This window comes from Aquarana catesbeiana, linkage group LG12 (genome assembly GCF_042186555.1).
Source record: "Aquarana catesbeiana isolate 2022-GZ linkage group LG12, ASM4218655v1, whole genome shotgun sequence".
NCBI lineage: Eukaryota > Metazoa > Chordata > Amphibia > Anura > Ranidae > Aquarana > Aquarana catesbeiana.
The window spans coordinates 225,821,438-225,893,526 of record NC_133335.1 but is presented as its reverse complement, the minus strand read 5'-3'; the positions used below and the strand labels follow the sequence as shown (position 1 = coordinate 225,893,526).

The 72,089-nt window shown below is 44.8% G+C and overlaps 2 protein-coding genes across 3 annotated transcripts in view; both read left to right on the top strand.

Annotated features, from left to right (window-relative positions):
* The first annotated feature begins 18,869 nt into the window (after positions 1 to 18,869).
* On the top strand, positions 18,870 to 58,852 carry LUC7L3 (LUC7 like 3 pre-mRNA splicing factor). Of its 2 annotated transcripts, none has more exons than XM_073606802.1 (11): positions 18,870 to 19,061; positions 26,065 to 26,131; positions 29,565 to 29,604; positions 29,698 to 29,842; positions 32,808 to 32,882; positions 36,877 to 36,981; positions 38,865 to 39,026; positions 41,114 to 41,433; positions 47,188 to 47,345; positions 56,688 to 56,878; positions 58,332 to 58,852. In XM_073606802.1, exons 1-10 carry the CDS (start codon positions 18,963 to 18,965, stop codon positions 56,843 to 56,845), a joined length of 1,329 nt encoding a protein of 442 aa, XP_073462903.1. In that variant the 5' UTR covers positions 18,870 to 18,962; the 3' UTR covers positions 56,846 to 56,878; positions 58,332 to 58,852. The 2 variants fall into 2 exon arrangements, with proteins under 2 accessions (XP_073462903.1, XP_073462902.1); XM_073606801.1 differs by having other exon boundaries at positions 18,871 to 19,061; positions 56,685 to 56,878.
* An 11,628-nt stretch (positions 58,853 to 70,480) lies between these two features.
* WFIKKN2 (WAP, follistatin/kazal, immunoglobulin, kunitz and netrin domain containing 2) overlaps positions 70,481 to 72,089 on the top strand; it is a 10,627-nt gene continuing 9,018 nt past the window's right edge. The window contains exon 1 of the mRNA XM_073606800.1: positions 70,481 to 72,089. This exon is cut by the window's right edge and continues 642 nt beyond it. The gene's annotated coding sequence lies outside the window, so the exon portion shown is untranslated.

Sequence of the window (72,089 nt, the reverse complement as noted above, 5' to 3'; positions counted from 1 at the left end):
GTGGCCCATTTTATGTTTACATGTCCGTGCCGCCCTACACTCATGTTTGCATTGGGGTGTGTAGGAAGAGGTGATGTGGCAGATTTTACATTGTTTTTTATTTGATTGATTAATATCACTCAATTTTTTTTTCACACGTTTTCTTCATTTAACTTTATTGCTATCACAGGGAGTAACAAGCCTCCTATGTAATAGGATGGGCAGGTAACAGGCCCTATTTATGAAGACATCAGGGGTCCTTTAGACCGCTGGTGTCCCCCCACCCCCACCCCTCCCCCACACCGTCCTCCAATGCAGCTGTGACCCTGGAAGTGACACAATACACATGACTTCCGGGGTCGTTAGTCTCGGGGGGGGGTTAGGATAAAAATGACCCCTGTGGAATGGGTCAGACTCATTACATAACATGACATGTTAGCCCCCCTATAGATGCCAAGGTGGCCCAATGTAGCCGTGTCAGCCATAGCTAAACAACATGACTCCTCCGAAAATCAAAATCTTTTTATAAATATCTTTATAGTGTATCTGAACCCCAAAACACATTTCACATATTGCAGAATACTGCATTAATTTTTCTGGCTTTTTTTTACCTTTATTTCCAATTTCCACGTGACGATCCTGCCAGTAACACACTTCCTGTCTCAGATTGATTACACTAACTCCTTCCATTGGGGGAGCATAATGGCCACCCCTGGGCAACACCATTATCAGCCTGTGAAGAGGGGGGTGTTATATAAACTGGTAGATTTAGATGGATTTTATATCAGTGACTGATATATTAAAGTGATTGTAAAGCTCCGAACTTCGACTTCTGGGGTCCCCCAGGGGCGCTGGTAGCTCCTCCCCGCATCATATAACCCCCTAGGAGAAGCGCTCTCCCGGGGGGGGGTTACCTTGCGGGCGCATCAAAAGACATAGAATGCCTGACTCGGCCCCTTCCCACGGAACCCGCGTCATTGGATTTGATTGACAGCCGCAGGAGCCAATGGCTACGTGCCTAGCAATCTATCCAATCAAGAGCCGAGACAACGGGTAGAGGGGAAGAGAGCGTCTCTGGCAAGGGAATTATGGGGCTCAGGTGAGTAAAATGGGGGGGCTGGGGGGCCGGTCACTGACAGTTTTCACCTTAATGCATAGGATGCATTAAGGTGAAAAAGCACGAGGGTTTACAACCCCTTTAACCACTTGCCGACCGCCTCACGCAGATATACTGCGGCAGAATGGCACGTTACTTGCCTCCCGCGGGCGGGGGGTCCGATCGGACCCCTCCCCGGTGCCCGAGGCAGTCGGCTTCTGTCCCCAAGCGATCAGAGGTGAGGGGGAGGCCATCCATTCGTGGCCACCCCCTCGCGATCGCTCGCAGCCAGTGAGATTCTTCTTCTGCTGCTGTATAGTAAACAGCGGCAGAGGAAGTGATGTCATCGCTCTTCGGCTCGGCCGAGGAGAGAAGACATCGATGTGAGTGCACAAACACTACACACACAGTAAAACACACCAGGCACACTTTACACCCCCCATCAGTACCGCTAACACCCAGGCACGCAGCATACGCCTCCCTTAGTGGTATAGTATCTGAACAGATCAATATCTGATCCGATCAGATCTATACTAGCGTCCCCAGCAGTTTAGGGTTCCCAAAAACGCAGTGTTAGTGGGATCAGCCCAGATACCTGCTAGCACCTGCGTTTTGCCCCTCCACCCGGCCCAGCCCAGCCCACCCAAGTGCAGTATCGATCGATCACTGTCACTTACAAAACACTAAACGCATAACTGCAGCGATCGTAGAGTCAGGCCTGATCCCTGCAATCGCTAACAGTTTTTTTGGTAGTGTTTTGGTGAACTGGCAAGCACCAGCGGCCTAGTACACCCCGGTCGTAGTCAAACCAGCACTGCAGTAACACTTGGTGACGTGGCGAGTCCCATAAGTGCAGTTCTAGCTGGTGAGGTGGCAAGCACAAGTAGTGTCCCGCTGCCACCAAGAAGAAGACAAACACAGGCCCGTCGTGCCCATAATGCCCTTCCTGCTGCATTCGCCAATCTCAATTGGGAACCCACCACTTCTGCAGCACCCGTACTTCCCCCATTCACATCCCCAACCAAATGCAGTCGGCTGTATGAGAGGCATTTTCTTTAAGTCCTCCCGAGTACCCCTACCCAACGAACCCCCCCAAAAAAGATGTCGTGTCTGCAGCAAGCGCGGATATAGGCGTGACACCCGCTATTATTGTCCCTCCTGTCCTGACAATCCTGGTCTTTGCATTGGTGAATGTTTTGAACGCTACCATACACTAGTTGAGTATTAGCGTAGGGTACAGCATTGCACAGACTAGGCACACTTTCACAGGGTCTCCCAAGATGCCATCGCATTTTGAGAGACCCGAACCTGGAACCGGTTACAAAAAAACAAAAAAAAATATATAAAATAAAAAAAAAATAGTTGTCGTTTTATTGATCTCTCTCTCTCTATTCTCTCTATTGTTCTGCTCTTTTTTACTGTATTCTATTCTGCAATGTTTTATTGTTATTATGTTTTATCATGGTTGCTTTTCAGGTATGCAATTTTTTATACTTTACTGTTTACTGTGTTTTATTGTTAACCATTTTTTTTGTCTTCAGGTACGCCATTCAGCTGCAGCGCGGATTTATTTATCTTGACAGCAACATCGTTTGCTCCCCACGATATATAAAGCCGTGACTCCAGCGGAGGTGATATATGCCGAAGCATGGGGGCAGCAGGGGCGGAGGAGCGATTTGCTTCTAACTTTTGGGGCAGATGCCTCCATGCTTCGGCATATATAAATGGTGCATGTATGCCCATCATTAGAAGTGGGTGGATGAAGGGAGGCATACCCACCGATCAATCTCTTTTTTTCGTCCAGCCCACAGGCTGCATTAAAAAAAAGAATACAATATATGCCCAACAAGGACCAGCAACGTACTGGTATGTTGCTGGACTTTGAGTGGTTATACCAGAATGATGCCTGCAGGTTTAGGTATCATCTTGGTATCATTCTTTTCAGCCAGCGGTCGGCTTTCATGTAAAAGCAATCCTAGCGGCTAATTAGCCTCTAGACTGCTTTTACAAGCAGTGGGAGGGGGGCAGTGGGAGGGACCCCGGAGGGACCCCCCCCCCCCACACCGTCTTCCATGTTTTTCTCTGGCTCTCCTGTCCCAACAGGGAACCTGAGAATGCAGCCGGTGATTCAGCCAGCTGACCATAGAGCTGATCAGAGACCAGAGTGGCTCCAAACATCTCTATGGCCTAAGAAACCGGAAGATACGAGCATTTCATGACTTAGATTTTGCTGGATGTAAACAGCGCCATTGGGAAATTGGGAACGCATTTTATCACACCGATCTTGGTGTGGTCAGATGCTTTGAGGACAGAGGAGAGATCTAGGGTCTAATAGACCCAGGGGCGTAACTACCACCATAGCGACCCATGCGGGCGCTATGGGGCCCGCAGCCAAGTGGGGCCCAGTGAGGATGAGAGCACCACAGGCACAGTCTCCCAGCCAGGGGAAGAGAGAGGAGAGGAAGAGGCAAGCTGTGACCTGTGCCCAATACAGCGTTGCCTGTGCCCAATACAGCCTGGTCTGCCTGTGCCCCATACAGCCTCACCTGTACAGAGGAAGAGGCAAGCCACGCGGATCAGTAGAGCTGAATTGCCGGAAGAGCTTTCATTAGAACTTCCAGTGTTCCCGGGGCTCACGTCACATAGCTCCACCTCTTGGCCCGGCGTCTTTGATAGACAGAACGCCAATCCAATGCGGGACGTGTGACGTCATCAAAGGCGTCAGGCCAAGAGGTGGGGCTATGTGACGATGAGCCCCGGGAAGACGGGAAATTCAAATGAAAGCTATTACAGCGGGCAATCCCGCTCTCTGCTGATCCGGGTGGCTTGCCTCTTCCTCTGCACAGGTGAGGCTGTATGGGGCACAGGTCATGCTGCATTGGGCACAGGTCATGCTGTATGGGGCACAGGTCACGCTGTATGAAGCACAGGTCACGCTGCATTGGGCACAGGTCACACTGCATTGGGCACAGGTCACGTTGTATGGGGCACAGGTCACGCTGTATGGGGCACAGGTGTACTGCATTGGGCACAGGTCACGCTGCATTGGGCACAGGTCATGCTGCATTGGGCACAGGTCACACTGTATGGGGCACAGGTCATGCTGTATGAGGCACAGGTCACATTGTATGGGGCACAGGTCATACTGCATTGGGCACAGGTCACGCTGCATTGGGCACAGGTCACGCTGCATGGGGCACAGGTCACGCTGTATGGGGCACAGGTCACACTGTATGGGGCACAAGTCACGCTGTATGGGGCACAGGTCATGCTGCATGGGGCACAGGTCACGCTGTATGGGGCACAGGTCATGCTGCATTGGGCACAGGTCACGCTGCATTAGGCACAGGTCATGCTATATGGGGCACAGGTCACGATGCATTGTGAACAGGTCACGCTATATGTGGCACAGGTCACGCTGCATTGACACTAGGGCAGCTGTGGGGGGGGGGCTGTTTGCAGGGGGGCCCCATACAACATTTTGCTATGGGGCCCTGCTATTTCTAGTTACGCCTCTGAATAGACCCCAATTTTTTCAAAAAAAGAGTACCTGTCACTACCTATTGCTATCATAGGGGATATTTACATTCCCTGAGATAACAATAAAACTGATTTAAAAAAACCTGAAAGGAACAGTTTAAAAATAAGATAAAAAAGCAAAAAAATAATAAAGAAAAAAAAAAAAAAAAAAAAAAGCACCCCTGTCCCCCCCTGCTCTCGCGCTAAGGCGAACGCAAGCGTCGGTCTGGCGTCAAATGTAAACAGCAATTGCACCATGCATGTGAGGTGTCACCGCGAACATCAGATCGAGGGCAGTAATTTTAGTAGTAGACCTCCTCTGTAAATCTAAAGTGGTAACCTGTAAAAGCTTTTAAAATTCTATTCAGTTTGTCGCCACTGCACGTTTGTGCGCAATTTTAAAGCATGTCATGTTTGGTATCCATGTACTCGGCCTAAGATCATCTTTTTTATTTCATCAAACATTTGGGCAATATAGTGTGTTTTAGTGCATTAAAATTTAAAAAAGTGTGTTTTTTCCCAAAAAAATGTGTTTGAAAAATCGCTGCGCAAATACTGCGTGAAAAAAAAAAAAAAAAAAGAAACACCCACCATTTTAATCTGTAGGGCCTTTGCTTTAAAAAATATATAATGTTTGGGGGCTCTTGCAAAAAAAAAAAAAATTTCATGTAAACAAAAAGTGTCAGAAAGGGCTTTGTCTTCAAGTGGTTAGAAGAGTGGGTGATGTGTGACATAAGCTTCCAAATGTTGTGCATAAAATGCCAGGACAGTTCAAAACCCCCCCTAATGACCCCATTTTGGAAAGTAGACACCCCAAGCTATTTGCTGAGAGGCATGTCGAGTCCATGGAATATTTTAAATTGTGACACAAGTTGCGGGAAAAAGACCTTTTTTTTTTTTTTTTTGCAAAGTTGTCACTAAATGATATATTGCTCAAACATGCAATGGGAATATGTGAAATTACACCCCAAAATACATTCTGTTGCTTCTCCTGAGTACGGGGATACCACATGTGTGAGACTTTTTGGGAGCCTAGCCGCGTATGCCCATGGCCTGTGTGAGCAATATATCATTTAGTGACAACTTTTAGTACATTTTTTTTTTTGTCATTATTCAATCACTTGGGACAAAAAAAAAAAATAATATTCAATGGGCTCAACATGCCTCTCAGCAATTTCCTTGGGGTGTCTACTTTCCAAAATGGGGTCATTTGGGAGGGGGGTTTGTACTGCCCTGCCATTTTAGCACCTCAAGAAATGACATAGGCAGTCATAAATAAAAGCTGTGTAAATTCCAGAAAATGTATCCTAATTTGTAGACGCTATAACTTTTGCGCAAACCAATAAATATACACTTATTGACATTTTTTTTACCAAATGTGGCTGAATACATTTTGGCCTAAACGTATGACTAAAATTGAGTTTGTTGGATTTTTCTTATAACAAAAAGTAGAAAATATCTTTTATTTTCAAGATTTTCGGTCTTTTTCTGTTTATATCACAAAAAATAAAAATTGCAGAGGCAATCAAATACCATAAAAAGAAAGCTCTATTTGTGGGAAAAAAAGGACGCAAATTTTGTTTGGGTACAACATTGCATGACCGCGCAATTACCAGTTAAAGCGACGCAGTGCCAAATTGTAAAAAGTGCTCTGGTCAGGAAGGGGGTAAATCCTTCCAGGGCTGAAGTGGTTAAAACACAATTGTAGGCCATTGTCACAATGAGTAAAAGGATGACGCTTGCTCTATATCACTACAGAACGCTCATCCTAAAGGTTGCGCCATCCTAAAAAGACGACAAGACGAAGCAGGTCTTGGAGCAGGCTTCACTTATTGCGTCAAATGGCCTACAGGTATGGAAATAGCAATAATAGAGAACAGACACTAGCTGTGCCTGTCTGCCTTATATTGGCTCTAAGTGTCCACTAACACATTCACTAAGTAGTTTGCATTTTGCAGAGTAGAGTAGGGACTGGCCAGAGAGGGATTACTTTAACGCAGTTGGCTGGTTTAAACATTGTAATATATGTGAACTAAAAATCCCTGTTTTTATGCAAAAGTTTGCTGGAAATATGTGAGGGTATATAGCAGTATACAAAGAGTGTATAGCAGTGTCTCAAAGAGAGAGAGAAAGACCAGCACCTCTGCAGACAGGCACAGATCGAGATAGGACTTGGGTAAGTATAGGGAGGCTGAGGGGGTGATACTACCACTGGGATAATTTTTTATCTTAAAGTGGAAGTAAACTTCCATACATAAATTGTGCCTATAGTAAGGCTGACTTATAGGTACAGTAAATATCTCCTAAACATGCCCCGTTTAGGAGATATTAACTTTTGATGCAGCCGGTGATGTCACCGGCGCATGCGCTCTGAAGAAACGACACACAGTGCCGTTCCTTCAGAGTCCTGTGTTGTGAACGGCGGCTCCCACACACATGCAAGGGAGCGATGTCATCACGGCTCCGGCCACTCACATATCGAGAGTCCGTGAACCCGGAAGGAAGACCGGGTGAAAATGGAAGCGCCTTCAGCCGTGGCAGCGCGTTGCTGGAGGGTTCCACTCTAAGTAGGGTTGCACCGATACCACTTTTTTAACACCGAGTACAAGTACCGATACTTTTTTCAAGCACTCGCCGATACCGATTACCGATTACTTTTTTTAATGTCAAGTGACAGTTTTCAAAGCACAATACAGACTAACGATATCTTAATAATTATGAAGAACTGTAACTGATAGACACTGATAGGTTGGCACCTATATGTGGCAGTGACTGATGGGCACTGATTTTCGGCACTGATGGCTGGCACTTATGGGCACTGATAGGTGGCACTGACTGATGGGCACTGATGGCTGGCACTTATGGGCACTGATTTGTGGCACCGATATGTGGCACTGACTGATAGGCACTGATAGGTGGCACTGACTGATGAACACTCATATGCGGCACTGATGGCTGGCACTTACTGATGGGCACTGATATGCGGCACTGACGGCTGGCACTTATGGGCACTGATAGATGGCAGTAATAGGTGGCATGATACAATAAAATCAACGATACGTGATGACATGGTGAGTGCAAGAGCCCGTCTTGATACACCCTGCACTCAGCCTCAGTAAGCCTAGTCAGAATGCAGCAGCGGACATCTTGTTACACCCAGCCCATATAGTTAGTGAACTATATGGGCTGGGTGTAACAAGATGTCCACTGCCACCTTGTGACTGCAGGCTACTGAGGCCGAGTTCCGGGTGTACCAAGATGGGCGTTGCCATGTACAGCCTCTGACGGAGACTCGGGCCGTCACTTCCGTTAACAATTCTGACGGCCCGGTCACCGATGTACACGGCTGCACACGGCTGCGAGTGACCCACACCCCTGCCCACAGGCTTATCTTCGAAGCTCCGCTGTACTGCAAGGACTCTGACTGTGCTGCGCTCCGCTCCGCCTTCTCCCACCCACTCCGACGGCCCACTGACTTCCGTATCGGGTGAAGCATCGGGAGCATTTGCAGTACAAGATACTAGTATCGGTGCAACCCTAATTCTAAGGTTTCTAAGTTTCACATAATGTGCTAGTATGCCATGCATACTAGCACATTATGCCATTGCCTCTCAGGATTAAAAGGGATTGTAAAGTCTCAACGTTTTTCACCTTAACGTATTCTATGCATTAAGGTGAAAAACCTTCTTTGCTGCAGCTGCCCCCAGAGCCCCCCCCCCCCTTTTTTCTTACCTGAGCTCATCCGTTCCAGCGATGTGTACAAGCCCAACGGCTCCACCTGCAGGCTCTGTCCTCATTGGCTATAGATTGATAGCAGCGGGAGCCAATGGCTGTCAATCAAATCCAGTGACACGGGAGCGAGGGGGTGGGGCCGAGTCCCGCTGTCTGTGTCAATGGACTCCAGAGTGCCCCCGCACGGGTGCCCCTGTGGAAAGCAGCTCTCCGTGGGGGCGCCCGATGAAGGGGAGGAGCCAGGAGTGCCAGCGGGGCACCCCAGAAGAGGAGGATCGGGGCTGCTCTGTGCAAAACATTTGCACGGAGCGCGTAAGTATAACATGTTTGTTATTTTCATCTAAAAAAAAAAAAATGTAACCTTTACAACCCCTTTAAAAAAATTAAAAAAACAAAAAACAAAAACTACCACTTTAATGCAGGGAACGCATTGAGGTAAAAATCGCTGATTTTGGCCCGGCACCGGTGTTTTTGAATCAAGATTGCAAGTTTGTGGGCACGTGACTTTTTATGCCAACCCCTCCGCTTAGTGAAAAATATGTGTTTAAACCAATTAATTGAAAATAAAGTGACCAGAATAAATGGAATAAAATAAACGAGAAAGCCGCAAATCCACAATGTGCCTGAATACAAACACTAACAACAGATCAAAAATGTACATGCGCTAACTCCATCAATATTTGACCAAACATGTAAATGATCGTTCTTTGGAGAGGCAGAACGGCGGTCTGCCTATGTAAACAACTCAGACTGCCGTTCTGTGAGAGGGGAAGATAGAGATCTTATGTTTCTGCTAAGCAGAAACACAGATCTCTGTTTTCCCCCAAGTCAAAGCACCCCCCCCCCCCCACATTAGAATGCACTCCCTAGGAGCACATTTAACCCTTTGATCACCCTTGATGTTTCCCTGTGAGTGTCATTAGTGCAGTGACAGTGCATTTTTTTGTAGCACTGATCACTGTATTGGTGTCACTGGTCCCCAAAAAGTGTCACTTAGGGGGTTATTTACTAAAACCGGAGAGTGAAAAATCTGGTGCAGCTCTGCATAGAAACCAATCAGCTTCTAGGTATTATTGCCAAAGCTTAATTGAACAAGCTGAAGTTGGAAGCTGATTGGCTACCATGCACAGCTCCACCACGTTGAAAGTGCTCCAGTTTTAGTACATCTCCCCCTTAGTGTCTGATTTGCCCGCCGCAATGTCACAGTCCCGCTAAAAATCGCCGCCATTACTAGTAAAAAATAAATAAATAGAAAATCCATAAATATATCCCATAGCTTGTAGACGCTATAACTTTTGCGTAAAGCAATCAATATATGCTTACGGGATTTTTGTACCAAAAATATGTAGCAGAATACGTATTGGCCCAAATCGTTGAAGAAATTTGATATTCTACATTGTATTGGATATGTTTTATAGCTTCCCGACCGCCGCACGACGATATACGTCAGCAGAATGGCACAGGTGGACAAAAGGGCATACAGGTACATCGATGAAAACGGAACAAATCAGCGCAAATATATAAACTAATAGATGAAAAAGCAGCTGGACACCAGGGTCAATAAATCAAATCCCTAAAAGTAATAGTATAGCAGGAGGTGCAGCGCTGAGATAATAATAAAAAAATCAAATCAACATAATAGTCCATAAACGTCAAGATCCCATAAGTGTTGTGACATCATGCTGAAAAACCCAATTATTATTATTATTATCTATTATTTATTTATTATTATTATTTATTATTATCTCAGCGCTGCACCTCCTGCTATACCATACAGGTACATCCCCTTTAAGATGCGGCATTGTGGGCGCGTGCCCTGTGACCGCGGGTCCCGCGGACTCGATGTCTGCCGGGTGCCCGCGATCGTGTCACGGAGCGGTAGAACGGGGGGAGGTGCCTTTGTAAACAAGGCATTTCCCTGTTCTGCCTAGTGATATGACAGAGATCACTGCGCCCTGTCATCGGGAGAAGTGATCGCTGTCATGTGTATAGTAGCCCATCCCCCCCACAGTTAGAATCACTCCCTAGGACACACTTAACCCCTTGATCGCCCCCTAATGGTTAACCCCTTCCCTGCCAGTGTCATTTACACAGTAATCAGTGCATTTTTATAGCACTGATCGCTGTATAAATGACAATGGTCCAAAAACAGTGTCAAAAGTGTCCGATGTGTCCGCCATAATGTCGCAGTCCCGATCAAAAACGCAAATCGCCGCCATTACTAATAAAAAAAAAAAATAATAATAAAAATGCCATTAAACTATCCCCTATTTTGTAGACGCGATAACTTTTGCGCAAACCAATCAATATACCCTTATTGCGATTTTTTTTTTTTACCAAATATATGTAGAAGAATACATATCGGCCTAAACGGAGAAAAAAAATGCTTATATATTTTTGGGGGATATTTATTATAGCAAAAAGTAAAAAATATTGTGTTTTTTTCAAAATTGTCACTATTTTTTTGTTGATAGCGCAAAAAATAAAAACCGCAGAGGTGATCAAATACCACCAAAAGAAAGCTCTATTTGTGCGGAAAAAAAGGACGTCAATTTTGTTTGGGCGCAGCATCGCACGACCGCGCAATTGTCAGTTAAAGCGACGCAGTGCCGAATCGAAAAAAGTGCTCTGGTCACGAAAGGGGGTAAATCCTTCCGGGGCTGAAGCGGTTAAAGTAAAAAATGTTGTTTGTTTTTTTTCAAAATTGTTGGTCTTTTTTGTTTATAGCGCAAAAAATAAAAACCCACAGATGTGATCAAATACCAACAACAAAAAGCCCTATTTGTGGGAGTAAAGGGACATCAATTTTATTTGGGTACAGCATTGCACGCCCGCCATTGTCCGTTAAAATAACGCAGTGCCGTATCGCGGTGGAGGTGGTTAAAGCAAAATGAAAGCCTTGTTTAAAAAAAATAAAAAAATAAATAATAATAACAAACATGGTCTACTTACGTGCTGTGTGCAGTGGTTTTGCACAGAGCAGCCCCAATCCTCCTCTTCTCGGGTCCCTCGCCGACGCTCCCGGTTCAGCCCTCCTGCTGGATGCACCCAAGCAGGCACGCTCCTAAACTGTGGCTCTGTGTCCATTCACATATAGAGCCGTGGCTCTGCCTCGCCCCCTCGGTCTCCTGATTGGCTTACCGGCTGTGATTGACTGCCAAAAGCCAATCAGGAAGTGAGTCGCCGCAGAGACAGAGGCTCTCGTAGACATCGCTGAATTGAGAGGGGGCTCAGGTAAGTATTGGGGGGGGGGGGGGCTGCTGCACACAGAGTGCATGAAGGTAAAAAAACCTTATGCCTTTACAACCTCTTTAACCCCCTTGCTGACCTCGCACTGTAATTTTACTGCTACAGTGTGGGTCGGCTGCACAGAATCATGTATATACTATATAAGTGATTCTGCTCAACTGGGTAGGGGGCGCAAGTGTGCCCGCCCACCCAGCTGTGCTGTCAGTGGCTCCAGCACATGCCAATCACTGGTTCCCAGCCAATGATTTATGGCTGGGACCCGCCGATCGTCGGAGCGAGTGACAGGAGAGAGCTTTGTGCATGTAAACAACACAAAGCTCTCTAGTGACAGCGGCAATGTGCCAATTTTTGTTTCCCTGCAAAGCAGGGAATAAAAACCAGCACATCCCTTAGGGTCCTTTCACACTGGGGCAGTTTCCTGGCGCTATTGCGCTAATAATAGCGCCTGCAAACCGACCCGAAAGTGCCGCTGCTTTAATTCCAGTGTGAAAGCCCCGAGGGCTTTCACACTAGAGCGATGCGCTGGCAGGATGGTAAAAAAAAGTCCTGCCAGCAGCATCTTTGGAGCGGTGAAGGAGCGGAGTGTATACCGCTCCTTCACCGCTCCTGCCCATTGAAATTAATGGGACGGCGCGGTATAGCCTCTGCAGAGGCGCTTTGCGGTGGTTTTAACCCTTTCTCGGCCGCTAGCAGGGGGGTAAAACCGCCCCGCTAGCGGCCGCATACCGACAGTAAAGCGCCGCTTACAATAGCCGACAACGCCCCCGCCCCAGTGTGAAAGGTCCCTTAGTGAAATCAGCAGACTGTTAACATTGTTAGGCACACATTTAACCCTTTGATTGCCTCAGATGTTAACCCCTTCCCAGCCAGTGTCATTAGTACAGGTCGGGCAACGCATTGACACCTTTGCAGCCATTGTGCTATATGCTGGGTGTTCAGTGTGCCCCTGTACCTTTAAGAAGGGGTGGCTCCCCTTCAGTCCACCTGCTCTCACCTATCCCTCAGAATGCATGAGCCTCCACTGTGGGGACACTTATAAGTTAGTGTTAGGTACCACAGATACCAGGGGGTGCCTTGACGAGGCTCTGTGGCTTACGCATGCGTTTGCAAATGTGTGCAAACTAAACCCCTGCTTTTAACGCATACTGTTAGACAGGTTTACTTGGTTGTCTGCGGGCTGGTTGGCAAGTTAAGCTTGGTTTTTCCTTTGATTTATCCTTGGCCTTGCTTATAATTGTAGCGCTGGTATTTTCAATACAGACGCTACAAGTATAAATTTAGTTGTCTGCAGCTGTAATTAGCTCAGATTACAATTATTGTAATTTCTGGCTCTGTCTCAGCTTGGCTGGTTGTGTGGTTTTTCCCCTTTGGCCTGGGGTTGGCGCCCTATTAATCAGGCTAAGGTTGGAAATTACAACAAGCTAGGTGTTTCGAGCGACTCTTTGCCCCGGACACAGTCAGTGGGTGTGGTGTGCCTGCTGTGCATTCTGGGAGGGGGTACTTAAGAGACAGACCCCGTGACACTGGGGTTTCTTTTAACCTGATGGCCCTCCTGGCCTATGGTGTATCGCTGCCGTCAAATTGTCTCGGGGCCGGCTGGCCCGAGGCGTTGTTACTGAAGGTAGGCCCCAAAAGTCTTGGGAGGCCTGCCGATCCAGGGGTGGTCCTGTGCTGTCTTGCCTGCGGGGAGAAGCCGAGCGACTGGAGGATCCAGGGGAGGAATTTTTCAGGAGAGGACTGCGCAATAAGGCCGGTGCCTCTAGAAGAGCCTGGAGACTCAGTTGGAGGATGCATCCTAGACCATCTACCATACAGTGCCGTAAGTTCGAAGCAAGGGGAACTGGTACTGTGTGTTCAAACCTTGATATTGCAACAAGTTGTTGATTGCCCAATCCTGTGGCAGAGGATTGTGTAACATTCATACGGAATCTTAAAGTCTGTGGCAGAGACTGTGACCGAGCATTACATCGGCTGTTGGGTCGGTGAGAGAGGCCTATCTCGGTGGTTGCTAAATCCAGTTATGGAGCTGTTTTCCTCTGGATAAGAGTGTTCCTGATCTGTAAATTCAAGGTACCTGAATTCCCCTAAATCTTCCACCCCTCTGTTGCAAGTAGTTTGTTCTTGAATAAAACATTGAAGAAAAAGACTGCGTGTCGGAGTTAAAGTTACTAGAGAAAAAAACATCAATGGGACCCCTAAGATGTATATGGTGAGACAGTAGAGGAACGGTAAGGTCCAATCAAATACCAGCAGCTCCTTCGCGGGTAAGTGCTACATAATCATTAGTACAGTGACAGTGTATAGTATTGTCACTGATCACTGTGTTAGTGTCACTGGAGATGTCAGTGGCAGTTAGCCAGTTCCCCCTCAGCATCAGTTAGTGTCCGATTGTCTGCCGCTCAGTCCTGTTATAAGTCGCTGATCACCATCATTACTAGTATAAACAAAAAAAATCCAGTATATATCCCATAGTTTGTAGATGCTATACCTTTCATGCAAACCAATCAATAAACACTTTTTTTTTTTTTTTTTAATTAAAGGCATGTAGCAAAATACATTTTGTGAGTGAGACCATCTTTGTCGATGGTCATCGTTGTCCCGCATCACTTGATGGGAATTTATAAGTATAGAGGGGATCAATTTCTCCATTTGACTGTCTTTTATAAAATAGGTTTTTAACCACTTGCCTACTGGGCACTTTTACCCCCTTCTTGCCCAGGCCAATTTTCAGCTCTTTGAGTGACAATTGCACGAAACACTGTACCCATATGAAATTTTTATAATTTTTTTCACACAAATAGAGCTTTCTTTTGGTGGTATTTAATTACCACTGGGGTTTTTCTATTTTTTGCTAAAGAAAAAATAAAGACAGAAAAATTTTGAAAGAAATATACTTTTTTTTTCATAACATGTTATAAAATTTAGCAAAACAGGTAATTTTTCTCCTTCACTGATGTGCGCTGATAAGGCTGCACTGACGGGCACAGATAGGTGGCCCTGATGAGGAGGCACTGATGGGTGGCCCTGATGGGCACTGATGAGGATGCACTGATAGACGGCACTGATCAGGAGGCACTGAAGGGCACTGATAGGCAGCACTGATGAGTGACACTGATGAGGACTGATTGGCAGCACTGGTGGAGACTGATTGGCAGCACTGGTGGGACTGCACTGATAATCAGGGCTGATGTCCCTTTAACACAAGCCGGTTATTTGCTTTCTTCTTTTCTCCTCACGCTAAGAGCGTGAGGGAAAAAAAATCCGGTAACCACCTTGTGTTGACATCCGTGATCAGCTGTCATTGGACATAGTTGATTGTGTGGTAAAGGGCTATGTGATTGGCCCTTTACCCTGATCTGTGATCAGCTGAGTCCTTCGGCGGCTGTTTAAAGGAGAATATCGTTGTTAGGGCAGCAGCTAGCTGCCATAACCCCGGTATCCTCGTCTTCAGCGGGCGGTCCACTACAAGACAAAAGTTGTCTCTGCGGCGGATTCGCTGCGAGATCACTTTTAGCGGTGACGGGAGAGGGCCCCCCCTCCCGCCGCGATCCGGTGTCCTCCGCCGCTTACCGGAGCCGTCGGCAGCGGCGGAGGCGATCGCGTCCTGTCTCCTGTCAGGTATGGAGACGAGTGAGGGGAAGATGGCCCCCACCCCCCGTTTCCATGCAATTGCTGGGCGGAAGCGACGTCAAAACGTCACTTCCGCCCACAGCTCTTAAAGAGCCATTTTATTGAAATAATTTTTTTAAATTACAATTTTTTTTTTTTTATTGCATTTTAGTCTAAATATGAGATCTGAGGTCTTTTTGACTCCTGATCTCATATTTAAGAGGTCCTGTCATACTTTTTTCTATTACAAGGGATGTTTACATTCCTTGTAATAGGAATAAAAGTGACTTTAAAAAAAAAAAAAAAAAAAAAAAAAAAAACCAGTGTAAAAATAAAAAATAAAAGGTAAAATAAATAATAATAAAATTTTTTTTTTTAAACGCGCCCCGTCCCGACAAGCTCGCGTGGAGCAAAAGCGAACGCATACGTGAGTAGTGCCCGCATATGAAAACGGTGTTCAAACCACACCATTTGAGGTATCGCCGTGATCGGTAGAGCGAGAGCAATAATTCTAGCCCTAGACCTCTTCTGTATTTTTAAACATGCAACCTGTAGAATTTTTTAAACGTCGCCTATGGAGATTTTAAAGGGTAAATGTTTGTCGCCATTCCACAAGTGGGCGCAATTTTGAAGCGTGAAAAAATTGGGCTAATTTTACTGTTGTCTTATTTTTTTATTCAAAAAAGTTAATTTTCTCCGTTTGTAAGACCGCTGCGCAAATACGGTGTGAAAAAAAATATTGTAATGACCGCCATTTTATTCTCTAGGGTGTTAGAAAAAAACAATATATAATGTTTGGGGGTTCTAAGTAATTTTCTAGCAAAAAAAACTGTTTTAAACATGTAAACACCAAAATCTCAAAACGAGTTGTGGCCTTTAAGTGGTCCTAATATTGATTTCTATTTGCAGCCACTGGTGATGGGTACCCCCTCTTTCTTAAAAGACACCAAGCATGTTATTAATGTATTAAATACTATAGAGTGGCAACCAACCTACTTATTGGTGACTGCGGATGTCACATCTTTGTATACAGCGATCTCGCACCAATTAGGACCCGAAGCAGTACAGCATTTCCTCTATCAAGATTCCACCATCTCAACCACACAGGGCAACTTCATTTTAGAATTGCTTGATTTCTCAATGACTCACAACTACTTTTGGCATGATGCGGGTTACTACCTGCAAATCAAAGGAGTGGCCATGGGTGCCAAGTTTGCTGCAAGCATGGCCAACCTTTTCATGTCAAAATGGGAGGAGGACATGGTTCTACACCACAGGTGTTTTGAGCTGGTTGTGTGGAAAAGATTTATGGATGATACCCTTTTCATTTGGGATGGTGACAACAAATCTGCCCATGCTTTTTTGACTTATTTGAAGATAACGACAGAGGAAAAAGCATGAGCAGATTTGATGTCTATTAATATTTATTTAATTTTATTTTTATTATTTTTATTTGTATTTCTATTCTTATTTTCTTTTCCTTATTTTAATTTATTTTTATATTATATATTTTTTTTGCGTATTTTTTATTTCATTATAAAAAATATTTTTATTAAATACATTTAATGTTAGTTTTTGTATACTTTAATAGGGAATGCTTTACTTCTAGACTTTTGTAACAAAGTTTGTATTAATAGTTTTTAAAAAATGTTTTATGATATCTGTTCAGTGGCTTATTGGCAACACATAGAAGCAAGCCTTTATAACCATTTGCACAAGTGTTTTTCATGTTTTTGACCACAAGATGGCAGTATATGTAGTTTATTATGGGTTTCTATGCCTAATCCAGTCCCTGCTCTTCTTGGATAACGGACATTCTTGCTCTGCCAATGGCTGTAAGGAACACTTTTTCCACTTCTTTCATTACGTGCACCCAATAAGTGCCCTTAGGCTGTTTAATCTAACCAATGGCGGTGCTCCTTTATTTTGTCAATGGACTATTTAGAGTGTTGGCGCAGGCATGTGGGCGTACCCCTGATGACGTCGCATATGACAAAACAATCGTCGGGACGCTACGCACACACGCTCTGCGCATGCACGATCACCCTCACATGTTGATGTGATTTTTACCTGTATAGAATTCCATTTTTTATCTCCCTGAATTGGATGACTCGTTTGTGAGTTAGTTTTTTATATGCAGCACTGCATTACCTACCTTTAAAGTACTCTTCGGAGGCATTATTGCACTATTGGAGTTTTTTTTGCATATTTGCACTCCCTGGTATTGATACTATTGGACCGGATTTGAACATCGCCCGGCATTTGTGGTGGCCTCTGGTGGGGGACGTTTAGGACATCAGGACATCTCTCCAGCGGATCCCAGATCCAACAAGTGTTCTGTGACCCCCTGAATAAAGGTGGTCGCTGGCTTTCTGATAAGCCTCTCGTCACACAGTGGTGACGGGTTTCACGTGGTCAAGTATTTGATTCATGCTTCATACTTCACAAGGGATCTCTCTCATTGAATTCAAACCACCTATGAACTTTTGTACATGTGCAGAGTTTGATTTCACCATTTTGCACTTTATATGAAACTGGATTTACATTTAAATGTGTTTATTTTTGCACTGTGTTGGTTATACATGGAACGTTGTACAGCAGTCATAGGTAACTTTTGCACATCTGCGCTTTATTTGGTACACACATATTTGTATCATTTGATTGTTTCATTTTAAATTAAACCAATCAAAGCCCCTCACAGAACACCGCATCCAATCATAGCCCCTCACAGAACACTGCATCCAATCGTAGTCCCTCACAGTACACTGCATCCAATCATAGCCCCTCACAGAACACTGCACCCAATCATAGCCCCTCACAGAACACTGCACCCAATCGTAGCCCCTCACAGGACACTACACCCAATCATAGCCCCTCACAGAACACTGCACCCAATCATAGCCCCTCACAGAACACTGCATCCAATCATAGCCCCTCACAGAACACTGCATCCAATCATAGTCCCTCACAGAACACTGCATCCAATCATAGTCCCTCACAGAACACTGCATCCAATCATAGCCCCTTACAGTACACTGCATCCAATCGTAGCCCCTCACAGTACACTGCATCCAATCATAGCCCTTCACGGAACACTGCATCCAATCGTAGCCCCTCACAGAACACTGCATCCAATCGTAGCCCCTCACAGAACACTGCATCCAATCGTAGCCCCTCACAGAACACTGCACCCAATGGTAGCCCCTCACAGAACACTGCATCCAATCGTAGCCCCTCACAGAACACTGCACCCAATCGTAGCCCCTCACAGAACACCGCACCCAATCGTAGCCCCTCACAGAACACCGCACCCAATCGTAGCCCCTCACAGAACACCGCACCCAATCGTAGCCCCTCACAGAACACCGCACCCAATCGTAGCCCCTCACAGAACACCGCACCCAATCGTAGCCCCTCACAGAACACCGCACCCAATCGTAGCCCCTCACAGAACACCGCATCCAATCATAGCCCCTCACAGAACACCGCATCCAATCATAGCCCCTCACAGAACACCGCACCCAATCATAGCCCCTCATAGAACACTGCACCCAATCATAGCCCCTCACAGAAGCCTGCATCCAATCGTAGCCCCGCCCCCTCCTCTCTGTACTGCGAGAACCGCGAAGCAGCAAAACGGGCGGGAGGGGCCTCTGTCTCCTCCCAGAGTTGGGCGGAGCCGGCGCGGTGGGCGGGCCGCGCAAGGCAGTGTGGGAGGAAGGCCTCAGCCGCCATTTTCTTGGTCGGGTGGTGAGCGGGGAGCTCCGGGTTGTTCGCCATGTTATCCGCCGCGCAGCTGCTGGACGAGTTGATGGGCCGGGACCGGAACCTGGCACCGGATGAGAAGAGGAGCAACGTGCGCTGGGATGACGAGAATGTGAGTCCGGGGCTGAGCGGGGGATGTGAGCGGCCTGTGTGTGTGTGTGTGTGTGTGTGTGTGTGTGTTGGGGGGATGGTCTCCTGCGTGGTGAGGAGAGGGAGAGTGGATGTCACGTGGTGTGTTTGTGAGAGAAGATACACGGGTCACTATGGCTGTGTACTGTATAGGGGGCGTGTCTTACCAGGGCCCCGCCTCTCCTTATATTGATGCGAGTGACCTGCCATGGCTCCTCCCATTTATATATCATTGTACTGGAATTACATTATTGATGAGGCTCCTCCCAATTTGTAGGAGTGACCTGTCATTGGAGTTGTCAGAGCTCCTCCCCTTTGTGCTCAGTGTTCCTCACTAATATAATGTATGGGCACTAGGGTGCCCACGTGTCCCGCATTGCCCGGGACTGTCCCGCATTGCCCGGGACTGTCCCGCAATAAGGATGAGCTCCGGTGTGTTCGCACAGCCCACGTGCAGAGCCCGCCAGGAAGTCGGCGCTGCGCTAATCACAAGCAGTGAGACATTGTCCCGATGTGCGGCTGCAGAGATCGGGGAATGTCTCCCTGCCTGTGATTAGCGCAGCGCCGACTTCCTGGCGGGCTCTGCACGTGGGCTGTGCGAACACACCGGAGCTCATCCTTATCCTGCAATTGCCATGTCTGGTCCCGGCACCTTCATTCTGGGACAGTACAGTGTCCCGGAGTGAAATTGAGGACTCAGCCCTACTAACTAGTAACTACATTTCCAGAACTGGTTGCTAGGGCCGGCCACGCCTGGTGTTTAGCAACCAGTGTTGTCACAGACTCTCGCTCTCTTAGACCCCTTTCACGCTGGGGCGGTTTGCAGGCATTATTGCGCTAAAAATACCGCCTGCAAACCGCCCCTAAACAGCCTCCGCTGTTTGTTCAGTGTGAAAGCCCGAGAGCTTTCACACTGAAGCGGTGCGCTGGCAGGACGGTGAAAAAAGTCCTGCAAACCGCTTCTTTGGAGCGGTGAAGGAGCGGTGTATTCACCGCTCCTAAACCGCTCCTGCCCATTGAAATCAATGGGACAGCGCGGCTATAGCCGCGCTGTACGAGTTTCGGCCGCCAGTGGGGATTTAAACCGCACCGCTAGCGGCCGAATACAGCCGCAAGAACGACGGTACAGCAGCGCTAAAAATAGCGCTGTTGTACCGCCGACGCCCCCACCGCCCCAGTGTGAAAGGGGCCTTAGTGAGGCCGGCAGCGAGGCCCATGCCTAGTGCTGCACTGCTGTCTCCATCCACCTCGGCACCTTCTCCTTCTGACACCTGAGGCAAGCAGCAGGGACTGGTGTGATCGTCTATCCAGATAGTGTCTGAGTGTCTCCTCTCTCCACCCACCTCCCTGTCCGGCGCCTGGCGGCATGCAGAAGGGGTGACAGCAGCTGGGACTGGTCGTCTGGTGTCTGTTCTGTGTGCTGCTACTGGATCAGATCGACGGCTGCCCAAGTGCCCGACTTCTCCTTCTCTCACCCACAGCCCGACTCACTGTCCACACTGTGGACAGTAATGTGAGGTGAAGGTGACAGAGGGGAACATGGATGGCATTGGCAAGTGACATGGCTGCGGGTGGCAAGCGGCACACTGCATCTGGTGGCAGGCTATGGGTGGAAAGCAGCACACTGCATCTGGAGGCAGGCTGTTTGTGGAATGTGGCAGGTGGCATGCTATGGGTGGCAAGTGGCACACTGCATCTGGTCGCAGGCTATGGGTGGCAAGTGGCACACTGCATCTGGCAACAGTGGCAAATGGCACACTGCATCTGGTGGTAGGCTACGGGTAGAAAGCAGCACACTGCATCTGGAGGCAGCTTGTTTGTGGAATGTGGCATGCTGCATCTGGTGGCAGGCAATAGTGGCTGGTGGCAAGTGGCACACTGCATCTGGTGGCAGGTTATGGGTGGCAAGTGGCACACTGCATCTGGTGGCAAGTGACAAGCTCAGGGTTCCCACTGATTCTGCATTCTGGTGAGCTGAACTATTTCATTATATATTACAATGTAGTAATAGAAATAATGTGGTTTGATCATCCTGACACCAAATCAAGAATGATGTCAGGATGATTTAGGTGCCAACACCAGCCATTCACCCCACAAATCACCCCCCCACCGAATTCACCATCAACCCCGAGACTACACCCCCCCCCCCTCATCTTTTTTGGACAAGGGAGGTGTGCCTGAATGGCAGTTTGGAAATGTGTTCACCCTAGTGAGCACCCCTCTCTATATACAGAGGGGAGGCAGGGTGTGCTCTCTATATTCAGGGGGGATGTGTACTCTCTCTATATACAGAGGGGTGCACGAAGGAGGCAGTGTGCTCTCTATATACAGAGGGGTGCACGGAGGAGGCGGTGTGCTCTCTATATACAGAGGGGTGCACGAAGGAGGTGGTGTGCTCTCTACATACAGAGGGGTGCACGGAGGAGGCTGTGTGTGATCTCTATATACAGAGGGGTGCACAGAGGAGGCTGTGTGTGATCTCTATATACAGAGGGGTGCACGGAGGAGGCTGTGTGTGATCTCTATATACAGAGGGGTGCATGGAGGAGGCTGTGTGTGATCTCTATATACAGTGGGGTGCACGGAGGAGGCGGTGTGTGCTCTCTATATACAGAGGGGTGCACGGAGGAGGCTGTGTGTGATCTCTATATACAGAGGGGTGCGCGGAGGAGGCGGTGTGTGCTCTCTATATACCGAGGGGTGCGCGGAAGAGGCGGTGTGTGCTCTCTATATACAGAGGGGTGCACGGAGGAGGCGGCGTGTGCTCTCTATATACAGAGGGGTGCACGGAGGAGGCGGCGTGTGCTCTCTATATACAGAGGGGTGCACGGAGGAGGCGGCGTGTGCTCTCTATATACAGAGGGGTGCACGGAGGAGCCGGCGTGTGCTCTCTATATACAGAGGGGTGCACGGAGGAGCCGGCGTGTGCTCTCTATATACAGAGGGGTGCACGGAGGAGGCGGCGTGTGCTCTCTATATACAGAGGGGTGCACGGAGGAGGCGGTGTATGATCTCTATATACAGAGGGATGCTCGGGGGAGGTGGTGTGCTCTCTATATACAGAGGGGTGCACGGAGGAGGCAGTGTGTGCTCTCTATATACAGAGGGGTGCACGGAGGAGGCAGTGTGTGCTCTCTATATACAGAGGGGTGCACGGAGGAGGCAGTGTGTGCTCTCTATATACAGAGGGGTGCACAGAGGAGGCAGTGTGTGCTCTCTATATACAGAGGGGTGCACGGAGGAGGCAGAGTGTGCTCTCTATATACAGAGGGGTGCATGGAGGAGGCAGAGTGTGCTCTCTATATACAGAGGGGTGCACGGAGGAGGCAGTGTGTGCTCTTTATACAGAGGGGTGCACCGACTGGGTCTATATTTGTAACCATATTAAATCCTCACCTGGTGCACTTGTTGTAATGCAGAGTGACATGTCCTGACCTCCCCCAGGGGGCGCTCAGCTGCTGGTTGCTGTGTCTTGACATTTCCTGGATTTCCCTCCCACCTGCTGTCATTTTCTGCCCCAACTCTTCAGCCAGCAGTACCAGCCAATCACAGATCACTTTTTCTGAACTGGAGTTGGTAATATCCTAATAATAAAGGACTGGTCACATGACCAGATCAGCCTTCCACACACCGCCATTGGCTCGCCAACCATATGCCCCAGAGATATATTTCCCCCACACACACACACACACACTGGGTAATGATGGTAGTTTTGGTTATTGGAAGGGAGCGCTCCGAAGTAAACTGAACATCCCACAGTTACACTGTATCATCATAATGAACAATGATCGTACGCCGGCTCTGCGATCGGCAGCTGGGAATTTCCTGGCTGTGCCGACTGCTTCACCAACCATAAAATTCCATCAGCGTCACCCCCTCGGGGCGGATTAAAGCCATAAATGTCAGAGGTGACAAGTTCATCTCCCCTAATACCAGATGATGGATGTAGGCTGTGTGTGAGCACCTGTCATGTCTCCTCATCCACCTGCTCTGCATGGTGCCAACATCTACTTTCTTTTAAAGTAGAACTAAAGGTAACACTTGTTTCCATTTTGGATAGAGGAAAGGGGGGGGGGGGGTCATAACCTCTGTCAGGTTTTTTTTTGTCATCTGTGTCCCATTGGGGAGTTTTCTCTTCACTTCCTGTCCCAGAGCTGCAACAGGAAGTGAGGAAATCACTCCAAAGTGAGAGAATCCCAAAACTAGTGTCCCCATCGGAAGATTTCCCCTCTATTGCTTTTCTGGGGGCGAGCCAACATTTGGTTTTTTTTTTTTGTTTGTTTTTTTTTCTTTTACTTTCAATAATAGTAAACAGGACAAAAAGGGTGAATCTTCTTAACGGCGGCACAGACGGCAACAAAAAGCTGAAAGGGGGTCTAATTCCTCTCTACTCTATAAAAAAAATTAAAAAAAAAAGTTTTGCCTTTTTAGACGAACTTTAAATCTAGAGTTGCAGCATACACTTTTATTTTACATCAGCATTGAAACATTTAGTTATTGACATTCCAGTAGAGACTTGATCTCCTTTCATGGTGTAAGCGCTGCCTGTCTCCTGGTTGTCTCTTTCCACAACTTCCTGGATTCTCTGCATGATTTCCAGCTTCTTACCTGCCATTTATCTTTTGACTTATAAGACTACATATACCAGGGTACCTTGCTGCCTGCAGCTGACTCCGCCTCCTGAAACTCCTCTTTTCAGCTCCTCTGTGGTTGAGAAGGCAGGCTGTGTGAAATCTGCGACGCTGAAATGCATTTTCTCAGGGCATAGGGAATACTTGTCACTGCATTGAAGTAGTTCTAAAGGCTCAAGGGTTGACACTTATCTACAATGTAAAGTAGTGAGTGTACAGCTTGTATAACAGTGTAGATTTGCTGTCCCCTCAAAATAACTCAACACACAGCCATTAATGTCTAAACTACTGGCAACAAAAGTGAGTACACCCCTAAGTGAAAATGTCCAAATTGGGCCCAAAGTGTCAATATTTTGTGTGGCCACCATTATTTTCCAGCACTGCCTTAACCCCCTTGGGCATGGAGTTCACCAGAGCTTCACAGGTTGCCACTGGAGTCCTCTTCCCCTCCTCCATGACGACATCACAGAGCTGGTGGATGTTGGAGACCTTGCGCTCCTCCACCTTCCATTTGAGGATGTCCCACAGATGCTCAATAGGGTTCAGGTCTGGAGACATGCTTGGCCAGTCCATCACCTTTACCCTCAGCTTCTTTAGCAAGGCAGTGGTCATCTTGGAGGTGTGTTTGGGGTCGTTATCATGTTGGAATACTGCTCTGCGGTCTCTGAAGGGAGGGGATCATGCTCTGCTTCAGTATGTCACAGTACATGTTGGCATTCATGGTTCCCTCAATGAACTGTAGCTCCCCAGTGCCGGCAGCACTCATGCAGCCCCAGACCATGACACCCCCACCACCATGCTTGACTGTAGGCAAGACACACTTGTCTTTGTCCTCCTCACCTGGTTGCCCCCACACACGCTTGTCACCATCCGAACCAAATAAGTTTATCTTGGTCTCATCAGACCACATGTTGAGAAGGACTGACTCTATCAGTCAGTCATGTAGATTGGTAGGGTGTGGGCAGAGGGAAAGAATTTTGTTTCCAGAGGTACGTGCCCAGTTTGAAAAAGGTGGTGATGAGCCCTGTTATGGGCTTGGGCTGCTACGTCGGTGTGTGTCTACAGTCGACTCCGGGTGTAATGTAGAAGAAATAAGGATAAAGGATCAGAGGTAATTCGTTTGTGTTTTATTTGGAGTTTCAGCAATAAAGAGGCCAACGCGTTTTGGGGGACTTCATCAGGGCTGCTAGTAAAAATAGTCATGGATTGATCCTGTTGGAGGGTGCCTTTGGCACATGGATCTGGACAGTTAGAAGTCCTCAGCGCTGGATGTGTGTTCAGAGGCAACAATGACGCGTTGGCCTCCTTTTTATTGCTGAAACTTCAAATAAAATACAAACAAATTACCTCTTTGATCACCGGGCGCTCCTTTATCCTCGTTTCTTCTTCAACAGACCAGAGGACATGGTTCCAGTAATCCATGTCCTTAGTCTGCTTGTATTCAGCAAACTGTTTGCGGTCTTTCTTGTGCATCATCTTTAGAAGAGGCTTCCTTCTGGGACGACAGCCATGCAGACCAATTTGATGCAGTGTGCGGCGTATGGTCTGAGCACTGACAGGCTGACCCCCCACCCCTTCAACCTCTGCAGCAATGCTGGCAGCACTCATACGTCTATTTCCCAAAGACAACCTCTGGATATGACGCTGAGCATGTGCACTCAACTCCTTTGGTTGACCATGACGAGGCCTGTTCTGAGTGGAATCTGTCCTGTTAAACCGCTGTATAGTCTTGGCCACCGTGCTGCAACTCAGTTTCAGGGTCTTGGCAATCTTCTTATAGCCTAGGCCATCTTTATGTAGAGCAACAATTCTTTTTTTCAGATCCTCAGAGAGTTCTTTGCCATGAGGTGCCATGTTGAACTTCCAGTGACCAGTATGAGAGAGCGAGAGCGATAACACCAAATTTAACACACCTGCTCCCCATTCAGACATGAGACCTTGTAACACTAACGAGTCACATGACACCGGGGGGAGGGAAAATGGCTAATTGGGCCCAATTTGGACATTTTCACTTAGGGGTGTACTCACTTTTGTTGCCAGCGGTTTAGACATTAATGGCTGTGTGTTGAGTTATTTTGAGGGGACAGCAAATTTACACTGTTATACAAGCTGTACACTCACTACTTTACATTGTAGCAAAGTGTCATTTCTTCAGTGTTGTCACATGAAAAGATAGAAGAAAATATTTACAAAAATGTGAGGGGTGTACTCACTTTTGTGGTATTTTTCATAAGGTATGTTTATAAATCCTTCAGACTGATGGGGATATTCTAGAATTGGGAATTCAGTGTGGATGTGAAGATTTATTTTGCAGTTTGACCATAGATAACAATGTAACTCTTTTCTCTTCGGCAGGTGTGCAAGTATTACCTGTGTGAATTCTGTCCGGCAGAACTGTTCACAAACACAAGATCAGACCTAGGTAGGTAACCGCGTCCGGAATGCAAATTGTGAACGTAAAGTTATCACGTTTCTGGTGCTGAAATTCTCGCAGACTGCCAGTCATCTTACTGATTGATCCTTTAGGGCCTTAGCGGTGCAAATTTGCTGCAAATCGGCACCGCATCAAAATCGCAACCCGTTCACGCAAAATGATTGCTGAGTGTATGTTTAGTTAACGACAACCCGCAATCTGTTTGCAAAATGTGATCCTATTTCAGTGCGGACAAAAAAAAGGGTCCTGCATGAGTTTGGTCCGTATGCGATGCAAATTCAGCGGTTTGTATTGCTGAATTCGCATTGCACAGACACCGCATGTCATCTGCAATGCGGTGCGAATCACATGCGATGTCTGACATCGGACTAGTGCGAAGCGGCCCTTAGGCCTCGTTTGCACCATGGTGCAGATACTTCTGTTTCCCCGGAAGGGCACAAAAAACATCGGATCTCTGTGCCCTGTTCATACCGCGTGCGGATTTTTTCTGCGCAGGTACCTGCAATATCTATGCACTTTTCTGCACGGGAAAAATCTGACATAACATCAACATTTTTGTGACAAGGGCGCTAAACTGACGCGCATGAAATCTGATGTTAACGTGCATTTAAACTTGATGTCTCTGCAAGTGAAATCTGCGTGGTGTTCCCATCAGTTTTCATACCCGTATGGTGTGAATGAGCCCTTACTTCCTGTAACTGTCACTGTTGCTGGACAGTTTGCCACTGACAGACTGCATCATAGATGTCATTTTTTTAATTCTATTTTTAGTGGCAGTTTAAAATGGTTGTAAAGGCAGAAGGTTTTTGTTTTTTTTTTTTTGTATATCTTGGTGCTTTCTTTGCATTAAGATAAAGAAACCTTCAGTGTGCAGCAGACCTCCCTCTCTGTCCAGCGATGTGTACCAGTGCCTTGGCCACCCGCCCCCTCCTTCTTATTGGCTGCTACACAGCAGCGGCACCATTGGCTCCTGCTGCTATCAATCATTCAGTTAGCCAATCAGGAGTGAAGGGGGGGGGGGGGTCGAAGCCACTCCGTGTCTGAATGGGTTGATGGAGCTGCCCATAGTGCAGATGGGAGGGGTCAGAGGCACCAGCAGGAGACACCCGAGAAGAAGAGGATCTGGGCTGCTCTGTGCAAAACCATTACACAGAGCGGGTAAGTATAACACGTTTGTTATTTTTAAAGAAATAAAACTTTAGTATCACTTTAAAGTGAAACTTTGTGACAAAAGGTGTGAATGTTTTTCTAAAGCAGGTCTCACGCAAAAAGAGAAGTCCTGCTGGTTTGCATCCTACCCCCCCCCCAGCCTGTAAGTTAAGCTGGCCATACGTTATACTATTTTCTTGTACAATTTGTATACAATCTCCTTTAGATTTACATTCAACTAGTGCAAGGGCCTGCCTGACTGCATACAAATTGAAAGTGTTTAGGTTTGAGCTCATATTATATGGTTTTTGGTAAATCTAAAGGAAGATTGTATAATGTATGGTAAGCTTTACGGGGGGGGGGGAGTTTGGGGAGTGAATATTTTTATTGATACCTGCTCCAACTTCCTCTATCCCCACCCAGGCAAGTATGACGCCCTGTCCCCTCCTGTCCTGCAGCCTCCTGGGATACTTCATATGTCCCAAGAGGCTGCAGGACCATTCAGAGAGCTGCACCACCTCCTGCATGCACAATAGGGAGATGGTACTAGTTTCTCAGGAAGCTCCCTTTATCCTGGATGGTGGCACAGGGGACCTGCAGCAGTTAAAAAAGGAAAAAAAAAAACGGCTGCGGGAAGACAGCGTTGGACTTAAGGCACTGTTAAGTACCTGTTTTTAAAAAGTATTTTGTACCTGCTGACTTTTAAAAAAACAAAAACTGAAGTTTCTTTTTAAAGCGTAACTTTGTAGAGGCAAACGTTTTATTTAAAAAAACAAAAAACCTTATACTTGCCTGCTCTGTGCAGGGTTTTGCACAGTACAGCCTTGATTTTGCTCTTCCTGGGGTCCCCTGCCGCCGTTCCTGGCTCCTCCTTTCATACCCTCCTACAGAGTGCCCCCATAGCAGGCCGCTTGCTATTGGGGGCACTCGTGCGAACTCACTCCTAAGCCAGCTCTGTGTCCTTAAGACACAGAGCCTGGTTCAGCCTCCCCAACAGCCGGAGCCAATGAGGTGAGAGAGAGCCTCTGCTCTTGTGCACATCGCTGGATCGAGATTGGGCTCGGGTAAGTATTTTGGGAGGGGGCTGCTTGCCTTTTATGCAGTGCTGGGACAAGGTCACCCAGTGCCCCAGGGCGAAGTTTGCAAACTGGCCCCTGGGTGATAACATTTGAATTGTAAATTGAAAAAAAAAAGTGGAATCGGGAATAAGTAAAGAGTGAAAACATGAAGGCGGTGGGGTCGTAAGGGCCTGTTTAGCATGTCTGCATTTTATCGCCTCTGGACTGCATTGCACTGGAAATGGGGCACAAATAAACAATTGTATTCTATATATGCCATTGCAGTGACTGGCTTTTCCAGTGTGAAAATAAGCCAGTTACTGCAGTAGAGTGAATGAGCCCCTGCAGTGTTAATAAAGAGCAGAGAATGTGCAAGGTAAATGATGGTCACAGGATAGTTCCAGAATAGGAAAAGCTAAAAAGTAAGCTGTAATGGAAAGGGTGCCTCCTGTAGCATGTCCAGGCTGAGATGGGGAGGCTGCAGTGAGGTTTGCTGTGGGGAGAGCAGAGGTCATAAGAAAAATGGAAGAGATAAGGTGAATGGGGAGATGGGCAGGAAGATCTGTGTAAGGAGGATAGGAGGAGCAAAGTGAAAGTAACTTATCTTAAACAAACATCAGGAAGGAGAGCAAGCTGTTGCAGTTAACCCATAGTTGAAGCGGCTAGAACAGAGCAGGAGGGGAATAACAGCCACTTCCGTCTGCCAGGCTGGAGAATCATCTGATGCTCCCAGTGCCCCCTTTTCACACAAATTAACACGGCGCTCAGGGCAAGTGCCCTCTCTGACCACCCCTTGTACCGGCACTGCTTCTATGCATTAAGGTAAAAATAACCTTCTGCTGTTTGAACCACTTTCACTCAAAAAGTGGAGCACTGAGGTGTCGGAAAGTATTGTGTACCGCCATAGCCAGCAGCCTATACAAATCAATGACAGGCTGTCAGGCGCTGTTGGCTGTACACCTATAACCAGTCATTTGCGTGGTTACACATATACAGGGATGGGTAAGCGGCCCTGGATGCCAACTCTGGACTTCCCGGCATTGAGATACGCTGGATTTTGGTGCTGTAGGCTCAAATGCGTCGGTGTATATGAGCCCTTGCAGTGCAGCCACAGTGGTGCTTCTGAGATCCAGCATACTTTGTGGTGAGGTGAGATGATCCTGGAGTTTAGCCTTAGACACGGTATGACATTTGTGTTTCTCACCTCTTTACAGGTCCGTGTGAAAAGATCCACGATGAAAACCTCCGCAAACAGTGAGTGGTGTTCTGTATTTTTTTTTTTTGTTTTTCTTTCCATTGCTGCTTTTGCCATGTTGTCGCTGAGCTCTGTGTGCCCCCCCCCCGCAGGTACGAGAAGAGTTCTCGCTTTATGAAGGTGGGATACGAGCGCGAGTTCCTGCGCTATCTGCAGAGCCTGCTCGCCGAGGTGGAGCGGAGGATACGGAGGGGTCACGCACGGTTGGCTCTATCCCAAAGCCAGCAAGCTGCCGGTGTAAGTGTTCATATCTCCTTTCTCTTTTTTTTTTTTTTTTTTTCCTAAAGGAAAAAGATGTATGTGTACATAAAAAGAAAAAAAAAAAAAAAAAAAAAAAGGCAGGGGGTTGATGAAGCCCGCCTTTTAGTTACACAAAACCACAGTTTTTTATTCTGCACCATTACAACCTTTTTTTAGCTGCTTGTGTCCTAACAACCAGTGACCTCATTGGTTAATAAGGACATTGGGTTCCTGCACAGCATCCATGTTTGCCATCCCATGCCCCTCTTCGTCAGCACTGGGGTCATGTTAGCTGGGTAGGGGAGAGAAAACCGGGAAGAAGAAATGTTGGAATATTAATCAGTACTAGTGTGCAAAGGTGTGTTTGCTTTGAAAGAGTAAGTCCTCTATAATGTTGGGTGTCCTACATGTATGGATGTTTCTGCATTATGTGAAAGGGTTTAGTATTTTATTTTATTGTTTTATATTTTAGAATGGGGTGTCTTGACTGAGGGAAAAAAAAAAACAAAGTTGAGAAATGCTGATCTAGGGCATGCAAGAATAAAAAGTTTAGCTCCAGCTTGAGAGTACATCCCGTATGGATAAGCAGACACAATCTGACAGAAAGCATGAATGAACTACCATGGAGCTCCACAGCGCCGTGATAGTTCATTGAAAACTACAAGCCAGCAGCTGCAAAGATGGGACTTGTAGTTTTCCATGCACAGAGCCCTGTCAATCATTGACCCAGCCGGAGCCCTGTGTTTTTTTTTTTTTTTTTTTTTTTTTTTTTAATTTATTTTATTTTTTTAAATTGTGACTGCTAGTGGGGAAGAAGGTCCCCCCGTCAGCTGTCACAGTGGGAATCGGGGAGGTGCAGGGGCCGGTCCGTTCGTAACATGTTACACCCTGAATATGGGTGTGACAAATTATGACAGGTGAACTTATCCTAAAGGATAAGTTCGCCTTTTAAGAGCAAGTTCCACATTACACCCATAATTCAGGTGTAAAATTCTACAGATCTGCCTCCTGCACCCCTGCTTTTTTTTTTTTTTTTCTTTTTTTTTTCCACCCACTCCCCTCCCTTGTGGCAGTCTGTGGGTTATCTTCTCCCCGTTTCTGCTGTCCCATTTTGAAAATGGCGCAGCTCCGCCCACACAGCAGCATCATTCATTCACAGCGATCAGTGAATGAGAGAACTACAAGTACTGCACTGTGAGGGTGCTGCTGAGCGCTCTTAGTTAATTCACAAGCCCTGCCGCTATCGGAGGTACAGGCTGAAAGCTGCAGAGCTTATCTGCAGGAGCCTGACATTACTCCCCTGATCAGGTGTGCAATGCTTTTCAGGCTCCTGGGGGAACAAATAATGAATGCACTTTTTTTTTTTTTTTTTTTTTTCCTCCCTGCAAAAATATGTGCATTCATTTTTCCCCCCCAAAAGATTAACATTTTATGATGGAGCAGCCAACAGAGAGAGATCCTGTCTGGGATTATTGGCAGAATGGACCTGTTGTGTATAGAAGCCTAGAGGTGTGTGTGTGTATATATTATATATATGTATGTATATATAATTTTTTTTTTTTTTTTTTTAGACCATGTATGTTACACTCAGACAGCATGTAGCAGATGGCATAGTGGCAGTATGTTGCTGAATACCGGCTTTTGCCTTTTGGCATTATTACTCCTTCATACCGCCCTTCTCCAAAATCTTTGCTTCAAGAGAGTTAACGCAAATAATAGCTCATTAGAGTAGCATGACCTGCTGGGGTTCCTTTTATTCCTTACAATTTCCCTGCAGCCTCCCACCTGGGGGATATTCGGTTTCTGGTTTGCTGCATGCTTCAATAAACACATTTTATGCTTTTATCCTCCTAATGAAGCAGATCGGAGAAATATGTTGGGCCACTCCTGTTCAACAAATCGGCTCTTGTTACTAGAGGAACACCGCTTTCCCAACAATGGTTATTTACTTTTGTAAATAACCATTTGTATTTACACATTAGTTTTTTTTTTTCAGCTATTACCAGGTTAGAGTTACACAGGGGGCCTGGGGCTAGAATCACTACTCTTGCAATGTTCACATTGCCCATGTGTGGTGTGAATAGTTTCATTCACCTTTGCACGCAAACACGGGTGGACGAGGACGCTTAAAATTTTTTACATTTGTTTTGTTTTAAAAAAAAAAGTGTGTTTTCAATTTTTGTCTTTTTTTTTTTTTTTTTTTTTTTTTTTTTTAATTTTTTTTTTATCAACTTTATTGCTATCACAAGGGCTGAACAACATCCCTTGTGATAGCGTTGCCAGTGACAGGTACGCTTTTACTGAGAGATCTGTGCGCTGCTTGACCCCCATATCTCTCCTCTGCCCTTAAAAGCATAAGATTATACCAAGACCGGTTGATCTGATGCTTTCACAGGCCAGGAAGTGCCTGTTTATATTGGACTGAAACTGGATGTGACAAAATGCTCATCACTTCCGGTTTCTTGCACCATAGAAATGATCTGGGAGGTTTAGGTCATCTCTATGTTCAGCAGGACGAAGCGCTGGCTTCAGTCCCTGGCTCCCCCAGTGGGATGGTAGAACCCGTGAGGGAGGGGGGCCCTTCCGATGCCTGTGAAAATGATCCAGCGGTTTATAAGCCGGTAGGACTACTTTTACATTTAATGCCCTTAGCCAGCTGGAAAAAAAAAAGATACCGGGGAATACCTGTAGCTGCAGGCATCATCCCGACTGGTGTTAGAACAGCTGACAGCCAGAGAATCGGGGGGGGGGGGGGGGGGGGGGGGGGTTATTCAGAATTATAGGGGGTGGTGGAGTGCTGTCTGTGCGGGATGATTGGGGTGATCTATAGTGTCTGGTCACTCAGACAAATTTACATTCTATTCCACTAAAGCTCTCTCGTGGTTTGTAAATTTTTGTTCTGAATCTTGATTCAATCTTCATTTCTGTCTGAAACATCTTTTGTGTTTTTGTTTTTCATCAGTCTGTTGGTCCAGCCGGAAAGAACGAGGAGAAGGTTCAGGTCCTGACAGATAAAATCGAGGGTCTGTTGCTGCAGGTGAGGCGAGAATATCATTAGAAATGTAATGCAAATGGTGATTGGTTGCTAGGTCTGGTCACCTGCTCCTCCATACCCGAAAATGCTAGATAATATTGCTGGCTGCAGGTGGGGCAAGGAGCTGAGCAAAGCAGGTAAGGTAAGTATATTGGAGTTGTGGAATGCCCTTTTCATAGGCACTGTCACTTTACCCCCTCCCAGTGGCGCTCCGCTGCTGTCTCAGCCAATGAGGAGGTGAGTTCTGGGCAGCCGAGACTCTCCTGCAACATCACTGGATCTAGATGGGCTCTGGTAAGTATTGGGGGGGGGGGGGGTTGGGGGGGCTGCTGCATACTGTTTTTTTTTTTTTTTTTTTTTTTTTTTTTTTATCTTAAAGTGGTTGTCAAGCCACTATCTCATCTTTATATTATCCCCTCTGTCAGATAAAAAGCTGCATCCTAGTGCCTGTGCTTTATTGAAAAGAAAAGATTTCTACCTGTTTTAATAGCATCTCCCAGCGATCACATGACTCCAGGCTCTCAGCTCTCCCTGTGTGATATCTCCAGTGGGCAGGGCCGAGATTCCCTTGCTGATGTCAGCCAGGGAGGAGCGGAGAGCCTGGGGTCATGTGATCACTGAAAGACACTGTTAAAACGAGTAGAAATCTTTTATTAAAAAAAAATCAGGGGCACTAGAACAGGCTTTTTATGTGACGGAGGGGATGATATACAGATCAAGTTAATTTTGAAGCAGCAGGGAGAGGAGCATATCAGCGAAAGTGAGAGATGGGAGGGGAGGAGGACACAGGAGAGCTGCAGATGGCAGTGGATGACGGAGGCACGTACACTGACAACGTGTCGGGACTCAGCCGCCTTGATATATCGGAGTCGCCGTACAGAGGGAAGGGTCGAAAATGGCAGGATCAGCCAGGCATTTCAGGTGATACAGGGGGCCAAAATACACAGCACAAGCACTGTGCTGTATAACATGTTTTAAAGGAACAGGGTCTTTCTTGGCCCCAAAAAAACAAAAAAAAAAAAAAAAACGTTTAATGCATTGAGATAAAAAAAAAAATAAACACCTGCTTTTACAAGGTGATCTTACCACACCAAACACGGAAGCAGATCTGTGTTGGCATGGTCAGTTTGCATATCAGTGCTTCCCTCTTAGGAGTTACAGGACAACGTGCCAACGTTGGGCGTGCCTGTGTTTTCCATAGATGGTTTAAACACCACCCCGTGCCCCATCCAGCCCTGCTGTGGTGTTTTAACCTAGTACATTGTTCTGTACACTCTTGCAGACAGCCACACCTCCTGGCCTGCCCTGAGCGATTTTATTAAGTACAGATACTTATGTGGCGCCGTCAATTTATGAAGCGCTTTACGTATACATTGTACATTCACATCAGTTCCTGTCCTCCAAGGAGCTTACAATCAAAGGTCCCTAACTCACATTCATACATACACATACCAGGGCCAATTTATTAACCTACCAGCATGTCTTTGGAGTGTGGGAGGAAACCGGAGTACCCGAAGGAAACCCACGCAGGCACAGGGAGAACATGCAAACTCCAGGCCGGTAGTGCCCTGGTTGGGATTCAAACCGATGACCCTTGCTGTTGCTCGGTGGAAGTGCTAACCACTGTATTCATAACACAGTGACAGGGAGTGTCTATATGGATGACAGTCAAATAGCTCCACCTACTTTATTAAATGCACCCAGGTCCCCAAGGAGCTTCTGGTAGATGCAACCTCAACAAAAGTCACCAAGCCTAATTTTGAATCTCTACCTATTATTCTAGTGAGTTTGTGTGAAAGCGAGGAACCTAGAGGTCACGTGACCTGCAGTTAAAGTGTGGTGATAAAGGTATTTTTGAAGCATTTTGATTTGACACATTTTTTTGCTCTTTGTTGATGGTGCCGATACTTTACAGAAAGTTTAACCGCTTTATCTCCGGAAGATTTACCCCCCACCCTTTTTCTTGACCAGGCCATCTTTTGTGGCACTGCACTACTTTAACTGACAATTGCGCAGTTGTAAAATTAATGTCTGCACACACACACACACACACACACACACAGCTTTCTTTTTGTGGTATTTGATCACCTCCTGTGTTTTTGTTTATAGAGCAAATAAGGACAATTTTGAAAAAAAAAAAAAAAATTTATTTTTTTTTCTTTCTGTTATAAAACCCATCCAATAAAAACATGTAAGTAAAATCAAATTTCTTCATCAATTTAGGCTAATATGTGTCTTGTTCCATATTTTTGGTAAAAAAGAAAACAAAAAACAAGTGTATATTAATTGGTCTACAAACTATGGGATATTTTTATGGAATTTTTACTTTTACTAGTAATGGCAGCGATCAGCAACCTATAGCAGCACTGCGATTTTTTTGTGGTGTACAATCGCAACCAGTGACACTAATGCCCCGTACACACGGTCGGATTTTCCGATGGAAAATGTACGATCGGAGCGTGTTGTCGGAAATTCCGACCATGTGTGGGCTCCATCGGACATTTTCCATCGGATTTTCCGACACACAAAGTTGGAGAGCAGGAGATAAAATTTTCCGACAACAAAATCCGTTGTCGGAAATTCCGATCGTGTGTACACAAATCCGACGGACAAAGTGCCACGCATGCTCAGAATAAATAAAGAGATGAAAGCTATTGGCCACTGCCCCGTTTATAGTCCCGACGTACGTGTTTTACGTCACCGCGTTTAAAACGATCGGATTATCCGACAACTTTGTGTGACCGTGTGTATGCAAGACAAGTTTGAGCCAACATACGTCAGGAAAAAATCCTAGGATTTTGTTGTCGGAATGTCCGAACAAAGTCCGACCGTGTGTACGGGGCATAATGCTCCGTTCCCATCTAGGCGTTGCTATTTTACAGGTGGTTTTTTTTCGGCTGTTTGCAGCATTTTTGTACAGGAATTTTGCAGTTCAAAAGGTCACCAATGTAAATGCAGTAAAATGCCTGTAATCTGCCAAAAAGAAAAAAGAAACTTTTTGCGATGGGCATTTTGCTTTAGGCGACAGAACGCTCCCAGATGTGAACAGGGGCCATTGAAATGAATGGGAATTGTTTTGTTGGGCGTTTTTAAAGCTTGGGCTTTGAGCAGAAAAAACGCCTAGATGTGAACGGAGCCTAAAACAATGATCAATGCTAAAAATATGCACTGTCACTGTATTAATACTGGCTGGGACGGGCATTTAAAGGGTTAATTGTGTGCCTAGCTTGGGTTTTATTAGTGTGGGAGGTGCTTTTACTAGAAGCCCATTCGCAGAGACACAGGATCCATGTCTTCCCTAATGACAGAACAGCAATCCTGCCTTTGTGCCTTAAATCATCGGCGGGTCCCAGGGGACATAGAGTCCGCGGTACCCACCTAATGGCTCCCACTGTGAATAATCACAGCGAGAGCAAGCCACAGCCACCTACCCGGAAGTGCAAGTGTGTGTGTATATATAATCTATCTCCTGCGCACAGTGGCCGCCCTATGGCTGTAAACCTGCCACAGGGCGGTCGGTAAGTGGTTAATGCAGTTCTGTAATCATTAATACATCATGAATTGCATTTTAATTTGGCCCTCTTCACTACCTGAGCTGGTATCAGCCTTGCAGTCCCTCTACAGCAGAGCTTAAACTGAGTGAGGGAGAAGGAGCCAATCATTTGCTCTGCAGGTTTCATGTGCATGATACTGATAGGAGGAGAGAGAACAGAGCGACTGAAATGTGTGCTCGTGAGTCTGCTGCTTCTGCTGTCCTGTCGCAGGCAGGGGGAGAGACGAGACCTGTGTGTATTACTGAACTCCAGCAGCGACCAATTGGGTCTCCTGACATGCCAGACATGTGCTGTGTGACAGAGATGTGTCAGTCTAAGGACTGGATGGACAGAATTACAGATCCTTTGTTGGGTAAAACCTATGCATTTCAAATGTATGTATTTAGCAGTTTGCCTGGAGTTCATCCTTTTTAACATTTTGTATTTCTGATTTCTGTCAACAGATTGAGGAGCTGGGCTCCGAGGGGAAGGTGGAGGAGGCGCAGGGAATGATGAAACTTGTAGAACAGTTGAAAGAAGAGCGTGAACTTCTCAAGTCTTCCACATCGGTGAGTTCTGGAAGACACAGCCGCTCCCGTTGTCTGCTTTTCTGAGAGGGCCGAGATGTTCTGATTTTTTTTGGGGTCCTGTATGATTGTCAGTAATCTGCCTCTTGACTGTGATTTAACATTGAAGCTTCCAGTCCATTGTAAGACCTAAAAAGAAGAACTCCGGTTTTCAGAGTCGTGTAGTTCAAAGTAATTATGTGCTTTACGCTTCCTCCAGGTTTTCAATGGGGTTTAAAGTGGTTGTAAACCTAGTTCACAAACAGGGGAAGGAACAGCGCTGAACAGACATATATAAAAAAAAAAGATCCTCAGGTACAAGACAATAACACTTTATTCCATTGGAAGTGAAGATAATCACCAAAGCATACAGGAGTCTGAGAACGGTCATACAAAGACCTGGATGAAGAGCTGACAGTACCTGGAGCCACATAGATGTCACAGGGGTGAGAACGCTGAGCCGTGGAGCCGGAGATAACAGGAACACCACTGGCAGAGGGGCCTGACCAGAACCGTAGGGCAAGGGGTCCGATGGAGAAGGAGCCAGAACTGTACGGGCCGGTAACCAACGGGCGCTCGGACAGGTTCTTCGGGATAACCTGAAAAGGGGGAGTTACCCCGAAACATGTAGTTCCTCCTGTCAGCAGTGTGTTGGGTCCTCTTTGCTTTTCTGGCACCAGCGATTTCTGATCGGTCTCAGCAGCAGGGTAGTTTCTGGACCTCCTTGTCTGACTTCCGCCAGGCTGTGATGTTCCTTCTGAGCATCGGACGCAGTCCAAGCTGCTGTTTGGTTACCGGTTCCTACAGTTGTGGCTCCCTCTCCATCGGACCCCTTGCCCTACGGTTCTGGTCGGGCCCCTCTGCCAGTGGCGCTACTGTTACCTCCTGCTCCACGGCTCAGCGTTTTCTCCCCTGAGCCCCTGTGACATCCATGTGGCTCCAGGTACTGTCGGCTCTAAATCCAGGTCCCTGTATGACTGTTTTCAGACTGCTGTATGCTCTAGTGATTATCTTCACTTCCAATAGAATAAAGTGTTATTGTCTTGTACCTGAGGATCTACTCCCCCCCCCCCTCTCATCTCTATCTATCTATCTATCTATCTATCTATCTATCTATCTATCTATCTATCTATCGTCTCTGTTGTTCAGGGCTGTTCTTTCCCCTGTTTGTTTGCTTCCATCTCATTGGTCTATGAGTTCAGGACAGCAGCGGCCACAGCTCCATTCATTCTCTATTTACTTGGGATTTTGTCTATGCGCCTGGATGTTTGTTTTAGTAAACCCTTTTACACCACTTTTACCTACAGGTAAGCCTATAATAAGGCTTACCTGTAGGTACTGTAAATATCTCCTAAACCTACTTGGTTTAGGAGATATTTACCATATATACGCTAGCGCTGACGTCATTGGCACATACATGCGCTGTGAAGAAATGGCCCTCCCATGCCGATTCTTCACTAGCAAGTGCCATGACTGACGGCTCCCACGACTCCGGCCAGTCACAGAGCCAGATTTCAAAGAGGAGCATTTTACATGTCCTGCAACTTTGGGTCCTAAGTTGCACAAGGTGTGAAAGGAGCCTCCTTCAGCAGTTTCTTTTTTTTTTTCTTCTATACATTAATAAGGACCTATCAGGAAAAGACAACCGCTGGGTGAAGTGGGGATATCTCACCACTGGGGTTCAGGAGAAATAGAAATCGGACAAATGATAAAGCTGGTCATCTGCCTCACATGATTTTTTCCACATATGAGCTCTTTTTTTTTTTTTTTTTATTCTGCACTGATCTGACAGATCCCTTTTTTTTTAAAATTTTTTGCATATTAGCCCTGAGCTCCTTTTTTTGGTTTATCTCTCCTAACATAAAATGTTTTCTTAACTTTTGCAGACAATTGAGAGTTTTGCAGCCCAGGAGAAGCAGATGGAGGTGTGTGAAGTGTGCGGTGCCTTTTTAATCGTCGGAGATGCTCAATCCCGAGTGGACGATCACCTCATGGGGAAACAGCACATGGGTTATGCCAAAATTAAGAGCACTGTGGAGGAATTGAAGGTATGTCTATGATAATGATACACGCAGCATGACTCCCCTGGCTATGCAATGTGCTCTTTGAGGTGTCTTAACTTCATTGAAAAGACCTAAAAGTTAGCAGCTACATTATTTGCGCCTGTTGACTTACTACTTGCCACCTGCCTACAGTCAATTTACTGCATGCAGGCAGCACAGCTAGGCCGGACAACATACCTGTACTTCACTGTCTTGCCTCCAAGTTTTCAGCGTGTGCCCCAGCCCCCAACCTGTGCTGTGATTGAACACGGCACAAGCTTGACAGCTGATTTCAGCCAATGATTTTGGCTGAAGTTAGCTGATCGGCTGTGGCTAATCACACACAGTTTGTGTTTACAAAAAACAGTGTAATGTGAACAGCCACCGGGCTTTTTCTTCTCCCTGCAACGCAGGGAGAAAAACAGCTAGATGGTAAAATAAAAGCAGCACACGTTATACATTGCTAGGCACATGATTAACCCCCTTGATTGCCCCTAGATCAGGGATCCTCAAACTACGGCCTTCCAGCTGTTGCGGAACTACACATCCCATGAAGCATTGTAAAACTGACATTCAGACTTGACTAGGCATGATGGGAATTGTAGTTCCTGAAAAACTGGAAGTCCATAGTTTGAACACCCCTGCCCTAGATGTTAACCCCTTCTGAGTCAGTGTCGTTAGTACAGTGTTAGTGTAAAAAAAAAATGTAACTATTGCAGAATATACAGAGCCTCATGCTACATAACTAAGCTCATTTCATGCTGAATAAATAAAATTATTAATATTTCTTAAATAGAAAACTATCTTTTAGATATAATTTTTTTTTTTTTTACTCCAAAATCATTTTATTAAAATAAATTTGATAAAAAAATGTTGCTTTAAATAAATAAAAAAGATCGTAATTTTTTTTTTTTAAATCAATGATTTTTATCCACCCTGCTTATATGGTAAACAGACAAAAAAAAAAAAAAGCAATCAAACTATTTTGCACTACGTGGTTGAAGGTAAAGCTAAAGGAAATTAAATAAGAAAATTGTATAATGTATGACCAGCTTTAGTTTAACCACTTCAGCCCTGGAAGGATTTGCCCCCCTTAATTTACCAGGCCATTTTTTTAGCAATACGGCACTGCGTCGCTTTAATTGACAATTGCGCGGTCGTGCGGCGCTATACCCAAACGAAATTGACGTCCTTTTTTCCCACAAATAGAGCTTTCTTTTGGTGGTATTTGCTCACCTCCTGCGGTTTTTATTTTTTGCGCTATAAACAGAGTGACAATTTAGAAAAAAAGAATATATAAAATTAAAAAAAAAACATATGTATTATTATTTTTGGTTAAAAAAAACAAAAAAAACGCAATAGGCGTATATTGATTGGTTTGCGCAAAGCTTATTGCGTCTACAAACTATGGGATAGATTTAGGGACTTTTTATTTTTAATTTTTTTTTTTTTTTAATTGTTTTTACTAGTAATGGCGACGATCTGCGATTATTTTATTTATTTTTTTTTTTCGGGATTGCGACAGACAAATCTGACCCCAAATGACATTTTTGGGGGACCAGTGACATTATTAGATTGATCAGTGCATTTTTATAGCACTGATCAGTGTAAAAATGACACTAGCAGGGAAGGGCTTAAAGGGGTGATCAAGAGGTTAAATGTGTTCCCTCAGTGTGTCCGGACTGGCTGGGACATGACAGAGATCACGGTTTCCGATCACTGGGAACAGTAGATCTACTGTCATGTCATGTCTCCTGTCAGAATGGGGACCCGCCTTGTTTACAAATGCAGATCCCCCATTCTGCCTCTGTATACCGCGATTTGCACAGGAGAGCTGACCTGCCGCCATGTAACGACGGCGGCTGGTCAGCAAGCGAGTTAATGAAGGCCAACTGAATCCCAAAATAAGGGTTTGATTTATTTACAAATGGGGATTTACATAAATTCTAATAACATTGGAAAGGACAGAGGGTAAAGGAAACAAGGGTGGCAGGGTGAGGGGAAGAACTCCTACTTTTAGACTATCATAATTGTTGCATTCAAAATCTTTCTTATTTCGGCGTGTAATAATGGTATATTTTTGTTTTCCAAAGGAAAAATTAAGAAAAAAATCAGTAGAACCTGAGCGGGAACCGGATCGGTTAAGGAAAGAACGAGACGAAAAAGATAAAGATAAAGACAAAGAAAGAGAGCGAGAGAGGGAAGAGAGGGAAAAGAAGAGGAAACGAGATGAGGAGGAGAAAGAGAAGGAAAAGGAGAAGGAGAGAGAGAGAGAAAAAGAGAGGACCCGTGAGAGAGAGAAGCGCAAAAGAAGCCGTTCACGTAGCCGAAATTCCAGCAAAACATCGGACAGACGAGTTAGCCGGTCTCGTGAGCATAAGAGGTCCCGGAGTCGGGAAAGGAAGAGAAGCAGGTATACTGAGAGGAATGGGCTCTTCACCTTCTCTCCTTGAGGGGAGGGGGGACAGTCACCACACCTTTACTTTGAAAATAGAAACCTTCCAGCAGTGGATGATCAGCACTTCGCATCCCCCTTCTTTTTTTTTTTTTTTTCCTTCTTTCCTTATTGTGACCATGTAACTTTAACTGCTTGCCGCCTGCCCACTGTCAAATGATGGCGGGGCGGTGCGACTTTTGTTCTGGGACGGTGTCCCAGAACGGCCACTCTCGCACGCCCATTGTGGCCACGCCGTGTTGCTAGGATGCAGGATGCACCCATAATTAAACAGATTTGTCAGTTATGGCAGAGTCACTGCTAAAATCAGCAATGCATTGAAGGCACTATGTACAGAGTGGTGGAGTGGTCACTCAGGACATAGTTCATTGCTCTGCTGCGTGAGAGCTCCTACCATCAGCCTCTCTGCCCCCCTCAATCAGATAAATGAGAGGCTTTTTAGGGGACCTCAAATTTAAACATAGGTTGGGAGGGGAGATACTACAGAGTGTCATTCTGGGCTGCTAACATCACAGAACTATGAACCTTAGTGTGCTGTCTTCTTGTGGTAAGAGTATAGTGACACTGCTGTGTTCTTCTGCCCCCTTGTGGACAAAGTTGTGTACTGTAGAGGTACTCCCTGTTGCTGCTTCTGTGCATCCTAGGGTTATTGTTCCCTGCAGCTTCCTCTATGCTAGGGGTTTTATTCTTTACAGCTGCCTCTGTATACCCCTGGGTTCACAGAGGCAGCCCTATGGGTACTCCCTTTCACTGTCTCTCTGTACCATAGAGGTATTCCCTGCAGCTGGGTTTGTATCCATGGGGTATTTCCTGCAGTTGCATTTTATTTACCCAAGGGGCATTCTCTGTAGTTGCCTCATTGTAAGCAACAGTATATCTGCGTGAGTGATTAAATGCCACCAAAAGAAAGCTCTATCTGTTTAAAAAAAAAAAAAAAGAAGAAAATATAAAAATTTCATTTGGGTACAGTTTTTTTTGCATGACCGCATAATGGTCATTCACAGTGTGACAGCGCTGAATCAGTGCCCTGTATTGAAGTGGTTAAAGTGCAGTTATTTTTAACGTAAAGGCGGCTGTCATTAACCGCTTCAATACTAGGCACTTTCACCCCCTTCCTCCCCCAGGCCAGTTTTCAGCTTTTAGCGCTTTTGCACTTTGACAATTGTCATGCAATACTGTTCCCATATGAAATTTTTCTTTTTTTCACAGAAATAGAGCTTTCTTTTGGTGGTATTTAATCACCACTGGGGTTTTTTCTTTTTTGCTGAAGACCGAAAATGTTGGGGGGGGGGGGGGGGGGATAATTTTTCATAGTTTGTTATAAAATTTTGCAAACAGGTAATTTTCCTCCTGCACTGATGGGCTTTGTTTCTGTCAGTAAATATTGTAAGTATGTAATTTTTCTCCTTCACTAAAGCAGGCACTAACTGGTGTCAATGAGGGGGGCTAATTGGTGTTACTGATGGGTCTGCTCTGATCAGTACCATGATTACCTGTACAGGTCTCCCCTGGGAGGAGATGCCGCTTATTGGCTCTCCTCAGTGTGAGGCGATGAGAGCTGATAAACAGCATTTCTGTGTTTACATGTGACCCGCTGTGATTTGGACACAGCCGATCACTTGGGTAAAGAGCCGCGTCATCGGCTCTTTACCAAGCGCGACCGCTGCGGGCTTGCGAGAGCGGTGACACTGGGGTGACGTCATGCGATGTCCCAGAAAGAGAGGGGATCCTGCCCGCCGTCCTTTTACTACATGGTGGGAGAAGGTTAAACTACTATGTATAAAAGGAGATACTATATGTTTAACCACTTACGGACCGCCTGCCGTCGTTTTACGTTGCTACTTTGAAGAGGAATATCATTGGTATGGCAGCAGCTAGCTACCATAACCCCGGTATCCACTTCTTCAGCGGGCGGTCTGCCTCAAGAGAAAAGTGGTCTCTGCGCCAGATTCGCCACGAGATCACTTTTATCGGTGGTGGGAGAGGGGCCCCCCCCTTCTCGCCGCACTCTGGTGCTCTCCACCACTTACTGTGGCCGTTGGTAGCAGCGGAGGTGATCTGGTCCTGTTAGATATGGAGATGAGTGAGGGGGAATAGAGCCCCCACCCGTCCCCATATCATTGCAGGGCGGAAGCGATGTCAAATCGTTACTTCCTTGACCTATTCATGTTGCCCCAATCATTGCTGTCCAGGGTAGTGTCTGCCTTGGTTGGCTCCATTTCTTTCTCGGACCATGCTTCGGTTCTCTTGGACTTTGACTTGTTACCTCCTGTCCCCAAACAGTGGATGTGGAAACTTAATGATTCCCTGGTCCAGACCCCAGAGGTGGTGGAAAAGGTGTCCAGAGAATTGAGGAACGTTTTCTCCTCCAATGTAGAGCCAGCTAGTCAGCCGCACCCATCCTCAGAGGGGAAAATCATCAGAGCACAAAGCCATAAGGGATTACCTGCAAAAGTCAGAAATGCCACGTCTGTTGAGGAGTTGGCAGCATTGGAGGCCCTGCTTTCCATTGCGGAAGTGACCCGGGCGTTAGCCCGAATGCAATCCGGCAAGGCCCTGGGCCCGGACGGATATTCCCTCTTATACTACAAGACCTTTGGGGATCTCTTGACTCCACATTTCCTTACGACGTATAATGCCGTGGGGGAGGGGGCCATCCTCCCGGAGGACACATTACAGGCCTACTTCACAGTGATCCCGAAGGAGGGCAAGGATCCTCTCCTTTGCCAGAATTATCGTCCGATTTCGCTCCTTAATGTGGATCTTAAAATCCTCACCAAAGTCTTCTCACTACGCTTAATAGATTTGATCCCTCAATTGGTCCACTCTGACCAAGTGGGATTTGTACCCACGAGAGAGGCTCGGGACAACACTACAAAGGCGATTAACCTGGTTAATCCAGTGCTGCTTTTTTCGACTGATGCTGAAAAGGCGTTCGACAGAGTGAACTGGCCCTTCCTGTTCGAGACCCTTCATTGCGTGGGGTTAGGCCAACGGATGATGAACTAGATGCAAGCCATCTACTCTCAGCCGAAGGCCCAAGTGAAGGTCCTCATCCTTCGGGATAGCTAATGGGACGAGACGGGTGCCCCCTGTCCCCTTTAATTTTTATCCTGACCCTGGAACCCTTCCTTCGGTCAGTCAGGGAGAACCCAAACATCATGGGCTTTCGCTTGGATGACGCGCTGTCCCCAAAATTCGCGGCGTTTGCGGGTGACCACTTATTCTTTGTATCCAACCCTCGGGTGTCTGTCCCTAACCTCCTACAAGAATTGAAGACATATGGGGGTACTAGCATGTTTCAAAATCTATTACCAGAAATCGGAGGTGCTAAACATCTCCATGTCGGACTCCATGGCTGTGCTACTATAGTCTGATTTTTTTTTTTCCTTCAAATGGGCAAAATTACATATCAAATACCTGGGCATCCTTTTGCCGAGTAGGACGGAGGATATTTTCTCCCTCAATTTCCCTCCTCTGTTGATGGCCATTAACATTAAAAGACCAAGTCCTGGGAGCACGGCCTGTTCTCCTGGTTCGGTCGGTGCGGCATAGTAAAAAGGAACATTATGCCTCGGTTGTTATACCACCTGCAGGCCCTCCTTGTCCGGATCCCAAGTTCCTTTCTCAAATCGGTAAACCGTGTTATTTCCTATTTTTCCTCTGGGCCCAGAAATACCATAGGTTGGCCCAGCCTATTCTGCGACTGCCAAAAGCGGTAGACGGCATGGCCTTGCTGGATGCCAACATGTACCATATGGCTTGCCATTTGACATGAGTCCTGGACTGGTGTCGCCATGGTCCCCCGAAACATTTAGTTCAGGTGGAACCACTCCTGGCAGGGGTCCAGCTGGATGCGTTGCCTTTGAGGCAAATTCTTCTGGCACCAAGGATTTTAGACCGCCCCACTGTGGGTGAAACATGGTGGATTGCCCAAAAAGCCTTTTGCGACTTCTCTATCATGCCCACTCCCTCTCTGCTCACCCTGGTGGTGGGGAACCCAGCCTTCAGTCCAGGACCCGTTGACCCCAGATTCCAGGATCTAAAGGAGCTTCAGAGACACCATGCCCGTCATGTCCTCACAAATGGACAGTGGATGACCAGGCAACAAATCATGGATGACCAACCCTTGGTGGGTCTCTCCTTCTGGCAAAAACTCCAATTAGCCAATTTTGTGGGCTCTCTACCTTCCCCAGAACCCTTCCGGAAGAGACTCGCTGCCTTCGAGCTATTGTGCCTGGAAAAGTCCCCTATACGCCATGTGGTCTCACAGACTTACCAACTGCTATTGGCGCACCTCCCCCCACCCCAAACTTCAAACCTCCCTATGTATCTAAGTCAGGGCAGGAATTGGGACTTCAATTCATGGAGAGGCAAGTGGAGAGACTTATTCTCTTCTCTAGTAAAACTTTGCTTTGTGCCAACCACCATGAGGCCGGATATAAGGTGCTAAGGTGGTAATACACACACCGGTGAGGATCCGTAGGATGTTCCCTCAGAGCACAGACAAGTGCTGGAGGTGTTGGGAGGAACCTCCATATCTTCTGGTCTTGTCGCCTCTTGCTCCCTTACTGGACTGAGGTCCACTGCATTGTTCAGAAATTCACAGATCGAGAGTTGCCTTTCACCCCCCCGCGTTCTCTCTTTCATACCACACATGAGGTATTGCTGCGATCGTTAGAGCCAGAGCAATAATTCAATAATTCTAGCCGTAGACCTCCTCTGTAACTCAAAACATGCAAGCTGTAGAATTTTTTTTTTTTTAAACATCGCCTATGGAGATTTTTAAGGGTAGAAGTTTTTGTCGCCATTCCACGAGCGTGCGCAATTTTGAAGCGTTACATGTTGGGTGTCAATTTACTCAACGCTACATTATCTTTCACAATATCAAAAAAAAAAATGGGCTAACTTTACTGTTTTTTTTTTTATTTTTTAATTTTATTAAAAAAAAAAAAAAAAGTCCGCTTGTAAGACCGCTGCACAAAGTATTGCAACAGCCGCCATTTTATTCTCTAGGGTGTTAGAACCCCCAAACATTTTAGATTTGTTTTTTTTTCTAGCAAAAAAACAGTTTTTAACTTGTAAACACCAAATCTCAGAAAGAGGCTCGGTCCTTAAGTAGTTAATGTAAACAAGCCTGTGTTTTTTGCTAAATTTTTTTTTTTTTTTTCTTGAAATTTCTCTTTATTGAAAATTTTCCTTGACAGTACAAAACAGGGCCATTGGGGCATACCCCGGCCAACCGGTGCACATAGTCATGTGCATAACATAGTACTAATAACAGATTATCTGAAAGCTACATATTCTTAACTAAACAAAACACAATCGCTGCTCAGCTAACACATGGTAGGATTTTGATGTGAGATATTGTTTCTTGGGTGTTTTTTGCTAAATTCTAACGAAGATCTTGAATCTTACAAGGAATTGATAGAGAGTGAAAAATGACTAAAATGAAAAAATGTGATTTGAGTTGTTGAAAGGTGATGTGATCTTTGCCAAGTCATTGGTTACTTCATCTCAGATGATTGGCATTTATATTGAGGTGTAGATGCTGATTGACAAGCTCTGCCTGCATGGCAATGGTAACAGATAATTTTGCTGATGATCACGAATGTGATGCCAAGGCACTGCTCACATGGTTAACTGCTAGAGGTAGCACAGGGTGCTTTTATATTCTATAATTGTATTTTCTCCTATTCCCTCCTTGTACAGGAGTAGAGAGCATCAGAGAAGCCGCAGTCACAATCGGACAGAAAGGAAACAACACCGATCACGCAGCAGAGACAAGCGAAGGTCAAAGAGCAAGGAACGCAAGTCTTACAAACACAGGAGTCGGAGCCGAGAACGCGAGCGCATATCCAAGGAGAAAGGTTTGTCCTTCTTTTTCTTGTAGGCCTCTTTCACATGGCTGGTTGTTTACCTGTGCCCATCGGATTCCAGCAATAAGAATCAGCGGATTCTTGAGGCATGCCGGGTGACAGCGGCTGCTGCTATTCACATGTAGCCACATATAGAGGATAGCTGCAGATTAGGGACAGATGTCCAAACCTGGATACAGCTGATTTTCCAGGCTCAGATTTCATCCGTAACTGCAGCCATCTGCTCCATGTGCAGCAACATGCGAACAGCAGTGAGATTCCAGGGGGAGAAAAAAAAATCAGATTTCTCTCAGCTGGAATGACCGAGGCATCGCCGTCATTCCAGCTGCAAGAGTCCTCCAGTTCTTGCCCCCTGGAATCTGGTGGCTCAAATAACCAGCTGTGTGAATGTGGCCTTGAAAATTAATTCCAGGCATGTTATATTTTATACATACCCTGTTTCCCCGAAAATAAGACCTAGTGTGATTGTCGGTGATGGCTGCAATATAAGCCCTACCCCCCAAATAAGCCCTACCCTGAAAATAAGACCTACAAGGACTTTAACTAGGGCTTATTTGGGGGGAAGGGCTTATATTGCAGCCATCACCGACAATCACACTAGGTCTTATTTTCGGGGAAACAGGGTAGTAACTGTGTGTGTGTGTGTGTATATATCATACGTAGCTGATGATCCTGGTAGACACAACTACTTCACTGATCTTCATCCCCCTGGTCCCCTGCAGAGTGGTCGGCCTCGGGCATTGTGAACACAGGACCTCCGCCACTTGGCACAAGCACCATTTGGAGAACGCTTAGCATTTCTTTTGAATATGTATAAAGAAATCTGTGGATGAGGCAAAGAGCGTGACATCACTGTCCCGCCTCTCCAGCTCATCTAGCCAGATTTCCAGCTTCCAGGGGCATCGGCTGTGTGTGTGTGTTCGCTCACCGGCCACTTTATTAGGTACACCTTGCTAGTAGCGGGTTGGACCCCGTTTTGCCTTCATTCTTGGTGGCATAGTTTCAGCAAGATGTTGAAAACATTCCTCAGAGATTTTGCTCCATAGTGAGATGATAGCATCACGCAGGTTCTGCAGATTTGTCGGCACATTCATGATGCAAATCTTCCGTTCCACCACATCCCAAAGGTGCTCTATTGGATGAGATGTGGTGAGTGTGGAGGCCATTGGAGTACAGGGACCTCATTGTCCAGTGGTGAGATGATTGGAGCTTTGTGACATGGTGCATTATCCTGCTGGAAGGAGACATCAGAAGATGGGGACACTGTAGTCATAAAGGGATGGACATGGTCAGCAACAATACTCAGGTAGGTCGTGAAGTTTAAACCATGATCAATTGGTACTAAGGGGGTCCAAAGTGTGCCAATAAAATATCCCTCCAACATTACACCCCCCACCACCAGCCTGAACCGGTGATACAAGGCAGGATGGATCCATGCGCCAAATTCTGACCACCATCTGAATGTCGCAGCTGAAATCCAGACTCATCAGACCAGGCAACGTTTTTCCAATCTTCTATTGTCCAGTTTTGGTGATCTGTGCGAATTGTGGCCTCGGTTTCCTGTTAGCTGACAGGAAAGGCACCCGGTGTGGTCTTCTGCTGCTGTAGCCCATCTGCTTCAAGGTTTGATGTGTTGTGCATTCAGAGATTTTATTCTGCATACCTTGGATGTAACGAGGGGTTATTTGAGTTACTGTTGCCTTTCTGTCATCTCAAACTAGTCTGCCCATTCTCCTCTGACATCGAGGCATTTTCCTTATCACAACTGCCGCTCAATGGATATTTTCTCTTTTTCCCACCATTCTCTGTAAACCCAAGAGATGGTTGTGCGTGAAAATCCCAGTAGATCAGTAGTTTTAGAAATACTCAGACCAGCCCGCCTGGCGCCAACAACCATGCCACTTAAGTCCCCATTCTGATGCTCTGTTTGAACTTCAGCAAGTCGTCTTCACCATGTCTAGATGCATGGCTTTGCTGCCATATGATTGGCAAATTGTGTTAACGAGCAATTGAACAGGTGTACCTAATAAAGTGGCCGATATGTGTGTGTACGTGTGTGTAAGAAAACTATATATATATATATATATATATATATATATATATATATATATATATATATATATATTTTTTTTTTTTCTCTCTATACAGTGTGACTGTAAATATATACCATGCCTGGAATTCATCTATAAGGCAAAATGTAATGGTTTGGGGTCCGTTTTTACTTTTTAGTTATATTTTGTTTTTACGCTCTATTATAAAATTCACACACAAACATCTAATACATGAAATTAATGTTAAAGTGTAACTTTTTTCCACATTTTGGATAGAGTAAGAAGGGGTTTTAACCCCTGCTATATTTTTTTTTTCCCTTTCAGTCCCATTGGGAACATTTCCCTTCACCTCCTGTTCCATAGCTAACCTAGGGATAGAGGGGGGAAAATTCATGGTTGTCACCGGGGTCGCCAGAACTAGTGTCCCCATTTGAAGATTCCCCTCTATTCCTGTTCTGGTGACAACCCAAAATTTGGCTGTTTTCTTTCCCTCTCGGTGACCACGGTCAAGAGGGAAAAATAAGAGGACACAGCAATAAACCTCAAAGGTTTTCTAATCCCCCCCCCCCCCCCCCCCCCCCCCCCCCCCTCAACTCTATCCATCTATCCAAAAATAAAAGTTCCTTCAGTTCTGCTTTAAATAGTAACCTGCCATAAAGTTAAATTAATGTCCATTTTAAAGCAGCAGCAAATCAGCCCCCGGAAGAATTTACCCCCTTCCTGACCAGAGCACTTTTTGCGATTCGGTTAGGGCTGCAACTAACGATTATTTTCATAATCGATTAGTTGGCCGATTATTGTTTCGATTAATCGATTATTCGGTTAATAACCTTAAAAAAAAGTGTGGTGTATAATTTAGTTAATGTGTACAGTTTTAAAAAAAGGTAATTTATTCTTAAATATCTCTATGCAGTGGTAAATATAAATAACCAACTATATGGTTAGGGAGCAAAATATCTAATCTCTGAGAATAACAGACAGAAGAGATATACTTATATACTATTAGAGGAGATATACTGTATATACTATTATTGGATATATACTGTATATACTATTAAAGGGTGAATCTGGTAAATATCATCAGACTCAGTGATCAAATGTTTTTATTAAAAACAAAAACAATGTCTTCCTTCCAAAAAAATGTAATTTTAAGAACGTTCTTCATTCAGTAAATGTACAAAGATTTTTCGTCTGAATATTTTCGTCTGAAAATTGATCCGTGTGGCCAGCGTAAGGCTCAGTACACACCTATGCAGTTTGCTTTTCATCTGTTTCTGCAGTGCTTTTTGCTGTGCATTTTGATTTTTGTGCACGTGATTTTGCTGCGATTTGCATTTTTGCATTTTTTTGGGCCAATTTGTTGTTGGGCAGATTAAAAAACACATATTGCTGCAAAAACGCATTACATGCTTTTCTGCAGCTTCTCTATTGAAGTATATTGAACCAAAAAAGCACCGTTTTGCGTGAATGTGTCCCATAGGAAACCATGTGAATGAACTGTAGTGCGTTTCTGCAAAAAGCACCAAAAAACACATAGATGTGAACCAGGTCTAAGACGTTTAGTAACATAATGGGGTGAAAAAACTAAAATTAGCCCTATATAGTAGATAATCACTACTGTAAGGGTTTTTATTTTTTAGTGTAGAACTCTGAAAGTAATATTTACAGTAGCGATTATTTGCTCTTTTTGTACTATAAAGGGCTCATTTTAGGGTTTTTTCAACCCCATTATGTTACTGGCCGATTAATCGATTATGAAAATAGTAATCGATTAATTTCATAATCGATTAGTTGTCGATTAATCGATTAGTTGTTTCAGCCCTAGATTCGGTACTGCGTCGCTTTAACTGACAATTGTGCGGTGAAGGGAACTTCCTTTTTTTTTCCCCCACAAATAGAGCTTTCTTTTGGTGGTATTTGATCACCTCTGCGGTTTATTATTTTTTGCGCTATAAACAAAAAAGAGCGACAATTTTGAAAAAAAACACATTATTTTGTACTTTTTGCTATAATATCCCCATTTTTTTTTTTTTTTTTTTCCCTCAGTTTAGGCCGATATATATTCTACATAATTTTAGTAAAAAAAAGTCGCAATAAGCGTATATTCATTGGTTTGCACAGAAGTTATAGCATCTACAAAATGGGGGATAGATTTATAGCTTTTTTTTTTTTTTACTAGTAATTGCGGCAATCTGCGATTTTATTTATTTATTTTTTTATTATTATATATCGTGACTGCGACATTATGGTGGACACATCGGACAATTTTGACACATTTTTGGGACCGTTGGCATTATATTAATAATATAAGTGCTACATAAATTTCATTGATTACTGTAAAAATGTCACTGGCAGGGTTAACAGCAGGGGGCGATCTAGGGGTTAACTGTGTTCCCTGGGAGGTGATTCTAACTAAACAGCGTGCATGCGCAGCTCCGAGTACATTTATGGCACCCACTTTGTGTCATGATGAAGTGACTCCCGTGCGCATGTGTAGGAGTGACATCATCATGGCCCAGCCACTCAAGCAGCCAGTCAACCCTGAAGGACAAACTGGGGGGATGGAAACTCCTGTGCACCGGAGGGCATCCTTTGACAAGGTAAGTCTGTCCTAATGTGCTAGTATGCTGTGCATAAACCTGCAGGGAGCCTGTTTTTATTCTAAATTTATTTTGCAGAGTTTAATTCTTTCTTTTACGAATTCACGGTGAAAATTCTCTATTGACCACTCCATACACAAGTAGTGTTCCATGTTTTTTGTGGCGGCAAGAAAATCACAAGTTTCTTTCCTTCGAGCTCTTTGAATGTGTTTCTGGATCTGCATAACTGCTGCAGCCATTACAAGGATTTTTATTTCCTTCATTGAAGAATGCGTGCACACTCCAGGGCTGGTGGGAAAACATGGAATGCTCCAAGCTGGGCAGAAAAGGGACAACGGAGAGCAAGTTGCCTAGAGATACAAGAATCCAGCAGAGGCAGCTGCAGTTACATTTCTTGCTTGTCATTCTGTTGTCAAATGCCAAAGGTGCCTTTTGGAGCCACAGAGGCTCTGTAATAGTTAAATGACGTAGTGCCAGGGGGCGGGGGGCTGGGCAGAAGCCGCCTAGATGCTGTGTACAGTCTGCGTCTGGAACATAGCGTCATTCGAGATTATTAAAGGATTCTGAGTGGGGACGAGAAATACAAATGCTGCGATTTCTGCCTTTGAATGCTGCCAATGTCTGCCATACTGAGCTTCTCGCTACAGGATTCTGAATCACTTCACCGTTATTGTTTGCTTAAAGAGGATATTAAAGCTTTAGTAAACCCATTGATTTAACAGTTACAGAAAACCGTTACGTTTCCGTAACTATTACATTGGTGGTTCTCTCAACCAGTCAAACCATTCAATGAGTGGTGTCCTACATAACTGATCACGTGTTAGGGCTGGGGAAAAAATCGATTTGAATCGAGTTGAGAGGTTAAATCAATTCAAAATTTCAGCAAATCCATTTTTTTTTAGATTTTTTTTTTTTTTTTTTTTTCCACCAGGACCGCAGCTGACACCGCGCCGGTCCTGAGGAGCTGCAGGCAGGAGTTTTTGGACTAAAAACTCCTGCCCGCAGCTCCTCAGGACTGACGCGGTGTCCAAAAAAAAAAAAAAAAACTCGATTTGAATCGTGAATCGAGTGCAGATTTTTTTTTTTTTTTTGAGAAAATCACCCAGCTCTATCACATGTGTAGCACCATTGCTGTTGAAGATTAAACCGAAGCCAAGATTGAAGCTTCCTTGGCTGAAAATGATAGGAGGGTTTACTTTCACTCTAACTGTGGAATTTGTCCCCACCCCCCCAAAAAAAAAAAGCCATCAAAGGGCTAGTCATCATTTATTGCCTATACGTTTCCTGGAGCTGACATTTTTCCCCATTACTGACTTAACCACTTGGTGCCCACGCTATAGCCGTAAGACGTCTACAGCGTGGCCGTGGACTTAAAATGCTGGGAGGGCATCCATGGACGTTGTCCCGTTCCTGTGTGCAGGTGGCTATGTTCTGTGATCTGAGTCCTCGGGACTTGCCTGATCACAGATCGGGGTGAAGGGTCAGTCACAGCGCCCCTTTACCACGTGATCAGCTGTCAGCCAGTGACCGATAATCACGGAAGTAAACAGAAGTCGTTTATCGGCTCTTTTTTTTTTTTTTATTCTTCCCTCTCTCGGACAGCATGAGGAAAAAAAGAAGAAAGCCGTTAACCAGCTTCTGTTGCAGGAACATCCCCACCAGTGCCCACCAGTGCTACTAATCATTGCCACCTACTAGTGCCCGTCAATACTGCACATCAGTGTATAGTAAAATGACGGTGGGATCCCCTCCTGTTCTGGGATGGCAGCGCCCCAGTCTCACCGCTCTTGCGTGCCCGCGCCGTGTCCCTGGGACACAGGGAGAGCTTGATCTTGGTAAAGAGCCAATGACGCTGCTCTTTACCCATGTGATGGGCTGTGTCACATCATAGCTGATCACATGTTCATACGGAAGTGCCGGTAAGCGGCTCTCCTCGCAGGGTAGACTGTACAGATAATCGGTGCCCTGATGATCAGTGCAGTGCCGCCTATCATTGCCCATCAGTGTGGCATATTAATGCCTCCTCATCAGTGCTGCCACGTCAGTGAAGGAGAAAAATGACTTATTTACAAAATTTTCTGACAAACTATAAATTTTAGCAAAAAATAACCCAGTGGTGATTAAATACCAACAATAGAAAGCTCGATTTGAGGAATAAATTATTATTTAATTTGGGTACATCGTTACATGACTATGCAATTTGTCATTCAAAATGTGACGGCGCTAAAAGCTGAAAATTGGCCTGGGTAAGATGGGGGTGAGAAAGCCCAGTATTGAAGCGATTAAATATTTGTTACCCTGTTTCCCGAAAATAAGACCTAGTGTGATTGTTGGTGATGGCTGCAATATAAGCCCTACCCCCCAAATAAGCCCTAGTTAAAGTCCTTGTAGGTCTTATTTTGAGGGTAGGGCTTATTTTCGGGGAAATAGGGTAGGGCTTATTTGGGGGGTAGGGCTTATATTTCAGCCATCACCGACAATCACGCTAGGTCTTATTTTCAGGGAAACGGGGTAGGAAAAATTAAAAAAACTGCAGGAAAATGGCTAAGAAGAATGGTTAGATGTAGAAGGGGGAGGAGGAGTTGGAGAAAGGAAAATGAAAACAATATATAAAACATAATGCCTAATCAAGAACAGTTAGAGGAGTTGTAAAGGCAGAAGGTTTATCTTAATGCATTAAAACACTGCAAAAGAAGGGGGGTCTTTAAATGAGGCACAAACAATGTGTCTCCATCCCTATTAATATAGACAAAGGGGGACCAGTTAGGTGATTGGAAATGGTTTATTAACGTGCACAATGGAAAATTATTGCCAAGAGTACTTTCATATATGTAATTCTTTGATGGAAATCCTGTCTTAAATAAATGAGTACATGTGTAAAAAAAAAAAAAAAAAAAAAAAAAAAAAGTATCACATTGGCCTAGACCATATAGTAAAACACGTATATAAAAAAATGGAAACTGCATCCTAACAGCTTGACGCATTTCCTGGATGGCTCCACTCATCAGGAGCGGATGCTGGACGTGTCTGTTAACAATAATATATGAGGACACCATTATGGTTTAAGTTGGAAAAACATTAAAATTCAGGAAAGGGGGAAAAATTAGAGTAACTTCCATACGATACGCAGTTCAACTTCAATGATATTGCTGACAAAAGGGCCTGACATTCATGTCTATCCTGGGAGGTCATTGGGGGTCAACAGGGGGCAAAGGTGCACATACAGCAGTCTCCAGTAGGCTAAAGGTCGCCATATTGTCAAATGTGTAGTTGCTAAACAGTGGCTCCAAAACTTTCTATAAAGTGAAAGATTTAATGGCCCAGATGACAGATTGTCCGTTTTTTTTTTTGTTTTGTTTTGTTTTGTTTTGTTTTTTTTTTTGCATTATAGTCATATCGAAAATGGAGAGGTTATTAAAGTGACAAATTCTCTTACGACAGAACTTTAAAAAATTGGAATTGATGTCATATGTTGTAGTGTGTTTTTGGACGACAAGTGTACTGATTAAACGAAAATCGTACAATCTAGTATCGTATGAGCAAAATGTTCGTATCTGCCCGGATAATATCAGATGACCTAACGTGACCGGCTCTCGAAAGCTCTGTACTTGCGATCTGATTTATCAAACGATCGATTCGAAAGCGTCCGATTGTTTTCGTCTGATTTTCGGATCGTGTGTATGGGCCATAAGTGTAAATGTGGTGAAACAGATGGCAGCTCCCTCAGAGTGATAAGTGTGACCATGCCCTAAATAAACTAAGGGAAAACTATGGAGTGAACAGAGAGGTATCACCTGTTCTAAGCCAGAGGTGAAACTGGTGCTTGAGAATTTAGCATGCAAAAAGTGTAAGTGAAAAAGAAAAGATAAAAATGATATATATACGGTGAAGGAAATGGTGGGTAGACCCAAAACCAAAGATGGAAACACTTGCCAGATGGATTATCTTGGGGTGCTCGGTGACCCCACATAGTGTGGTGTGCAGCATGCAGTAGTAAAACACTGGTCAGACACGCATTTAACGTTTTTGATCGCCCCGGATGTTTAACCCCTTCCCTGCCAGTGTCATTAGTACAGTGACAGTGCATATTGTTTAGCACTGATCCCTGTATTCGTGTCACTGGTCCCCAAACAGTTTTAAAAAATGTCAGTGTCCGTTTTTTTTTTTTTTTTTTTTTTTGTCCTCCAATATCGCAGTCCCGCTATAAGTCGCTAAACGCCGCCATTACTAGTAAAAAATGAATAAAAATATTCCATAGTTTGGAGACGCTTTAACATTTGCGCAAACCAGTCAGTATACACTTATTGGGATTTTTTTTTTTTTTTTTTACGCCAAAAATATTTAGCAGAATACATATTGGCTTAAATGTGACGAAATTTATAGGGGGGGGGGGGGTGGGGGGAGAAAAACAGCTCTATCTGTGGGGAAAAGACATACATTTTATTTGGGTACGGCGTTAAACGACCGCACAAGTGTCGGTTAAAGTTACGCAGTGCTGTATCGCAAAAAATGGCCTGGTTATGAAAGTTGGGGGGGAGGGGGGGGTAAACCTTTCCGGAGGTCAAGTGGCTAATACAAGATACCCATTCACATGTGCAAGAGGCAGTCTCCAGACCTACATGTTTTATCTTGTTCTTGGTAAGCCACTGCTAATCAATTTTCTCTGTTTTCTCAATCAGTAGAAAAAAGGAGTTCCGACGACAGAAGAAGCGGCAAGTCCAGCAGCCGAGATGGGCAAAGCGAATCTCGCAAATCCGACTCCAAGGAATTGCCCACCCTGACCTCTGTGAACGGGTCCAGCGAAGACATAAAATCTGAAGGTGACACTCAGTCCAATTAAAACTGATCTGATTTGACCTCTGATCAGCCGGAGGTAAGTGTTTTTGTGCCTCTCTCTTATAGCTCTTATGTTTTGCTAGAATGTTACGGTGCAGCGTAAGTATGCACAGATGAAGACAGGAAGCCTTGCCATGAAGGGAGAGCGCTGTGTAGCCCCATCACACATGTAGAGGTATCTCCTTTATTCTGTATTCGTAGTGACCCACGCCCATCCAAATCTCTCTCCTCCCCTCTCTGCCACCATAACGCGTCCTCTTTTGTCACATAAGCCATCCCAGAATCTCTAATCTTTTAAACTTATTTCAATCAGAAATGTTTTAGCCTTTCTTTTTTTTTTTTCCGTTTTTCAATTGCTTGATAAATTACTGGCGTAAATAACACACAGATCATACATTTTATAACCTTGTTTTAAAGACCGTTTTGATTCATCGGCAGTAATGTTTAATTTTAAGAGGCGCGTTTTTATTTTTTTTAAGGCACTTTTTAAACCAGCCGTAAATTACTGTTGAAAGAAATAAATAAAAGCTGTTTAAAAAAAAAAAAAAAAAATTGTGAAAGATGTTTTTGGAGTCATTTGCCTTACTGCCTTGCATTCTAATGCAGTTTGTTCTGTAACTCGAGAGCCTGTAGAATTGGATTGTTCGAAGTGTAGGGTTTATGAATAATTTCAAGCTGTCTGCCATACCTCATGCAGCGTTGGTGTTGTAAGCGGGCCCCTGAAAATGCCAAATTAAAAATCAAGGATTCAATCATACTAATCAGGTATTCTTGCAAGGTACTCCTTTCTTCCAAAATCCATGTTTGAATGATGTTACCTGTAATAGCATAAGCTTATTTTTTTTTTTGTGTATTTTTTGTTTTACTTTGTCTTTGTCTACCAAGCAAAGCCACAAACAAGTGTTTTTTTTATTTTTGGTTTGTTTTTTTTTTTTTTTTTTTTTTTTTGTTTTTAGTTTTTTCTTTAATTTTATGTTAGACTTTTGCTGTTCTTAACATCTTTAACAGTTCTGGCAATTTTCTTTTGACTGTGTCTAGGGATGCAATGATGCCCAGTCAGTAAAACAAAATTATTTAAAGATTTTAAATGCAAATCTGTCTATGCTCGCTAGTAATCGACTTGTTACATTCAGTGCAAGCTTTTACAGAGGTATGTCTTTAAATTTTTCCTACCAGGTAGGAGGAATTGTATCGGGCAGTTTACACGGTAGTCCGCTGTTTGGACTCTGATGGAAAAAGCAGAGATCTGAGATTGATACATTTTTAAACAAAAAAAACATTTTTCTTTTTTTTTCTTTCCACGGATCCCTTTTTCCGATCTAGCATTAGATCGTTTTGGTTCCTGTTGCATGAAAGTTCTAGAGAATGGGGGACGAGTCTAGAGCCAGATGATTTTTGGTTTTCCTTGATTAGATTTTAAGATCTTGTTTCTTGGAATGGCAACTAATTTATCATTCTTGTTTTATTTCTCTTCATATTTTACCCAATAGGACTGCATTGCGAAGATCAAGGTGACCTCAAAAGATGTCTTAATCGAAGATGGGCTTTAAATGAGGTGACAGAACCTGTAAAATGAAAATTAAAACTCGGTTAGAGTTGGTTCTAAACTATATTACGTTGAGAACTGAAGTATTTCTGTAGAGTCGATTTCAGTACAGTCTCTGGTTAAATGTTGTTGCCCAAATGTCAGGGCGCAAGAAAATTAATTTAAACAAACGCAAGCAAGTGTAACAGCCATGACTTGCATATTAAATCAGAAGTTTATTATTTTTTTTATTTTTTATTTTTATTTTTTTTTTTGTTCGGACTTGGAAACACAAGATAATTGTGAACCACGTTAATTTGTTTTTTTTTACTAGTAGAAAATAGATTATAAACGCAACCTCTAATTTCTCTTGTAAATGTGCTCTGATGTCATTTTGGCTTGGTATGAAATGCTTTTTAAAATAAATGTGTCACTGTTTAAAGTTGTGCAGTTTTTTTTCTAAATAAAATATTTCTTTGAAACGCATCTCTAATGTTTATCAATGGCCAGGCAAGAAAGTATATAGTGAGCATTGTACACAAATTCACACTAATACAAACCCTACCCGTTCGCAGCTTTTTCCCTCCTTCTCTTAAATGCATTCTATGCATTAAGATAAAAAAATCCTATGTGCAGCAGCCCCCTCAGTCCCCCTACTACTTACCTGAGCCCCATCTCGATCCAGCGATGTTGCACGACAGCCTCGGCTGTCCAGGACTCTTCCTCTATTGGCTCCTGCTGCTGTCAGTGGGCCAATGAGGAGAGAGAGAGGGGATGGGTCCGAGCTACGGCTCTGTGTCTGAGCAGAGTGGTTTGGCTTGGGTGCCCACATAGCAAGCTGCTTGCTGTGGGGGCACTCGGTAGTAGGGAGGGGCCCCAAGTGCCAGCAAGGGATTTAAGAAGAGGAGGATCTGGGCTGCTTTGTGCAAAATCACTGCACAGAACAGGTAAGTATAACATAACATGTTTGTTCTTTTTAAACCAAAAAGAAGCCTTTAGTATCGTTTTAAAGAGGACGTAAACCCACATGGGTTTACTTCCTCTTTGTCTCCCTGCAAAGGTAAAGCATAATGGGCAACTATGCATCGCATAGTAGCCCATTATGTGTCACTTACCTGACACGGGAGCCTGCGATGTCACCGCTGTCCCCTCTGCTACGGAGCGTCCATCTTCTTTCCGGGTATCGTGGATCCGGCACTGTGATTGGCCAGAGCCACGATAACGTCACTCCCATGCATGCGCGCCGCCACTAACGGCATACCACCATTAGCAGCGGCATGCTCAGTGCGCCTGCGTGCCGCTGTCTTTGGCGCATGCATGGTAGACAGCGGTGCCTGTCTTTTTGCAAATATCTCCTAAACCATGTAGGTTTAGGAGAGATTTCTTGGACCTACAGGTAAGCCTTAATCTAGGCTTACCTGTAGGTCAAAGTGATCTGTAAGGTTTTACAACCGCTTTAAGGTAAATTGACAGGAGAACTCCCTGATGAAAAAGATCCCTGGGTCAGGAGTAAGATGAGGTTAAAGTAGTAATAAATCCTCAGCTTTTGAAAACATTCTTACCCGGTTTACTACTTTTTTAGTGCTGCTGTTTCCCTGAACTTGTGGTCCTCCCAGGAAAGAGCTAACAGTGGACAGTGCAGTCCCCTTCTAATCTGTTAGCTAGGCGAGGGAAGGGGTGACGCAGAGGAGTGTTTTTGTAATCATAGGCTACAGGGATCTGCACTTTAATTGATTCACGCAGTGTAGGGCGATAGCTCTAGTTCCTGGATGTAAACATAGAAAAAACACCTAGTACCAGAGGTACGGTGAGGAACCCCTTGGGGTCGTTAATAGACAGATCAAACGATGTATACAAGTATAAATTTTATTACAAAATATCAATAATATACATGTACAGACAATACATATAGAGCATAAAAGCCATGTCAAATACCCTGATTGATACAATTGTATAGATGAATCACCCTGGATGTAAGGGTGACTCCATAGGACACAGCTGAGAAAAGTTCAACCTTTTTTACTAGCTTTTGCTAGGCCTTTCTTCAGTCTGACTTTGGAGTGCCATATCCAGACACAACTGGACTAGATGTTGCAGGTCTAGCCAGAAAGTGGCTTTCAGGCAATGGGTTTTGCTTGTGGTGCTTTCCACCCATTAACTACTGGTAAAAATTGGCCACAGAACTGCTTTACAGTTTTTCAGAGCTGTGGCATTGCCTCAGCATTTGCACTGCTCCTAAAGACTCACAATGTGAGTAGGCCATTTAGGCTGAGCATCAGGAGCTTGCTTATTTGGACCACAGTTTTACTGTAATTAGGGTTAAAGGGGTTGTAAAGGTATAAAGTTTTTCACCTGAATGCATTCTATGCATTCAGGTGAAAAAACTTTTGATAATACCACCGCCCCCAGCCCCCCTGTTTTACTTACCTGACACCTCAAAAACTCGCCTGCTCGTTCCCGACCTCCATTCAGCCAATCAGCCTGGTCGCTGATTGGCTATAGTGGATGGATTGAAAGCAGCGCAGCCATTGGCTCGCGCTGCTGTCAATCACATCCAATGACGCGGCGCGCCGGGGGGTGGGGCCGAGTGATACAGCGAGCTGCTATAGCCGCCGGCTGTATCACGGGAGCGCGCCCGCAATAACTATCCACCATGCGAGGGAGCTCGCATTAAGGTGGTTAGTTATTGCGGGGAGGAGCTGAGACAGCCGCCGAGGGACCCCAGAAAAGCAGGTTCGGAGCCACTCTGTGCAGAACGAGCTGCACAGTGAAGGTAAGTATAACATGTTTGTTATTTTTAAAGAAAAAAAAAATACCTTTACAACCCCTTTAACCTTGAACTGAGGGCTGACATGCATCCACTGGGTGGAGTGTCACGTACGTGTTCTGTCTTGTTAGTCATCATTAAAGAAGTATCATCTGCAGCTGCTCCTTCCTCTCAAGAACAATATTGAACTTTGATTTCTGACTTGTACCTACTACCCGCCTACAGTGACCGTGGTCACTTTCTACTGCCTGACCCTTATTCGCACCAACTTTCTGCATTTGAGTACCTGAGGCCTTGCTTTGCGCATTTGGGTCAAGTGCATGCATCACTGCCGTGCAGGTGCAACTTGTCTCCCCAAAGACCCAAAAGGGACAGTTCTGCATTGAGTGACTTTGGCTCATATTCTCCTAACTGTTCCAGGGGCATCTACTCAGTATCCTCTGATGCAACCAACACCTGCAGTCTGAATTCCTTTGTCCCCCATATGGTCTAAACCATTGGAGTATCCTTCAGCTCAACTGGACAAGGCCTAATCCCCCACGCTGTTGTGAGGAACCTCTACTGCAGTTATTTAGGAATTTGTGGCCATATATGCCCAGTTCATCGCACAAACTTCCCACAGAGGTTCTAAGCTTGCTCCAGGGCCTTCCTCTGAACTTTCCTGGCTACTCGTTTCTGTGACCACCTGGCTTGGATTGAGTCCCTACAGTCTATTTCTGAACTGTCTGTGAAGCACTGCAGTCATTTAAGAAATATAAGGGGTTGTTTCACACCTTATTGATGCAGCGTGTACTACCCTGCAATTGGAGGATCCATCTGCTGTCTCCAGCCTTGGGTCTTTCAAGATCTTACAACTGTAAGGACCTTTCCACTGCATCTGCTATTCAAGGTATTCCTCTTTGTGGAATGGAAGCACCCTGAGGTGTCTTGGGCCTCACCTGAAAGTGTTATGAAACCTTTTTCCTTTTTGATGAAGAAAATGTTAAGCAGTGGTCTACCCTCTGTGAATCTGCCAGTGGTGATAATAAGAAAACCACTAAGCAGGTAGGAATGCTCACCAAGGTCCCCATCAGGGTTGAGTCCTGTTCTCAGATGGGAAATTTTGGTTTGGTTTCCCTTTTGGTTTTTGTGTGTACTGGTTGATTACCTCCTTGCCGATTCAGTTTCGGTGTCCCTTTATGTGTGGAACGGTTTCCCTTAGGTGGTGACCTTTTTATGTCCTTGCCATAATATTGTTTTTTTGTGCGCTTCTGATGGTTTTGTTGGTAGGTTCTCCTATCTGGTAAGGGACTTGGCTTCATCCAGTTTAGATTCGGGTGTTGGTCCTTAAGATAGCAACTGGGCAGCAGGTGGTCCCCAGTTCTGTGTGGGCCTGTTATGGTTGTTGCTATGTTCCCTACCCCTCAGTTGGACTGCTTTTTGCACATGCTGACAGTATCTGAATTCCTATGCAGTGAGCAAAAAAAGAAAATGGGATTTCTTTATCGTGATCCTAGGACACAGGATAGCTTCATATCCATTGTATTATGCTGTCAACGTCAGGACAAAAAAAAAAGAATCCCCTCCCAGTTAGGCATAGCTTAAATTTTTTTTTTTTGCGTGTCTTAGGTGATGGTCGTGTTTATGCAGTCTCTACACTCTGTTGCTGTTTAGCTAGATTTCAGTCTGATAATAGGGGTCTGGCTTCACTGGGTCAGTTTCGTATGGTTATCTGCTAGGAAGAATGTTGCCCAGACCTCATACTAGACACGTGTGGACGGCCTGTAATGTTGTGCTTTGACACTGGACCTTATGCAATGGAGCCCCTGTGCAATGATGTATTGGCTTGTGGGCCAGAAGACTGCTATACAGGCAGTGATCCTCCTCAGCTGGGCAATTAAGTCCCTGAATGTAATCCAGCCATCCCCCCGGTCCTTTGTTCTCAGTGGGGAAGGCGTATGTGCTTTTATCATTTTTCCCACCTGCTGTGCCATTTTGTGGCCCTTCCTCTAGATGTTTTTTAGTGGCGGACTGGGTGGCCTTTGCCAACATTGGAGAGGTGGAGCGCTTCTCCCTCCCCCCTCTGTGCTGGAGAAGGAATCGCACAGCCTGTCTATTTGCCATAGGGAGGTGGAACCTACTGGTGGCCACCATCTTGAATAACTTGTGTGCAACCAGCAGCAGGCGCAGGCAAACTAATCCCAGCAAGGTTATAAATACTGCTACAGTGAGGGTCCTAGATGGTCAAGAAGACAGACAATGTCTCAAACAGTTGGGGGGGGGGGGGGGGGGATACAAGGGAGGGAATACAAAGAGGAAAGGGTTCCCAAATTTGTTTGATAGGTCATCCTTGGGCATCCCTGTTGAAGGATCCAGCTAAGAGGTGCAAGGGGAAGCAAATTTGCTGGTGGATTTGGATGAGGAATCTACTCCTAAGGAATCCTAGGGTTTGAGTTTTTGTTGCAGACCCAAAAGGCCTTTGTGGGTTTTCCTTGGAAAAGCTGTCCAGACCACTTTAAGATGGTCACTTCCTGAATCATCTGTTCTAAAGGTTACAGGATTGGGATCCTGGCGCCTTCCGCAAGATCTGTTGCCTAAAAAGATGTCAATGCTTGACGGTACAGAAACCTGCCCTTCTTACTTCCTAAAAATTTATTTTGCCCAGCCTTGGACTCTAAGCCCAAGCCACAATCCCAGTTTCAGATGAAGACATGGACCCCAAAGCCTTCTAAGGCAGGAAATGGGTCATCCTTGCATAAATGGGCTCCCCCACTTCCTTGGGTGGGGTGACCTTTGCAGACCTTCACAGATGTTTGGCAGGGGGAGATTTAGGATGAGTGGGTTTGCAATATTGTGGCTCGAAGTTACAGGCTGAAATTGCAGAGCTTTCCCTCTCCTGCACTGTATACTTTCAATTGTTTCTTTGAATCTGTAAAAGGACTGGGGTGTTTGTGTGTTTGTTGTTTTTTTTTTTTTTTTTTGCTTTTGACCACCTGCCGTCACAAGGAGTTATTGTCCTGGTTCCAGAGAGAAAAGTTTCACGGTTTCTATTTGAACTTTTTAATGGTTCTGAAACTGAACGATGACATATGGCCCATTCTGGATCTCAAGAAGCTTAACAAGTTTCACTGAGTAATAAATATCAATAATCAACATTATTTATTATTGAGTGTATTAGCACTGCATTTACCTTACATATCTATCTATTTGAATTTTTTTTTGTATAAGACTTTAAGTGCTAGCAGCTGTTTATGATTCATCTCATTTGTTAAATTGTTTTTTCACTCATTTTCTAGCGCTATGCTGGCCTCAGGGCCTCTTTTTTCCTAAGTATCACTGAGTGCAAAAGTTCTGTATGGAATTGGTTTGGTAAGTAGTTTCCCTCCAGGAGAGAGATTTTCTGGCATCTGGATATCAAGGATGCTTATCTGCATATCCCAATCTCCTCAACGGTTCCTGTGTTTTGCGGTGGAAGTCAGCCACATTCAGTTTGTGAGCCTGCCTTTCGGCCTGTCCACTGCGCCCAGAGTATTCACCAAAGTGTAAACCCCCAGTCTTGGGGCTCCTCTGTGCTCAAGCTATTCCCGTGAACTGTGTTATAGGCTTAGAATGCCGCTCAAAGCCAGTGTAACATTCCCAAGATCCTCGGGTGCAGGAGAGCAGGTGGGGGATTAAGCCCTGGTGGGAGGAGTGGAAGAGGACTCCAGTGGCAGCCTGTGAACTCCACGCCCAAGAGGGTTAAGGCAGTGCTAGAAAATAACGGTGGCCACACAAAATAGACACTTTGGGCCCAACTTGGACATTTTTACTTAGGGGTGTACTCACTTTTGTTGCCAGCGGTTTAGACATTAATGGCTGTGTGTTGAATTATTTTTGAAGGGACAGCAAATTTACACTGTTATACAAGCTGTACACTCACTACTTTACATTGTAGCAAAGTGTCATTTCTTCAGTGTTGTCACATGAAAAGATAGAATAAAATATTTACAAAAATGTGAGGAGTGTACTCACTTTTGTGAGATACTGTATATCCCATAGTTTGTAGATGCTATAACTTTCACGCAAATCAATTAATATATACTTATTGGAATTTTTTTTTAATCAAAGATATGTAGCAGAATAAATTGTGGCCAAAATGTATGAAGACCTTTTTATTGGATACCGTATATACGCGAGTATAAGCCGACCCGAATATAAGCCGAGGCACCTAATTTTACCACAAAAAACTGGGAAAACTTATTGACTCAAGTATAAGCCTAGGGTGAGAAATGCGCAGCTACTGTAAGTGGAAAAGAGGGTCAACAATACCCATTTGCAGCCTCACTGTGCCCATTTGCAGCCATAGGTCCCCCGAACTTCAAACTTGGTAGTTAAGGTTTTCCAGATGCCCCCTAGCTGCAGCCAAAATTTGGGGTCTCTGGACCCAAAGGGTCCCGAAATGACATTGCTGCAGATGGACACAGTTGACCAACTTTGGGGCCCCATATCTTGGGGTCACTTGGTGCTAGGAATCCCAAATTTGGTGTGCAAACCCAGTGAGGCTAGCACTACAACATATCCAGCACCAAGTGGACCCGCGATACGGGGCCCCAAATTCGGTTTGGAAAATCTCAAGCACTTTTCTGCAGCAAAGAGTGACATTTTCCGAACCGATATTCGGGCCTCTTGGGGCTAGGAACCCCATATTTGGGTGTGTTGTAGTGCTAGTTCCATTGGGTTTTCATACCAAATTTGGGGTTCCTAGCACCACGTGGCCCCGAGATACGGGGCCCCAAAGTCGGTTCAGAAAATGTCAAGCACTTTTCTGCAGCAGAGAATAACATTTTCCAAACCGAATTTGGGGCCCCGTATCTTGGGGCTACTTGGGGCAAGGAACCCCATCTTTGGATATGTTGTAGGGCTAGTTCCACTGGGTTTGCATACCCAATTTGGGGTTCTTAGCACCAAGTGGCCCCGAGATACGGGGCCCCTAATTCGGTTTGGAAAATGTTATTCTCTGCTGCAGAAAAGTACTTGACTCGAGTATAAGCCGAGGGGGTCCATTTTCAGCACCAAAAAAAGTGCTGAAAAACTCGGCTTATATGCGAGTATATACGGTATGTTTTATAGCCAAAGTAAAAATTATTTGTTTTTTTCAAACTTTCCAGTATCTTTTTGTGTATATCGTATAAAAAAAAAAAAAAAAAAAAAAAAAAAAACACCCAGCGGTGATCAAATACCCCCCCAAAAAAGCTCTGTGTAAATAAAAGAAAGAAAAAAAAAAAAGATATAAATTTTGTTTGGGTACAGTGTTACATGACTGTGACAGTGCTGAATAGCACAATATGGCCTGTCATGAAGGAGTAAAATCTTCCAGAGCTGAAGTGCTTAATAGCTGTTACTGTTTAGCCAACATTCCTCTCTATTAGAGTATCTAGTTGGCAATAAATTAAACAATGTTTTTTTTTTTCCTTGTTCGTTATTTTAATCTATCTCCCAATCTCTCTGACAATGAAATGATTTCTGGGGATAATATTTTTAGAGCTGTTCACCCTTGTGACTGTGATTATATGTCCGGAAACGGCTTAGAACTCGCTAATGCTAAACTCGTTAATGCTAAACTTCAGCAGTAGCCAGTCCAATCGGACTTTTTGCTGTGTTAATGTCTGATCATAATTAGGCTGAATATCATCCTAATGGAACATGACTGCCAGTTTAAAGGAAAACCCCCAAACAGTAGCAAATGTAATGGGAAGTGCGAAGTCTCAAAGAAACCTAAAAGTGACTGTTTCCAGAAAAAGACCAAGCGGGCAATCATGTCTGCCCTTTTTTTAATGTTGTTTCTTCTTCTTTTCTTTTTTTTTTTTAACCTGTGAACAAAGATCGAGAGAATTTTATCAATATGACAAGTTGGGTAATGGATGGGATACACAGTGCCTTGAAAAAGTATTCATACCCCTTGAAATATTCCACATTTTGCCATATTACAACCAAAAGCGTAAATTTATTTTTTGGGGACTTTATGGGATAGACCAAAACAAAGTGGCACATAATTGTCAAGTGGAAGGAAAATAATAAATGGTTTTCAACATTTTTTTTTTTTTTTACAAAACATGTATGAAAAACTGGCGTGCATATTTATTCTTTTACGTTGTCATTATGGGGTAATGTTTGTAGAATTATGAGGAAAATAATTTATTTGTTCCATTTTGGAATAACATCAAACAAAAAAATGTAACCTAAAATGTGGAAAAAGTGAAGACTGTGAATAGGTTCTGGGATGCACTGTAGGTCTGGACTGTGACTGGGCCATTCTAACACATGAATATGCTTTCGTCTAAACCATTCCATTGTAGCTCTGGCTGTATGTTTCGGGTCGTTGTCCTGCTGGAAGGTGAACCTCCACCCCAGTCTCAAGTCTTTTGCAGACTAATGGGGTGTACACACGGTCGGACTTTTCGACCAGACTTGTCCGAAGGACGCCGACGGACCAAATCCGGCAGACAATCCGATTGTGTGTGGGCTTCAGCGGACTTTTCCAGTTGCAAATCTGACGGACTTTAGATTTGGAACATGCTTCAAATCTTTACGTCGTAACTCCGCCGGACCCAGAAATCCGCTCGTCTGTATGCTAGTCCGACGGACAGAAACCCACGCTAGGGCAGCTATTAGCTACTGGCTATCAACTTCCTCATTTTAGTCCGGTGTACGTCATCATGTACGAATACGTCGGACTTTTGTGTGATCGTGTGTAGGCAAGTCCGGTCGTTAGAAAGTCTGTTGAAAGTCCGCCAAAAGTCCGTCGAAAGTCTGTCGGACGGGCTGTCGGACTTTTGTAGCTGAAAAGTCTGACCGTGTGTACGCGGCATAACAGGTTTTCTTCTAAGATTGTCCTGTATTTGGCTCCATTCATCTTCCCATCAACTCTGACCAGCTTCCCTGTCCCTGCTGAAGAAAAGCATCCCCATGCTGCCACCACGTTTCATGGGGGGGATGGTGTGTTCAGGGTGATGTGCAGTGTTAGTTTTCCGCCACACATAGCGTTTTGCTTTTAGGCCAAAAAGTTCAATTTTGGTCTCATCTGACCAGAGCACCTTCTTCCACATGTTTGCTGTGTCCTCCACATGGCTTTACGCAAACTGTAAACAGGACTTCTTATGGCTTTCTTTCAACAATGTCTTTCTTCTTGTCACTCTTCCATAAAGGTCAGATTTGTGGAGGACACGACTAATAGTTGTCCTGTGGACAGATTCTCCCACCTGAGCTGTGGATCTCTGCAGCTCCTTCAGAGTTACCATGGGTCTCATGGCTGTTTTTTTATTTAATGCTCTCCTTGCTCCTTGGTCTATAACATAAAATCCCAATAAAATACATTTATGTTTTTGGTTGTAACATGACAAAATGTGGAAAATTTCAAGGGGTATGAATACTTTCTCAAGGCACTGTACCGGCATGACATTTGTAAATAAATTCATAACCCACCTGTATAAAGTATGAGTTTAGAAACCTGTGATGGGAAGTGTTCTTAAAACATGCCAAGTGACAATTAGAAAATTTTCTTTCATTTTTAGGGTTTTTCTGATTTGTGAAAAAAAACAAAACATGGGGGTTGGGGGGGGGATGCAGATATTAATAAGCCCCCCTTCACACCTAGACAATGTGTTATGGTGCATTAAAGTTATATTGAGGCAACCTATTCATTTGACTGGGCTGCCAACAGTGTTAATTTCGTCAACTAAACTACAACTAAAACAAATGATATGACTAAAATGCGACTAAAACTAAAATGGCATTTTAGTCAAAATACTAAGACTAAAACTAAATTGAAATTTGACGTCAAAATTAACACTGGTCTGTAGTGCATGTTCATACCTCAATACCATAAATAATAACATATTCATTTTTCACTCCAGTAGTATATAATGAGTTTGGAAATTGTAGGTAAATGCTTAAATAATGCATTACAATTTAACTACACCCATTAGATTTTAGATGACTAAAATGAGTTTTAGTCGACTAAAATGTAGGGCATTTTAGTCGACTAAAATGTCCTGGAGATTTAGTTGACTAAATACGACTTAGACTAAAATGGGCTAAAATGCCATTTTAGTCCTAAGACTAAAACTAAATCGAGATTTGCTGCCAAAATTAACACTGGCTGCCAATGCACTTTAAGGTTTGAAAATTGGACCTGCACCACAGTAATGTGTCATGGTGTGCTGGGTTGGCAAAAACGGTACAAATCCAAATTTTTGTCCATTCAAAATGAATGGCACCCCAGTGCACAACCCTGCAGTAGGTGTGTCCCACCATGTGGTGTTTTTTTGTAGTCATCACCGGGGCCGGTGCTACCACTAGGTAAACTTGGCAGCCGCTGGTGGTCCTACTGTCCTGGCTCTGCAGCATGTAACTAACTCTCAGCAGGCAGCCGCTCTGTCCGTCCGTCCGTAGAGTCAGAGGCGCGGAGGACTGTGTCCTGACGCCGTAACAGAAGCAAACAGCATCCCCTGCACACCTGCTGTCTGTCTCACCAGTCTCTCAGTGATTGTTGTCCGTCCTAGTACAGCCAGCTCTGCCTCTCTGCCCATGCGATACGTGATTCCTATACCAGGTCATGTGACCCCCCCTTGTAGATGCCGCTTTCCCTCCCGGTTTTCTGCCTGTCCTGAACAGCACTGGCAGCGTCACTCATATGCTGTAGTCCCTATCAGATCGCAGTAGTGGGCGCCTCGGGCTTGGTGACAGCTGGAGCCTGGGCTGGAGGAGGCACCGAGGCAGGGTTTGAAATTGTTTCTCGCACTGGCGGGGTCGCGTCATTGGATGCAGAGCAAAGCCCCGGACTCGGTGAGTGAAACACTGTCACTGTCGTTGTATTACTGTATATAGACTGATCTGTACATCAGACAGATGTGTGTCTATGTACCGAGCACATGTCCTGGATGTAAGGGAGGGATGTGAATTCCAGGCTCATTGTCTTCTATGGAAACGCATCTGAATCACATATCTCATCAGTTTTGAACACGAATGCGATCTGAAAAAAACTATGCGGGTGTCCCCCCCTCCCCCCCCAAAAAAAAAATTCATACCAGGCCCTTTCGACCAGTGGATGCTTAGCTATCTAAGAAATGTCAGACGGTGGAAGCCTTTGGCACAAGCGGAGCTTTTTTTTTTTTTTTTTCGGGTCGGCGGTGGCCATCATGATTGACCATGAATCTACACCGGGGGTCATTGCTTTGTTTTTTTTTTTTTTTAATAAAGGAATTGTCAAAAACTGTCTTTTTTGGTGAATGAGTAGGGGTACAATGTACCCTATAGTCATTCACATGGGGGGGGTGCGGGATCTGGGGGCTTCCAGATTCCGATAGGCCCCCTACCTGCAGACCCCCACAACCACCAGCCAGGGTTGTGGTGAAGAGGCCCTTCCTTGTCCCCATCAACATGGGGACAAGGTGCTTTGAGGTGGGGTGAGCAGAGCCCCCCTGCCACAAAGCACCACCCAATGTTAAGGGCACGTGGCCTGGTATGGTTTAGGAGGGGGGCGTCGGGCTGCTTGCTCGGATAATGGACTGGTATGGATTTGGGGGTGGGGACCCCCCACGCCGTTTTTTTTTTTTATTGCTGGCAATGTGTTTTGTTTTTTTTACGTTCAGCTGTCAGCGGGGAACCCCACTGACAGCTGATGATTCATCTATTGTTAAGGACGTGGCGACTGGCTTCCGGGCCCGCTCCTTAACCAACCAGCTAATGTCAAAGACACCAATGGCTGCCGACTCCGAAAATTTGCATCTGAACCACATCTAAATCGCAGGTGAAACGCCGAAAAGTTGCTTTGGAAATTTGCAGGGAAAACTGAGGGGAAATTTGCACCAGATATGTGTGAACCTAGCCTAAAGAAGAACAAGAAGTCCTGGTTTGGGTCCTACATAGCCCTGATTTCAACATCATGAAGAGACCGAAGGGTTTGAGGCAGCCGACATCCACAGAAGATCCGTGGTTAGTTCTCCAAGATGTTTGGAACAACCTACCTGCCGAGTTCCTTCAAAAACTGTGTGCAAGTCTACCTAGAAGAACTGATGCTGGTTTGAAGGCAAAGGGCGGTCACACCAAATTTTTGATTCGGATTTCTCTTCATTTACTTTCCATTTTGTTAATTGATAAAAATAAACTATTAACACTCCTGTTTACGAAAAGCATTCTTCATTTACAGTATTTTTACAAGATTTAAAAAAGGAGCCTAAGGAGCCTTTGATTGTTCCAAATTTGGCAAAAGCTTTAAAACTGCCCCTGGCTAAAAGTTTTATGACAATCTGCAATTCTCTTGCAGTTATCCTGCTAAATAAACCTACAATCTGTTGTGGAAAAACAATCTATTTACAACACGAATCTTTGACGATTAAACCTGCAGATACATATACTGCATGCCTCATGGGAACAGCCGATACTTTCCAGCAAACACCTTGGTGAGGACTGCAAGTTGCTTTTTTTTTTTTTGTTGTTGTCCCATTATAACAACAGATGCAAGTGAAATTATACATAAATTGTTTTCTAACCCCTCAGGCTGTCTTGAAATTTCTCAGGCAAATAAAAAAAACAAAGTTGGGGAGCGGTGGGCGACTTTGGCCATTGTTAATTTGTTGGAATGGTTAGCCGATGCCTTCACAGGATGAATGGAATGGCCCCACGGTTCCCAGCTCCCATTGTAGCCCCGGTTTTTCTTTTTTTTTTTTTTTCCACTCCTGTACTCGATGCCAAATGTCGTCAGTAGGCAGTCTGTGTTTTGGATTTTCCAAATCGGCTCAGACAGAGAAATTAATAGCATAAAAATAGCTTGTGCGAAGGCAGCTCATTCATTAGGATTTTCCGCCTTTTAACGTTCCACCGAGATCGAACAAAGAACAACGGTGTTGTTTCATAATACCCGCAGAGGAATTTATTAATCTCTTAATTTGATATATAAAGTTTCTGTGCTAAACTAAATAAGGAACCGTAATATGTAAA

Excerpts from the sequence above, each read along its gene's own strand:
- LUC7L3 (XM_073606801.1), top strand. The coding sequence starts at position 18,963 with ATGTTATCCGCCGCGCAGCTGCTGGACGAGTTGATGGGCCGGGACCGG. Across the intron at positions 39,027-41,113 it reads GCACTGTGGAGGAATTGAAG|GAAAAATTAAGAAAAAAATC; the intron begins GTATGTCTATGA and ends TGTTTTCCAAAG. Across the intron at positions 47,346-56,684 it reads GCGCATATCCAAGGAGAAAG|TAGAAAAAAGGAGTTCCGAC; the intron begins GTTTGTCCTTCT and ends TTTCTCAATCAG.